This window comes from Malus sylvestris, chromosome 2, assembly GCF_916048215.2.
Source record: "Malus sylvestris chromosome 2, drMalSylv7.2, whole genome shotgun sequence".
In the NCBI taxonomy this organism is placed as follows: Eukaryota; Viridiplantae; Streptophyta; class Magnoliopsida; order Rosales; family Rosaceae; genus Malus; species Malus sylvestris.
Window position 1 is genome coordinate 28915547 of NC_062261.1, and position 55942 is coordinate 28971488.

General features: G+C 37.3%; 4 protein-coding genes and 1 pseudogene across 4 annotated transcripts; 2 read left to right on the forward strand and 3 right to left on the reverse strand.

Annotated features, from left to right (window-relative positions):
* Positions 1-15745: 15745 nt before the first annotated feature.
* Positions 15746-17353, forward strand: LOC126602821 (uncharacterized). The gene is made up of 2 exons (XM_050269675.1): positions 15746-16078; positions 16193-17353. Exons 1-2 carry the CDS (start codon positions 15746-15748, stop codon positions 17351-17353), a joined length of 1494 nt encoding a protein of 497 aa, XP_050125632.1.
* A 3453-nt stretch (positions 17354-20806) lies between these two features.
* Positions 20807-22947, reverse strand: LOC126598540 (transcription factor bHLH91-like). Its single transcript, XM_050264913.1, has 3 exons — positions 21859-22947; positions 21296-21712; positions 20807-21103 (listed from the first exon to the last, which is right to left on the reverse strand). The coding sequence occupies exons 1-3, from the start codon at positions 22708-22710 to the stop codon at positions 21002-21004; spliced, it is 1371 nt and encodes a 456-aa protein (XP_050120870.1). The 5' UTR covers positions 22711-22947; the 3' UTR covers positions 20807-21001.
* A 20265-nt stretch (positions 22948-43212) lies between these two features.
* Positions 43213-45544, forward strand: LOC126598531 (transcription factor bHLH91-like). The gene is made up of 3 exons (XM_050264901.1): positions 43213-44344; positions 44573-45004; positions 45196-45544. Exons 1-3 carry the CDS (start codon positions 43346-43348, stop codon positions 45298-45300), a joined length of 1536 nt encoding a protein of 511 aa, XP_050120858.1. The 5' UTR covers positions 43213-43345; the 3' UTR covers positions 45301-45544.
* A 1787-nt stretch (positions 45545-47331) lies between these two features.
* LOC126602830 (pentatricopeptide repeat-containing protein At4g14820-like) lies at positions 47332-48959 on the reverse strand (annotated as a pseudogene).
* Positions 48960-49204: 245 nt separating this feature from the next.
* On the reverse strand, positions 49205-55616 carry LOC126598522 (glucosamine inositolphosphorylceramide transferase 1-like). The gene is made up of 4 exons (XM_050264888.1): positions 54980-55616; positions 54501-54623; positions 51747-51914; positions 49205-51482 (listed from the first exon to the last, which is right to left on the reverse strand). The coding sequence occupies exons 1-4, from the start codon at positions 55313-55315 to the stop codon at positions 49800-49802; spliced, it is 2310 nt and encodes a 769-aa protein (XP_050120845.1). The 5' UTR covers positions 55316-55616; the 3' UTR covers positions 49205-49799.
* Positions 55617-55942: the final 326 nt, after the last annotated feature.

Below are 55942 nucleotides of genomic sequence, written 5' to 3' on the forward strand. Positions count from 1 at the left end.
CCCATCTTTCATATCCCCTACCGGTCCTCTTACCGTGGGGGATTCGGTGATGAAAAATGACATGACTGCTGCGGTGGTGGCCCGGAACCTTGTCACCCCCAGAGATAACAGACTGCTCGCTAGGCGGTCTGATGAATTGGCGGTTAAGGAGTCTCTGGCTCTTAGCGTGCAGTGTGCGGGTTCTGTATCCAACATGGCCCAACGCCTATTTGCTCGAACCCGTCACGTTGAATCGTTAGTGGCTGAAATACAGAGTCTCAAAGAGGAGATTAAAGGACTCAAGCATGAAAATAAACAATTGCACAAGCTTGCACACAATTATGCCACCAGCATGAAGAGAAAGATTGACCAGATGCAGGACACCGATGGTCAAATTTTACTTGATCATCGGAGGTTTGTGGGTTTGTTCCAACCGCATCTGCCTTCGTCTTCTGGAGCGGCACCGCGTAGTGAAGCTCCAACTGATCAACCTCTGCCGCCTCCTCCTTCTGTGGCCCCGCCGACTGCTGAAGCCCCACCTACTACTGAAGCACCACCCGACCAATGAAAACTATTAATTTACATCATTGTAAAATATTTGTACTTTTTTTTTATTTTTTTTTTTTTTTTTTTTTTTTATATGTAAATTAATGTAAAGAGACTTTGGTTAACCTTCCCCCACACTTAAACTAAATAACACAACTAACTAAACAAAACAAAATGAAAACAGTAAAGATAAGGGTGGAAGAATGCAAAGCTGATTGGGTTAGCAATTCCAAAGTCTCCCTTCGTTGAATGCTTGGGTTGCCTCCCAAGAAGCGCTTGATTTAACGTCTTTAGCCGGACGCATCTTTCCTTTAAATTTCCCTCGGCTCCATTTGAACCTAAAATCAAAGAAAGAAAAATAAATCAAATATCAAAAGTAAAATACACAAACACCAATATAAACATAAACAAAAACAAAAATAAAGGGATTAGCAAAGTTACTAATCCCCGGCAACGGCGCCAAAATTTGATGCGAGAATTTCTTGACACACAAATTAAACCCTCTTTTTGACAATTGTAGTATAGATGTAAGTAGGGTATCGTTCTAGGCCGGGGATTAGGAGGGATTGCTAATCTATTCTAAATTAATTTAAAAATATTAAATAAGACTCAAGGACACAAAATTAGGCTAAAAACTCTAATAACTCGAAACACACTTAAAATGACTCAAAACAATGAAAACAATTAAATTAAACACTAGGAACTGAAATGGACGGAAATTAAATTAAAAGACTAACAATAAAGCAAACTAACTAAATAATATAATTTAATAATGGATGGGTGTTTGGTTTTGATGAAAAGTAAATTAAACTTAATTAAATTACAGAATTGATAAAAACATAAAATTAAGGTAAAATGATAAATGACGGACTAGCTAGAGGGTTCTTCTCCACACATGTTATACTTGCATACAAAATGATTTCCAGTTGTTCATTTAATAAATTGTAAATCTCAACGCCCCAAATTAACCGTGAATTGCACTAATTAATCTTCAAGTTTTCCTTAAGTTATTGAATTGGACGGGAAAACGCATACAACAATTCAAAACATTCTTCAAAAGTCCCCTACGTGAAAAGCACAATAGAGATACAATCAAAGATCATTAAACTTTGTGAAAACTATAAGCATTGACGAGGCATTCGTAACTATGAAAAGCATGATACTCTTGCCAAGAATTTACTTAACGTGATTGTGACTAGCAACCTTTACTACTTGTGAAAATAAGTTCATAACGATTAGGTGAAATTCACTTATATTCTAGCATCAAATTCATGCATGTAAATTAAGCGTGCACTCTCAACCAACATACACAAATCAGTTTTTATACGAACGGATAAGTAAATTGAAATCACAACTTATGAAATCACAACCGAAGGTAATCAATTCATATTACAAATATATTCATGGTTTCGAATTAACCTCTAACCAACATAAATTTAATTACACATTATTAAAACAGAAATAAAATAAAAGTTTAGAGAGATAAAACCGAAAGAAAGGATCTGCTGCTTGGACTCTGAACTGCATTTTCATGCTGACCTCCTGTCCTTCTTCTGTTCTGCCTTTTTTTATTTTTCCGCACACTGCCCTGTGCCCTCCTTCTTTTCCACGCTGCCCGTCTCCTGCTCTCTGCTGCAAAGGCAGCCCTCTGCTTCTTTCTCTCACGCTGCCCCAAGCAGCTTCCTTCTTCTTTTCGGTCCTCTTCCCTGTCCCGTGATGACCTCTCTCCTCTCGCCCTCTTTCACGCTGCCCAAAGGCAGCTCTCCTTTCTTGCGTCTCTGCGAGCTGCCCAAAGGGCAGCTCCCCCCTCTACTTTTCTTCTTATTTCTGCGCCTTCAGTCTTCTCTGTCTCCACCTCCCAGCTGCCAAGGGCAGCTGTTTTTATTCTTCTTCTTTCCAGCTGCCAAGGCAACCTTTTTCTTTCTTCTTTCTAAAATTATTCCCCCAGCTGCAAAGCAGCTCTCTTTCCTTCGCTGGCCCTGTGCTGCACGTCCTCACTCCTTATTTTATGCGCCCCCGCTGCTGCCAAAGCAGCATCTGCCTTTTTGTTTTCTGTTTTTCTATTCCATCTTTTCCCGCATACTCCTGCCTTCCACTCCTCACGTTTCCACCTTGGATTCCTTTCTTTCCAGCTGCAAAGCAACTTCCTGTTGTTTTCAGAAGTGAAGAATATGGGAGTCAACGAGGTAAAAAAAATATAAATCATGATGCTCTCTTGCTCCCTCATTGACCGACTCTCTCCATTTCTTTTGTTTATGCCGTGACATAATTCTACCAATAATCCATGACAGAATGAGAACGACTAGAGCAATTTTTGACGAATTTATTATTTAAAACTCATTTGTGCTATTTTTATTTTCTTTGCATAACAAATCCTATAAACACAAAAATAACGTAAATAGCTCAAAAATGTAAGGAACTAACTAAGAAAAGACGAGTGAATTTAAAGTAAAAATATATATAAATATGATCCGATCAAAGTGCACAGTCTTGTCGTACAGTCCACTACAGGTCATTTCGACTCGTAGATGACCTACGATTATTCGCACAGTCTTCACGTGATCATAGCACCTGAACATACTTATTAACATCCATTTCTGTCATACCGACCACTAGAGGTGGTTATGTGATGAGCTGTGGGTTCAGCCGTACAGGCCACAAGAAATGGATCCGGCTGACATATTACTTGGATATTGATTGATGAGATATGGATAAGTCGTACAGGTCACTATAGGTGACTCCGACTTATGAGCTAGCATTGATTGATGAGATATGGATAAATCGTACAGGTCACTATAAGTGACTCCGACTTATGAGCTAGCATTGATTGATGAGATATGGATGAGTTGTACAGATCACTATAGGTGACTTCGACTGGCGTGCTAGTATGGGTTATTAAGTACATGATTATTTATGTTGCTAATGAGATACTGTGTCATGGCATACTTCTGGATTTACTGTTAGTATACTTTTGATTTCATACTTATACGTAGTATGATTTTCTGGAAGCTATACAGGTTTTACGGCAAGGGGTTACTACCTTTGATAATTGAAATGATTTTGAAAATCTTTGTGTAGTTCACTCACACTTTCTATTCTTGCACCCCTTCAGGTTATAGTAGCAAAGTTTCGTATTGACGAGGACCTGTGACACTCCCCAATTAAGGTGGCTTCTTATAATGGTATAATTATTATCTTACCTTACTGTATTTTTCTTATACTCTGTATCACATGTGAAATGGGTCCAAAACCGCTCGCCACACACTCGTGTATATAGGCACTTTTAAGTTTAAACTTATTCACATTTTACACATTATCACACTTTATGGCTTCGTCACCTTCCAGGTGACAGCCAACACAGCTCAATTCGGAGTCCTAGTGGACATTCCGGGTCGGGGTGTGTCAGGCTATATTTAATCTTTTGTTTTTGAAAATCCTAATGAAAAAGGGCAATTTTGGTATTATGAAAGCTTCACCCTTTTTAACTACCCCCTCCCTTTTTCTTTTTTTTTTAATAAGGGCGGATCCGTGACACCATATTTTTTACACAAGATTTGACACAAATTTTAAATCATTAGATTAACCCACTTTGAATGGTTGAGATATCATGACAATTAATTTTCTTTAAGTGTTTAAACAAATATACATTAGAAATCAAAATCTGAAAATTTTTAATTATGACTTTAGTTGTCTCTCTTCAGTAGTTAATTGTGTTTTGACTCTGACATACTCTCCTTACCTTCCTTTTTTTTCCTCTTCTCTGCCGATCCTCATATGAGCTATACTAAGGGGTGTGATATCCATAGACTCAATTTTACTTTTCACACACCTTTTTAATTTTCAACCGTCGGATCATATAACTTGAAGAGGATAAAATGATAGAATTTAACAAATGGTGTGTGATAAGTAAAAAGGGGTGTATGGATAGCACACCCCTATACTTAATCATCAAGTTGGACTAGTCTATTCTTATACAAACCCTCAAACATGGCCAGGAACTTGACACAGAGATTGGGATTATCCTTTTTTTATATTAGGAAGATGGTTCTGCGAGTCAATTTCCTTCACGTGTGTCTCCTCGGTCAAGTGGTGGGTTTGTGACACACCCCAACCGAGATCAAGGCATGCTAGCCGTCACGTGAGGGTGACGTAGCCATGTACACAGTGCGGAAGCAATAATGATAATAGAGAATACGAATAAATAAAAACCAACTCATAAAGGTACTGGCTAAGACAAGTGCTAGAATATGTGTGAATACACAATCAGAGCGTAAGAAGCCTAAGTTCAGTCCAGAAAACAAGTACTAATTAAACCACACCCAAAGATGTTCTACATAGTGATAGTTTGTCAAAACCTTCGTTCAATCCTCGTAAGCCACCAACGAACAAGCTTACCTAAAACATGGAGGAGCACAAAACAGAAAACGTGAGTGGGCAAAAACAAAGCTTTTCAAAATTATTTCATTTATCAAATGCTCTAACCCCTCGACGTAAAACATGTATAATTTTCCCAGAAATAGAATATAAATAAATAAATATATATATATATATATATATATATATATATATATATATATATATTTCAAATCATGCTTCACATATCCATAACATAAATATGCCATGCCAAATATAAATCAGAATAAGTAACTCACGTGAAAATAAGCTCATGGAGAATAACATATTAGCCGGAACCCCTGCAGAGGTCTGTACGGCTAAATTCATAGCTCATCAATCAATCTAGCCGAAGTCACCACAAGTGACCTATATGGCTCTACACTACACACGAGTCAAAACCACTGTAATGGTCTGTACAACAAGACTGGGTGTAATATAGTTATGCTCAATGCTACACTTTCATGATAGTTGTGCGATAAATCGCTAGTCACCTACAAGTCGGAACCACCTATAGTGGTCTGTACGACAAGACTGTGCACCTAAATTGGATCCAATGTGAGTGGGACTAAACCAACCGTTGAAGCTCAAAGACGTCTAAATCCGATCATGAAGGAAGTTGTAAGAGTTGAGGTGATGAAATTGCTTGATGCAGGTATTATTTATCCAATCTCGGATAGTAAATGGGTGAGCCCGACTCAGGTGGTTCCAAAGAAAGCTGGTATTACTGTGGTGAAAAATGATAACAACGAGCTTGTGCCTACAAGGATGACCACCGGATGGCGAATGTGTGTTGACTATAGAAAGCCCAACAACAGCACTAGAAATGATCATTTTCCGCTGCCATTCATTGATCAGATGCTCGAGAGACTAGCTGGTCATTCTTTCTATTGTTTCTTAGATGGTTATTCAGGGTACAACCAAATTCCAATTGCCCCTGAAGATCAAGAGAAGACAACGTTTACATGCCCTTTTGGTACATTTGCATACAGACGAATGTCATTTGGATTGTGCAATGCCCCTGCCACTTTCCAACGATGCATGATGAGTATTTTTTCTGGAATGGTTGAAAATATTGTTGAGGTTTTTATGGATGACTTTTCTGTTTTTGGTAATTCTTTTGATATATGTTTGGATAACTTGTCTTTGGTTTTGGAAAGATGCAGGGAGACTAATCTTGTGTTAAATTGGGAGAAATGTCATTTTATGGTTAAGCATGGCATTGTGCTAGGACATCTAATTTCAAGCAAGGGAATAGAGGTCGACAAGGCAAAGATTGAGGTGATCGCCAAATTACCACCACCAACTTCTGTGAAGAATGTGAGATCTTTCTTGGGACATGCTGGTTTTTATCAAAGATTCATTAAAGATTTTTCCAAAATTAGTCGTCCTCTTTGTAATTTACTTGCTAAAGATGCTTGTTTTGATTTTAATGCAGATTGTCATGATGCTTTCAACAAATTGAAGGATCTTCTCACATCAGCCCCAATTATAACAGCTCCAGATTGGACCTTTCCTTTTGAGCTCATGTGTGATGCTTCCGATTACGCTGTGGATGCTGTTCTTGGTCAGCGACGTGACAAGCTCCCCTATGTTATATATTATGCCAACCACACTTTGAATGATGCTCAGCTGAATTATGCCACCACGGAAAAAGAATTACTTGCAGTGGTATTTGCTCTTGAAAAGTTTCGATCGTACTTAGTTGGTGCTAAACTCATTGTGTATTTTGATCATTCTGCTCTCAAGTACTTATTGTCTAAAAAAGAGGCCAAACCACGATTAATTCGATGGGTCCTTCTCTTGCAAGAGTTTGATTTGGAGATCCTAGATAAAAAGAGACGTGAGAATGTTGTGGCGGATCATCTCTCAAGATTAGTAAATGCAAGCACTGATGCGGCAGATTCATTGCCCCTGCAAGAGAGCTTTCCAGACGAGCAACTTCTAGCGGTTACTCATCAAGTACCATGGTATGCTGACATCGCAAATTATTTGGCATCTGGAGAAATACCATCAGAGTTCAGCTACCAACAAAGGAAGAAGTTCCTCTCCACTGTAAAACACTACTTTTGGGATGAGCCATACCTTTTCAAGCATTGCCAAGATCAAATCATTCGTCGGCGTGTCCCCTTAGAAGAACAAGAAAGCATTTTGAAGTTTGCTCACCACTATGCATGTGGTGGTCATTTTGGACCAAGAATGATAGCGGCCAAGATTTTACAGAGTGGTTTCTTTTGGCCATCTTTATTCAAAGATGCATACCTATGCTGCCAGGCTTGTGATAAGTGTCAAAGAGTTGGAAATCTTTCTCAGAGAAATGAGATGCCCCAACAAAGTATTTTGGTGATTGAATTATTTGATGTTTGGGGCATAGACTTCATGGGACCTTTCCCTTCTTCACATGGAAATCTCTACATCTTGGTGGCGGTTGATTATGTCTCTAAGTGGGTGGAGGCAATAGCTTCTCCAACATGCAAAAGTTCTGTGGTGTTCGGTTTCTTGCAGAATACTATTTTTCCCCGATTTGGAGTACCTTGTGCTATCATCAGTGACAAAGATACGCATTTCTTAAACCACACCATGGCTTCCCTTTGTGCCAAGTATCATATTCACCATCGCATAGCCACCCCATACCATCCACAGACATCTGGACAAGTTGAAGTATCTAATCGGGAGCTCAAGAGGATTCTTGAGAAAACGGTCAGTTCATCTCGAAAGGATTGGAGTTTAAAGCTTACTGATGCTTTGTGGGCATATAGGACAGCTTATAAGACACCAATTGGGATGTCTCCTTTTCGTTTGGTGTATGGGAAAGCTTGCCATCTACCTATGGAACTTGAGCACAAGGCATATTGGGCTATTAAGCACCTCAATTTTGACTACCAAGCAGCGGGAGAGAAGTGAAAGCTGCAGTTGAATGAACTGGAAGAAATAAGGAATGATGCTTATGAGAACGCAAAGATTTACAAGGATAAGACCAAGAAATTTCATGATGCTCACATCCTTCGTAAAGAGTTTCAACCAGGTCAGAAGGTTTTGCTTTTTAATTCAAGATTGAAACTATTCCCAGGAAAGCTCAAATCACGTTGGAATGGTCCATATCGTGTTGTACAGGTCCATCTTCATGGGGTTGTGGATATCCAAAACATGCAAACTGGTTTTGTCTTCAAAGTTAATGGACATCGCTTGAAGTTATACAAGGAGTCTCCATATGATCTTGCTAAGGATTCCATCACTTTGAAGGAACCTGTTATTTGAATCAAACTGCCAACAGAATGTCTAGCTCTAGACAGTAACTAAAGCGCTTCTTGGGAGGCAACCCAAGCTTTCTATCTTTCATCTTTATTTTGAATAATTTTAAATGTTCTTGTTCTGTTTTTCTCTTGTTTTCTAGTTTGTGTGTTTAAGTCCTACTTTTGTTCCTTTATGCAGGTAATGATTTTGCAATCTCTATCACAACTTCTTGCAAGGTATTTTTGCATTCATAAAAGCGAAAGGAACATTAAGTAGATAAATACAAGAGAGAGCCTTCACAAAGGCTGTTTAGGAGAAGTCTCAGTAGTCGGCGGAGCTTCAGCAGTCGGCGGAGCCCCAGAAGGAGGAGGCATCAGAGGTTGATCATTTGGAGCTTCACTACGTGGTACAGCCCCAGAAGACGAAGGCAAATACTGTTGGAACAAACCCACAAACCGCTGATGATCAAGTAAAATCTGACCATCAGATTCCTGCATCTGGTCAATCTTCCTCTTCATGTTTGTATCATAATTATGTGCGAGCCTATGCAATTGTTTATTTTCATGCTTAAGCCCTCTAATCTCTTGCTTGAGACTCATCACTTCAGCCACCAATGATTCAACTTGACGGGTTCGGGCAAATAGGCGTTGGGCCATATTGGACACGAAACCTGCACACTGCACACTAAGAGCCAGAGACTCCTTAACAGCCAATTCATTGGACCGTTTTGCAAGCAGTCTGTTATCTTTAAGAGTGACAAGGTTCCGAGCCACCACCGCAGCTGTCATATCATTCTTCATCACCGAATCCCCAATGGTAAGGGGGCCAGTAGGGGATATGAAGGATGGGCGCCATATGTTGTATGGAGAAGGAGGAGCTGCCTCTTCACCAAGGTTCAAGTCAAAACGACGGTCGGAAGGGCCAACCATTTTTCAGAGGTGTTAAAGAAAGCAGAGGTCGGACAAGTCAAGATCGTAGAAATGCAAAGAGGGAGTTTTTACAGGCAGAAATTCAAGTGTGCTTTAAACGTCCTGCATACCTCTATAAAAATCAGCACGCGATGGAATTTCAGAGATCGAAGAGGCAATTCCAGATATCGAAGAGGCCAAATAAAAAAAAATCAAAGAGGCATTCGCTTTCTCAAAAGTTGGGCTTGCTCAGAAACCACGTGCCATCCTTTGTTCCAGATTTGTCCGCACTCGTCACATGCACCCTCTGCACTCGACGAAGCTCAGATTTCGAAGAGGCAAGCTCAGAAATTGGAGAAGCATCTGCTTTTCCAGACGTGTCAGCATCTCTCACATGCACGCTCAGCTTTGCGGAAATCACGGGTAATCTGTCGACGATTTGTGGTAAAGTAGAATGCACGTGAAGTGCAGAAGAAACAAGCAGAGAAGAATGACTCACACATTTGCTCTCCTCGCCTACACAAATTGGTGTGTTCTTTCCTTTTCTTTTTGTGTCTTTATTTCATTTTATATTTCTTTCCTTCCATTTTTATGTCTTATTGTTTAAAAATTCCTTTCATTATCATTGGGGACAATGCTATAATTAAGTTTGGGGGTGGAAATATATTTCGTTAGTTTATTTCTCTATTAAATTAATTAAAAAAAAAAGTTTTTGCATTTTTATTGTTGTTTGTAGCTACTTCTCAATTCAATGATGAGATTTGATTTTAATTTCCTACTTACTTTCAAGAAGTCTAAGTTCTTTTCGTTGTCTTTGTGTTAGCTGTGATTTCCAAAAATCAACTTGAAAAATAAATGTGTCTAGTCTTGTCAATGTGAAACTTGAGCATGATTTAGCGTTTCATATGTGAATCATGTGAGATTATGTAAACCTTGTGAGTTTTTGAGCCTATACATGATTGAACCATTATGCATCAATCTCATTTCTTCTTGTGCGTATGATCTCACTGTACATGTATCTCTAGAACTTGCTTTATACTACTCGATTCATTAATCAATTCATGTAATAACTTGGAAGTGATATAGGCCATCTTTGGATCGTTTGAGCCTTTCATGCCTACCTTATATGCTATGTTTATCCGTAGTAGCCCATTGAGCCTTTAACTAAGCCATTTCTTTGTTAGCCACATCTATTTACCTTACTCCAATATTGGAGTTGAGCCCATACACAGAAAATCGATTCCTTATTGTTTTGAGAAAGTATTACATGGGTTGTGCTCTTGGGGGTTTCATTTATGTAGAAAGATGGATGGAGCATGTGTATTACAATGAAATGTGAATTTGATGGGTGATGTAGCTTTTGCAGATTTGTTTCGTTCATAAAATAAAATTAAAAAAAAAAACGAAATATATGAAAAGTGGAGAGTGTTGATTTGTTGAAAATATGTCTGCAAAGTATAAATTTCCTTTTGAAGTTAAATTTGGGGAGTAACAGGTGCTCGAAGTTTTATTATTTTGCTTTCAATTAGAGGTGGTGTGATATTGAGGTGTTGGAAAACTACTAAAGAGTACTTTCTCAAAAATTTTGATTTCCATATCCTTTCTTTCATTAGCCTATCACCTTTAGCCCCATTACAACCATAATAAAGTCCTATTGATCCAAGGTATTACTTAAATATTGATAGCGAGTTAGGTGGACAAGCAAGCATATGGCGGCATGTACAATGAGATCACTTGAGTGAAACACATTAACCAAAACTTATGAGTGAATGAGTGTATGTCTTGTGAGAAGCTCACATGTTTGCATATGATGATTTAAAGGAGTTTGGAATTGCATTGACATGGCTAGCTCACACATGGCTTTTCAACGTTTTGTTTGAAGGAAATTTGGTTAATTGTTGGATGATGTTTTGAGCTCTTGATTAATTCTTGGTTGTTTGTTTCATGATTAGCACTTATCTCTGAAATCATAATTGAGAAGTTGCCTACTAAGTTGTTGAATCTAGTCTTAGTTGAGTTTGTTTTGTTTTGTGTTTTGTTTTGCTAGAGGACTAGCATTAAATTGTGGCATTTTACCTTACTTTGTGTTAATGTACAATTAATTTTGTTTTAGGATCAATTTCAAGCAAAATGAACTGAAAAGAAAATAAAAGGGAGGGGAGAGACACGGACTGACAGAGGAATAAACAAAGGCAGCAGGATGTGGAAAGCAGACAGAGCAGAAAAGCAGAGGGAATGAGAGCACGGACGGCAAAAAGAAAAGAAAAGAATAATAAGAGAGGAGTGGGAGACACTGACAGCGCAAGAAGAGTGGAGAGAGAGCACTGAGGCAGGGCGGAAAGAATAAAAGAGAGTGGAGAGACTGACGTGGAGTGCGCAGGAAGAAAAGAAAAGAAAATAATAGACTGACGTGGAGAGACTGACGTGGAGTGCGCAGGAAGAAAAGAAAAGAAAATAATAGACGTCGAAGGGTCGTAGCCCCTGAGTCACCCTTGACTGCGCTCGTCCTCAGGATAGGTATCACCTATATGCGAAATAACTGAATAAACGTTATTAGCACATAGACAAAACTAGTTAATAACTTCTCATACATTGCTCAAATGGTTGATTATACCAACGTGATCTACACAACCTCACGAACATCCCCATATTTTTAGAAAACATTTCTGACCATCCACGCGCCAGCGGAGGCACGGCCCTACGCGCCCCCACGAGCAACCAAACCTTAACTGAGGCCTAACGGCCGTTATGAATATTCCGTTAAAATCAACTAACGCCGTTAGTCGCCATTAGGAATATTCCATCAAAACTGACGGAATATTCCGTCGTCCCCTACCTTCTAACTCTGGCGACCGTCGCCGTCGCTGAAAACTGGAAAATCTTAAAATCCTTATAGCTTCTTCATTTTTGCACCAAACTCATGAAACTTATACCAAATTGAAGCTTACAATGAGTAGAACACATTCTTACCAATTTCAAGCTCCAAAAATCACGGAATCACGCCGGAAAATTCCTCGATAATCCTACCAATTTGTAACTCGTCGAAACTAGGTCTCCCGATGTCCAATTTTCTTGGTTTTTCTTCTCCAAGTTTCGTAAGAATGTCCTAAAGCTTCATACAAGCTTAAAATCCCCTGAAACATCCATAATTACGACCACGTGAACAGTATTCAAATCGGGGGTTATGGTTTCGAGGGGTTTCAAGGGTTTCACGATCTAAAAATAGCATATATGAACTCAAAGACTTGCAAGGAGTTCGAATTGTAGCTTTTTGACGTCGATCCGTGCGTGTATGGTTGGTTCCGAGTTCGTCCGTACAATTGTACGGATTTTCAGGAAAATCCGTTAGGGAGGAGAGAGAGAGAATGCACGGGTGTGGTGCGTGGGTATGTTATGTGGTCCTAGTTTGTCCCCAACAAACCAAAACAAAACACTTAAGTCCAAAGTGTTCCAAAACTTAGGAAGAATTAAGAATGAAACCGCAACCAACATATCACACACTGTAAGGTTCAAGGGTATAATTGTAATTTCATGCCGTCGAAAAATAATACTCCGGGACGGGCTGTGACAGTTTGTTTCTAGAAACTGAAAACTAAAAACAACCACATATGGTGATTAACTGAGGGGGCTTTTATTTGGGGGGGGGGACGAAAGGTGCAGTCGCACAAGATCCCAAATTTGAAGGGGTCCCCAAAATTTTGCCATCTAATATTATGTAATAATGTTCTATATTTAGAAAATGGATCTTGTTAGCATTTTAAAATCTCATTGCATTCCTTATAAGAGTAATTTTTTTTTCTTTTTTAATTATAAAAGGGTAATGTTAGGAAGACTAAACTAAATGATGTTTCACCAATAGAAAATGAGCACATATATCAACGTTTAAGTAATAATCTAATCATCAATTCATATGTCTAATTTACAAAATTGTGTCTATAAATTTAGTCTCTCTAGCATTACTCAATATAAAAATTTGGAGTGCAATGAAATATTCTAATTGTCAATAATAACACCCCAAAAAACGATGGTTTTTCAACTTTATTATGGAATGATGTCATATATTCAAGTGAAATTATAAAGTTAGAGTTTTGAAGTTTTTATCCATGTTTGGTTGTTTAATATTGAACTGCTTTTGATTATTTATTGAAGGTTATGTTTGTAGCTTTTTTATTTATGATTAATGACATTTGTAAACTTACAATCAGTGAGTGCTAAAGTTTATTTTGATTTAAGTGATTGCTTTCAAATATCAATACATTGTTCTACTTTTTTTTAAACTATCTTAAGGAGGGGCCCTTTTAGAAATTTCGCACATGGCCCTCGAAATCTCAGAGACGGCTGGTGATTAAAGACAACAAAATTAGGTGGACTTGTACAATCAAATAGTAACGAGTTCTTAAAGAATTCCAAAGGACATGAGACTGCAAGAAATTCGGAGATGACAAAGAGACAAAAAACAAAGAGAAAATTATAAACAGACAAGAAAGAGATCAAGCAGATCATATTAAAGGGAAAAAAGAGAGAATCAAACATATTTAATATATAATTAATGATATAGGCAAGAGAGAAATTATAATTGGAAAGTTCAAATTTTTATTTCCAACATGTATTGTTTGATAAAATTAATAATCAATTGACATGTCAGATTACATCCCAACCATTAAAAGTGAGCTATTGTAATGGTTTAAAATTTGTATCAAATCTTGTGTAAAAAATATAGTGTCACAGATCCGTTCTATATATATGTATATAGTCACTTCTTCCATTAAAAAAAGTCATTAGTACTTTCATAAGAAAACTTCATTAATCTGTTAAACTTTTACGTATAGTTATATAAAAAAAAAAATTAAACTTATGGTAGGTTTATATTGTAAATGTACCAAGAAACAAAATGTACCAAAAATTTAAATGTACCAATATTATAGGTAATTAAACATAGCTCTAATAAAATGGTAAAAAAATGTTTGATCAAATTCCATTCGAACTTACACACTCTATTATGGGTAGAAATATGTGCGGAGAACAAAGTACTCAAATATTTAAGTGTAATAATAATTTATATAAATTTTGGTACAAAATAAAATTAGAAAACATCGATACATACGAAAACAAAACTTTTGCAGCTACAAATCAATATTTAAAAAAAAAATTAAAAAATAAAAAAAGAGATGTGTTTATCAACTTTTGTCGTCAAATTGAAAAATCAAATAGAAACAACGACCGTCAAATTAAATATACATGTGTAAAAAAATTAAAAAGGGCGTATGTTTATCATTTTCTAATCTTTAGTTATACCACTTTTACTTTGCACAAAGTCGTACTTTACCTTAACAATCTATTATGACTCACTTACATCTTGTGGTCATTCTTCATTTCTCATTTTCTTCTATTTCATTAACTCAATCGTATAAACAATTAACTTGCTGATGCCACAAACTCGAATTTTACTTAAAGAATTAAGTTAGATTTAAAAAGTTTTATTTTTTTGAATAAACAATATCTACACTAAGGAGAAGAGGAGTCGGCTAAGTCTCACAATCAGCCCACCATAATAATACGGTTCAAATTCGCCTTTGGCAAGAATCTAACATAAAACCTATCACTCATAAGTGAAAAAGAATACCACTAAATCGTAGTATTAAGTGACAGTTTAAAAGTTGAAAATAAAGAATGTAGGATAAAGTTAGAATTCTTAAATAATCTCACAAACTTGAATACTTTATTTTTCTTCATAAGGATGTTTTTATAAGATTACAAAGTAGCAATACCCAAATCAATAACAGGAAATAAATCAAATCAAACCTTTGTCCACAAGACAAGGAAACCTATACCCAGATCAAATCAAATTCTTAATTGTAGATGGCGCTTTACCACTGTAGCGGAAAGCAATAACACTTATGAACCTTTTGTGCGGGTTCGATCCCCCTCTCTCAAACATTTAACCTTTTAACCCTCTAACGCTATCGTTTGTTAAAAAAATAAAATAAATCAAATACCTAATTAAATAAAATAAAAAATACATTCCTTTATATTTTGCAACAAAAATATCAAAATAGAATAAAAAGTTTTTTTTAGTCTTTTGTAAATTGAAATAATTCAACCCGTTTCCACCTCCAGCCGATCTTACTTTGGAAGTCTAAATTCATGTCTAAAAATTGTTGTATCTATAGCCTAGCCTGCTAGTCTAAACTACCTCCCAATTCCAACACTCCTCCAAACCCTCCAGCCACTACTTTGTCATGGGAGGACGAGCACGAAGTTCTTAATGAAACAAACAACGGGAAGCAGACTTTGCCTATAATTTTAACAGCATAAAAATTTCAAAAAATCTCAGGCTTGACTTTGAGATAGCCACCTGGAAGAAGCCTCACCATTCGTGCAAAATTTTCTCTATATATACAAGAAGGCCCAACACAAGCGTCGATCAATAAGGGACACCACTACGTACTATGCCATGCATGCATGAAGCAACAAGCTCTTGAAATTCACGGTGTGGGATGAGTGCAATATTCATGGTGATTAATTTTAGTGAAAAAACCTATAGATATATATGTGTATATATATATATATATATATATATATATATATATATATATATATATATATATATATATATATATATATACACATGTTGCGAACTAGCCATCTATTGAGATATACACAGAGGGGGAGATAAATCAGATCGAATGACATTGCCAAGGTTTGTGGTCGTGAAATCAAACCACAACAGAAAATTCTTGCGCTACCTAAAAGATGATGGAGAGGAGAATGCACCAGCCGGGTTTCTCAAATTCTCCGAAGAGGAGGCCGGCAGCCATTACGCAAAGTACGAAGTGGAGACGGCAAAGAATGGAGGGAATAAGGGACTAGTCCACATTAGATGTTGTTACAACAATAAATATTGGGTTAGCGTGACGGGAACGCATAGGTTCGATAACGAGGTTTTGATTGTTGCAGGGGCTGACGAACCCGAGGAAGACAAATCAAAACCCTCATGTACCTTGTTCGAGCCGGTCTACGTAGATCCAGTGGACAAGGACCATGATAATAATAATGATAATAATAATAACAATAATAATAACAATAATAATAATAATAAAAATAATAATAATTGTGATGATATTGATAGTCAGGTGGTCCAATTTCGGCATGTCCATCTCGGATGTTACGCTACGTTACACAGCAGCTCCGACGCCTTAGTACTTTATGGAGGCTCAACCGCAGCAGACGATCCTAACAATGCAGAGTCGCACGTTGTGTGCACAGTCGTCAATTGGGAATCGCTGGTGATATTGCCGAAACATGTGGTGTTCAAGGGAGACGATGGTAACTACCTCACAGCCAATATGGTCGACGACAACGATATGCACAACAGAGGCGACGAAGAAGATGGGCCGTATCTCCAATTTGATGGTCATGACGCATGTGATCCGATTGCGGCGAATGAGATCTTCAGAAACCCCGACGGAACCTTGCAAATAAAAAACAGTTTCTTCGGAAGATACTGGAGACTCGCCAAAGACGAGTGGATCTGGCCGGACGCGTTTAACCCGACCACCCGAGTCAAAAACTACAAAGACACATTGTATCGGGCGTTCAAGCTTTATGACAAAGCCATAGCTCTCATGAACGTAGGGAACAAGAAGTACTGCAAGAGATACACATCCGGGATTACTGATATTACTGGTATGTGCGCCAACGTCTCTAATCTCTCCATGTATTCACACCTCCACGTTGAAGAGCCTGTTAAGTCGAGGACCATCTACAATGTCAGTTACCGCCTCGCCCATGCCCGGATCTACAATTACCAAAATGACACGGTAATTGCCACAGGAGAAGCCGTCAACTTCACCCAACAAACCACAAACGTAGTACTCAAGTTGCTCTACAATAAGTCGAATATTTGCAGTTGGAATGATATCAGTAGAGTTTATTCGATAAAGCCGAAAACCAACATTGAAGCCAATGGCATTCCACAGATCACAGGAGGTGACAACGGAGCGATGAAGTTTGAGATTTCAGCGGGTGAGTTTAAAGGGGCGGTCCAGTGGGGAGAAACCGAGACATCCGAAACTCAAGTGGAGACTGTTTGCATGGTTGGTGTGCCGGCAATGAGTGTGGTGAAGGTGAGGCTGCTGGCCGCCAAGGCTTCATGTGATGTTCCCTTCTCCTACTCCCGTCGTGACACTGGTAACAACGATCAAGTGCATGTTACTGATGACTTGGACGATGGTTTTTATAGTAGCATCAACGCTTTCAACTTCAAGTATGACATCAAGCAAGAAAGGATGTGATGGTTTATGTCATTTTCTAATGATTTAATACTGTCAAAATTACAGCTATACCACATTTGTTAATCAATTATAAAACTTGTTAATTTGCAACTTAAACTATATGTAACAAACACACATAGGTCGATCCTCCCACTATTTATAGCTAGTGGTGTTCGAAATCACCATAAAGGTGCTGCTTTCCAAGTATGATCAGTACATCAAATTAAATGATTAATGTAGAGTTTGATAGCTAGAGATCACCAAAGAGTTCAAACAATGGTGTGGACTGTCGAGCTGTTCACAATCTGTGACAATATAAGCATTTGATAGAACAACAACAACAAAGCCTTATCCCACTAAGTGGGGTCAGCTATATGAATCTTAGAACGCCATTGTGCTCGATTTTGTGTCATCTCTTTCCAAGTCTTCCCAGTCCAAGGTATTCAGAAAAAACCACACAAGAAAAACACAAAACCAGAACTAGACATACAAAACCAAACATTTGAAAATAGAACTTGGAAGATTCCAACTTCCATAAATCATATGCAGGGAAGAATTTGATGCTTTTTGGATATGTTAGTACAACCCTAACTCTGTATACTGATACCGGCATCAGATGCCAAATACACATGCTGCAGTCTGCAGCACGGGCAAAGATTTTTATCCCTGTTTGAGAAGTAATCAATTAATTTTATCTACTAATCTCTAAAACCTCTCTTTTCTCCTGCCTTAGCCCCCCACAAAACATAATACATTTCACTAATTGATCGACTTCAAAACTAAAACCCGAAATACCGACCTTCCAAATAACCAAATATCATTTAACGTGGACAATTGCATTATTAAAACTAACTGAGATCACATAAGTAAATCAATCACTGAAAGCACATAAAAACTTCTAACAAAATGCAGAAAGCAATCAATTTCTTCTATTAATTAAATGCATCGAATGATAACCATTCCCCAAAAACCCAATTGAATTCAACAATTGGACACCAAATCCCAAGTGGGTCAAGCTCCAATTCGGGTGAAAATCCACAAGAAACAGAAACTTACTCATTGAATGTACTTGGGTAATTCCCCCTTCCTCAAGAGGGAGAGAGAGTAGTCAGCAGCATCAACGAGGTCGTCAATGTTGTGCAGGGACCTCTCCTCCGCCGCCAACATGAAGATTGCGTGCGCCTCCGCTTTCTGGGCCAGCCTTGCGGCCAGATTCAGCGGCAAGCTCGTCGAGTTGAGGCTTCTGAGTATCTGGCGATACAGAGAGAGGACGCGTCCTCTGTTTCTTGTCAAGTCCTCCGCCGTCGCCCAAATTACCCCCTGCACCATTTCTCTCTCTCACTTCACTTCTAGCTCGGTACTCAGGGTTGTTGCAACGCCGGCAATCTAATCAGTTTGTTTCACAAATGTAAGAGAACTCGGCATCTTACTTGATAATATTAGACTCATGTCTATGATCATGACGAACTCTTTAGGATAAAAAACAAAAAAAATCACTCCTTTTTCTTTATACACAACTCAATCCAAGGAACACTAAAACACAATCCCTAAATCCAACTGAATCAGATGTAAAATAAATTCGAACATAATTTTATAAATTCAGATTTAAAGATAATCTATTTGTTTGGAGGAGATGAAATTGCAGTCCCCAAGGCCAAATTTCTAATCGTTAAATTGAATTAGACAAAATCATGAAAAAACTTTCTAAAGCCCAACTATATTAAATCACAAATTTGAAGCAGATTTTGACATGCAATATGTTAATAAGGTAGGAATCGTGTCAGACTAACCTTGATGGCGGGCGTTAGAGGAATCGTCCAATTACCGTCGGAAAGCTTGAGTCCGATCGAGATGCTGTTGATGTGAAATTCAACATGCAAAGGTTGAAGGAGAGGAATTTCAATTTGAAAGATCTGGAGCACAGTGGTTGCTTGGTGAGGAGAAGTTGCACAAGATTTTCAGTTGGAAAACAAGACGACAACCAGGCAGGAAGAAATCAGGAGGAAAGAGATGAGTGCGGGGCAATATTGTAGCAATGGTTTCTAAATTTTAATCAACTTGGCTACTCAACTAAATTTGCATTATTATTGACCTTTCAACTCATCAAAACGTGTAGTTATGGTCTTTTTCGTTCATTCCATCAGAATTATATTAAAATGAGTTATGTTATAATGATCATTGCTCACTTGGGTTAAAGTTGAGAGACCATTGCTCTAATTGGGTTAAATTTGAGGGACCATTTCTCCAGTTGGATTAAAGTTAGGGGATCATTGATACAATTTTTCTTATTTGATTTTTCATATTTGCCCCTTGATTTAGATTCATGTGTATGACAAGTGACTCATTTTGACAGACGTTCTAACGGAGTTGACGAAAATGGTCATTGGTGTACGTGTTGATGAGTTGAGAGATCAATGGTAATAAAATTTTAGTTAAAAGACCATTGCCCTAATTAGATTAAAATTAAAAAACCATCGCTACAATTTACTTTTTTTTAATTGATGCAATGATACTTCCATTTTCATCTTTTGTGCCCTGATGGGGAGATGCAAATGTGTGCCGGTCTAAATTGTGCAATGTCATTTTAGTTGAATGCACATCAGACACTTTGTTAAAATGTTTGATTAGAAGGCTTTTCTAGTTTGATTCCATTGATAACACAAAATATATTTTTCATGCAATATTTGTTTAGCATAAAACTGGTGATTTTTTCAGGAAACACTCTAAGTACTTTTGGAATTCAAAAACACTTTAACTAAAACGCTTCAACCAATTTAAAAGCATATTTCCAAACGAACCATATTAATTAGACCAAAAAAGTAACTACTGAAAACTATGTACAAGTAAATACATTAGTATGTAAACAGTTGATACTTGTAACATTTGCTATAGCATCAAACTAGTTGCTTGTAGTGTATTGTTTGTGTTTGTGTTGAGAGTATCAATCTCATGTTGAGAAAAGAAGGAACCTTGCATATGTTTATAGGTAATTGAACTACTCTTCTTATTGCCAATTGGAATTATGATGGAACCTCAACTTTCTTTATCATATCATAGCAGGTTGTAGACTCGCGTGTGAAGCCTAACGGCCACACGTGCCCCACGTCAACCGATTTGTGTTGTTCACATGTTAGGCTTGAAAATTTGTCACACTTGAGGTGGCATCTTGAGAGTGTCAATCCCACATCGAAGAAAATAAGGACATTGCGTGATTTTATAAGTAATTCGACTACTCCTCACATTGCTAATTAGTTTTATGATAGAGCTTCAACTTTATGAGTTAGCATGTAAGAAATTCGTCCTTGTAATGTATTATTCATTCGCATCTGTTCAAAGACTAATAATGATTTGTTCTTTCCAATTCAATCCTCTACACCTAACAAGGCATGAATATCAAGTTTACATTCAACTTTAAACCAAAATAATATGTTTGAAACATTGAGAATTTGGTAATCAAATTAGTTTCAATCGTAATTCAACTGAACTAGCTAGTAAATAGCTTATATGAAATTAATATAATTTAGAAATCATCTCCAACAGGAATTGGAATGATACTATTTATATATTGGATTGCATTTAAAGTATTCAGAATCATATAGTAAAACCAACACAAGAAAATGATACTATTTAGAAGACTTAATGTTAATCCAATGACCATCAAATGCGTTGCTAATAACTGCTGGTAGGTGGAACTGCTGAATATTGTCTGTCCAGAACCTCAATGAACTTGCCAGCAATAGCACTTGCATACAAGCAAGACCCTTCATACATCTGCAAAATTAAAACCAAACCCCCCATTAATTAAAACGAAACTAAGTGAATTAGGACATAGTTGGTCAAGTGTGTTCGCCTCATTACACACAAATTTGATTTCTCCTTCTCGTATATTAGACAAGTTTAGAATATCGTTTTATCAAAAGAGAAAAAATTGAGACTAATGACGGACTAGTGAAAAAAGCTAACCTTGGTATTGAACAAGAAGCTGTAGGAATTGCCAATGTGGCCACCAGCAACATGATGAAGATCAAGCTGCAGCTCATCAAGAAGCCTGGACACAGACAGCAACAGGTTGATCTTCTTCCTCTGCACCAGTTTGATGGTAACCTCATCATGGATAATGCGGATATCAACCTCGGTGTCTTTGGATTTCCTTTGCAGCCACGAGCTCCTCAGAGAGCCGTTGTTGTAGGACTGGTCATGAGGCTCAGACTTCGCATTACAGTTCTCATCTCCGGCACCGCCATCTTGTTCAGTCTTGTGCCTCTTGCTCCTCTCTGTCCCACACCTTTTCTTCTCCACCAACAATTTGAGCTCGTCCACTGTCCTCAGAAGCTCGTTTATGTAACCAATCGCATCTCCCACAATTGACGCTCTATCATTCTTGTATCCCAAGCAACAAATGTTAGGCAAGATTAAATTAACCAAGCCAAAAAAGCAGAGGCAAAAATTGGAAAATTAAATACAAAACTGGCACATTAAAATCAAAATTGGAAGGGGATTTGGAATTGTGAATTTTATGATTATACCTTAGTGGGGTTGGGAATCAAACTCCTCAAGGTAAAGAACTTGTCATTCAACTGCTGTCTCCGACCGCGATCAATGGCAAGGTGTTTGGACCCTTTGAGATTTCTTCCCCTTCCAATAGAACCCATTTCTCTGGAGAACTCCATCACTCCATTCTCAAATATAGACCCATTAATAGTGCCATGATCTGGGTAAATCCCTCCTCCGCTCCCTTCCCTCTCATCGCCACCGCTACTGAACAAAGACCCATTTCCGGAGCCAGGCAAGGTGTACCCATGTGGCAAAGACTGAAGCAGTTCCCTGAACATTGGCGGCTGTGGAGGCAGGTTCAAATGCAAAAGTGGGTCATAGAGAACGGAAGAAGCCGTCCCCAGTGGGGTGTCAACCGCGCTGGGCAGGTCTCCGAGGAACCCAAAAGAGGTCGAGGTTTTTGGGAGCGTGTTTGTGAAGGTGATGGATGAGTTTTGAAGAAGAGAGGAGGGAGAGCATCTGGGTAAGCTGAAAAGGTTGAGAAGGTCAGGCGGTTGTGGGTATGGAGTAGAAGTAGTACCATCTGGGAATTGTTGCTGTATCTGATCATGGACTCCGTGAATGTTGTTGTCCCAATTTGTTGGGTGCTCAAAGGACACCAAATGGGAATTGTTGATGTTGGTGTCATGGTCAGTGGTGGTGTTGTATGGGTTATCGACATTGAACCCAAGTTCGTTCTGGAGCTCCATCTCCACGGAGGAATGATGATTTTGGTGATGGTGATGAAAAGAAAGCTCTTCCATCAGAACTTGCGGTTGTTGTGGCGGCGGCGGTGGGGGAAGAGGGTTTGGGTCAAAGTTGCAGCTTACTGTGTCTTGATACATTTTTGGACCAAAACTCTGCGTCTCTTTGCCTTCAGCCTATTATGGACTGAAACTGCAAATATTTGTGGAGGTGAGAGAGAATTGTATCTTTAATTTGCTCTCTCTCTCTCTTTCTCCGAGATTTTCCAATCTGCCAGAGCAGCAGCAGAGCTGGGAGTTTGTTACTGAGATTCCCATCGGTGGGGCCCATTCACAATCTCCTTACTCTGAAATTCTTGATTCTGCCTGCCCATTTTGCACTTTCTCTCTAACTTTTTTTTCTTTCTTTTTTTACCCCACCAAATTGTTTTAATAAAGCTATATATTTATATTAAATAGTGTGAATATAAATTGATATCAAACTTGTGATCTACAAACTTCGAATATAAACTTTTTATATATAAATAAAGAGAAATACTAATTTGTAGTACTAGTTATTATAAGAACAAGAATTTGAAATGCGAGTGCAACAGAAAGAGCAAACTACCAATGCCTCATTCTTCCTAATTGCTTATTTTTCCGTTCATTGTTATGTATTTATATTTAAATCCTGTAATTGACGAGAGAAATAAAATTGGGTTTGCAAGGATTTTCCCGATTAACTTTTATTAAAAAATAAATTTCATACAAAACGAAAATTTCGGAATTTTCTAGCGAAGAAGAAAAACACTTGATGGTCATTTTTTCCGGCAAGAGATCAGAATTTTTATAGACTTCATGGCTTCTTCGTTATTTGCTTGTTAAAAAAAAATCTTGAATAATTATAAATGATCGCATTCACTTTTTTACACGTTTAAGACAAAAGTTGGAGCCGTGAGACCCAAGCAAACCATTGTCTTCCTGTGTTTTGGCCTCAATAAACTTTATGCCACTTGAAAAAGGTTTCTTTCTTCGTTTTTAATTTCCGTTTGTTTCTTTGCATTCATTTCTCTTTCTTCATTTTATGATACCTAAAAAAAGGATTATGACAACGTTAAGATTTGATTTGATTAGTATTTGCATTTATACAAGTGACGACGGAGAGGGAGGAAGAGATCGAACATAAATTTTTGGGTACTGCAAAGGTGAATAATTCTTAACTACTTAAGGCTTAAGCTGTACATTCTTTGAAAATTTTATCAGTGTTTTGACGGGAAAATTGACATAATAAGGTGTAACCCAATTATTGTTAGAGGAATGAACATACACCATTTTTAGCCTTTTATAAGCATTTGTTCAATCATGTTTGTTGCTTTCGTTTAATTTAATCAGCTCGATGACTAGAATTAAAGGCGGGTGTGTAAGAAATTAAAAAAAAAAATTGTGCGTGAGATTCACTTCCTTTTTATTATTGAAGAATTGAGATAATGTACCAAAGTTTATGCAAGGTTCACGCAAATTGTGGTTAGTCTTGAAGGAGAGAGTTTAGGTAGGAGCTGTGTTTTTTATACATATTGTAAATACCGATTGTGTGAAGAACCCCACTTCTATCCTCTTCCATGCGAACCGCCAGCCCAAACTAACTATTCCAACCGTTTAGCATTTAACCAAGAAGATTGAGATGAATTTTTATTTCGTTTTCATGGATCCCTTATTTAACATTAGCTTTCGTAGTAAAAGAAAACACCACCATCTTCTATTTTGAGCTGCAATTTTGAGAATTAAAAACTATATTTACATCTCATTTTATATCTTTAGGAGATATAAATTTAACCTCTCTGTCAATCACCGTTCAATTAGATATTAAGTGTTGGTGTGGCATAGACTTGGCTCACATTTTAAGCACTAGTTGACTACCAATTTCAATGTTTAGTACTTTACTCTTTTAACCTTTTATGAAATTGGCAGTCAACTTCTTCATAAAATGTGAGCTCAATGTATGCCACAATTGTCAACGCTCAAAATTAAGAGGTCAACCTTAAATGGTCGCGGGTTAGCGATCATCAATCGTAAGGTTAACTTAGAAGATATGATCAAGATTAATAGTTGGATGAACACAAGGATATATAGGGGCCACCCATAAACAGGACTACATCCATTGTAGTTTGTATATATTTGTGTGAGATTACAAATGTTACATCAAATGGCTCAAAGCTTTTAATTGGCATGTGGAAAACCCAAGAATAGTAAGTTTTCCCCATTCCATTAGACCTCCTTCTCCTTCATCCTCTTTTCCTTTATAAAGTTTTCCCCATCCCATTAGACCTCCTTCTCCTTCATCCTCTTTTCCTTTATATAGACCAATGCTACCTTCGTAACGAAGATCAAGTATATTGTCTTAAAGAAGAGGTGATGTGGTATCTCCATGTTGACCCAATAAATATCTAGACTAACAAATATCTCTAGTCTTGGTCAATGGGTCTTCATTCAATGGTGTCTATTCGTAGAGCGCTCTAAAATGTGGTCGTCTATAGAGCACATGGGGAGGTTGTCGTTTGTAGAGCACTTGGGGGGGGGGTCATTTGTAAAGCACTTGGAGAGGTGATCGTCTGTAAAGCACCTACAAGGTGGTCGTCTGTAGAGCACCTACGAGGTGGTTGTCTATAGAGCACCTGGAGAGGTGGTCGTCTGTAGAGCACATAGGGAGGTGGACAAGGTGTAATATGCCAAAACTAAAACTTGGTGACTTATTTTTGCAAATTTTGGGCCATGATTTTCTGGGGATATGACACGTGGCACCTTGGGTGGCAAGTATGGCCGGAACACCTATTGCCCCTGGAGCGTAGTCTGATATCCTTAGTCCGACAGGCTAGACTTAAGGCCTATTAAAGATATTACTTGTCTCCCAAGTAAGGAAACCCTAATTCAAGTCAAATAAGAATATAATGAGGATTAGGCAACTAAATCATAATCAAAGGAGAATTGGATATCTCCTAGATAATCTCCCGATTTAATGGAGATTACTTCCCTACAAAGACTCTCAAGATCTAGAAAAACTCTAGCTGGGTATTTATCAGGGAACTCGACTCTGGATTCTCTAATCAATCATAGTAGAAGATACATCTCTTTTACATTCTCCTTAAGCCTGATATAGGATCATCCTGCATACATGCCACCATCTACACGTACACACGTCCATGGAGAACTCATCTCCTAAAACGCCCTGTCATAGGCTATTCGTCAAGAATGGTTCACGATGTTTTGCACATCACACCATTGTTTCTTAGAACTAAACATGTGTTTTAATTCTCCTTCTTAGAGATAAGTAGGCAATCCAATCTGGATTCAACCACACACCCCCACCCATCAACCCCATTCTTTCCTTATTGGAAAGGATGGACAATTCTAATGAATTTGGCCTCTGTTTATAGATATAGACAAATTTGATTCCAACACAAATGATGTTAAAATGTTACAATGTAAAAGGTATTTAACATTTTTTAAAAGAAAACTTTTTGAATCACTTGCGTTTCTAGAATAATCTTATTTGGGAAGAAAAAAAAAAAGCAATTGATTATTGCTTTTAATCTTCTGCTCCGTACAAACAAGGGGGCTTTAGTCTTTTTAGACTAGCATAACATGTCCCCTCTTCTTTCAATCTTTCTCTTCCCTCCCCTCTTATTCTTTATTTTATATTTATCTTTCTATATAAAATTAATATGATTTGAGGAGAAGAGAAAAAAAAAAGAAAGGATAATCCTACTCCTAACATTTGAACCTAAAACAAGGAGAGAGAAAAAAAAAAAAAAAAAAAAAAAAAAAAAAGAGGAAGTAAAAAGACGACCACGACGACAAGTAGATCAGAATTACCAGAATAGCACATGCAAAACCTGTTAAAGTTGGAGGGTATGTTTGGCTAAGAATGGTACAGGGTAAACTGCCAAGGTAAACGTTAAAGGGCAGGGAATGACTCAGTCTCGCCTTTCAGAGCCAGTACGTTACGTATGACCTTATCCGTACTGGTTAAACTGTTCACGCCTTTTAATAATTTGAAAAAATGACAACAGTTTTCAAATCTCTTTTGATTTTTAAAAGTTTTAAAAAAATCAATTTTTCTTTTCAACTTTAATTTCAATAATGTAATGTGAAGGCTGTACTCTACTTGTTTAATCACTTATTTGAACTAATGCAATTGGTAATAAAAGTTTAACGTCACTGTGGATGTTCTTTAAAAACAAAGATATTGCCTTTTTATAATAAATAAAATTCAATTCTACCCATCAAAATAATTCTTCTACCCATGTGTTTGAAAGAGCTAGCAAGATGTATTTGCTAGAATTAGTTAAATGGAGTGCATTTTAAATGAATTTGTTTGAAATTACTATATGCAAAGAATCATTTCAAATCCGTTTGTTTCATTCGTTTCTTTCTTCTCCAAATCTTAGCAAAGATTGATAGTCTAAACAAACAATTCATCTCATTATGTTACCTGAATTCCTAAGTTTGAATCACTCAATCCAAATGTGCTTTTCAGTTTGCGTGTTTACTCTTGAGAGAGTGAATCTCAAGTCGACAAGCAAAATGTTATATCTAATTGTTTAAATGATCTTCAGACTTATTAGAGAAGGTTATATGTGTCAAACCAATAGTCTGCGTACTCACATATCACACTTGGGCTAGAGTATGTTGTAGCTTAGTGTAGAATTTGGAATTAAAACTTTTAACCCATCACTCTTCACTCATCAGTCTTTGGCTAATGTAGTCTTACTAGTAATAAAACTGCCATATGTTATAATAATTATAGTTTACAAAGCTTGTGGTACTCTTTGTAGGAGGCAAATTGAGATAAGTTAATAATTTAATGTCCAAAGCCAATTTTACAGGCACCAAACTGTACTCTTTGTAGGAGGCAAGCTAGTTGTGTAGTTTTATAACTTCCTTTCCTCAATTAGGAAATGCGTGTACGCCCTAAACAAAAGGTTAATGATAGAGAGACTGAATTTTTAAACTAAAGTTGCAAACTAAATGACGTTACACCAATATAAAGTAAATACGTTAATCAATACTAAAGTAATAATCTAATCATTAATAGTTACAAAATTCGATTTAAAAATTTAGTTTTCCTAACATTATCCTAAACAAAACTCAAGGACCTTAATTAGCTCTCATAAGGTAGCCGGCTAGCCATGCTCAACCTTCATATTTTGTTATTTGCACAATCTTGTCCATCTTTCAGTTTCATTATTATGGAATTAGTTAGATTATATATATATAAGTGATATTATTGAAGAGAGAGAGAGTAAACTTACATGCAATAATAGTATTATGTTGATCCGTATTAAAAATAAAATATCATGCAAAGAGAAATTTATAAGGTGTATTATTGGCACGGAACGTCACAGTAAAAATGTAACCATAACATGTAAAATTTTTATGAGGGATTTTTCAGTGTACCAAAAACACAGTCTAGTACACAAAGTATAATAATATAATTGGTTGAAAACTTGAAAAAAAAAATTGTAACCAATTGTATTATGATAAATATTGTACTAGACCGTGTTTTCAGCACACTCAAATATTTCTCCTCCTTTATAAAAGAGAGAGGATTTAAATCTTGAAAATGGATACTCTCCGAATCCCTTCCACCAAATCCTCTCAATCAATCAATCCGGACTCTTGAAATTTGATCCAACGACTACAAACAAGAGGCTCATTTAAAAGTTATAATAAATGTAATTATTAGATCAAATTTTAAGAGCTCAGATTGATTGATTGATCGAAAGGATTTGGTGAAAGTGATCCGGAGATGATCCCTTTCCTTAAATCTTAACTATTAAGGCTAATTATTAGTTAGTTAAACTATTAAATGAAATAAATTCTTTCTTGTTAAAAGGTAGGAATGGTTGTCACTTTATACTACGGTGTAGTGGTATTCATCTTCACTTACAAGTGAAAGAACTTAAATTTGATTTTCATCAAAAACAAATTTAAATCTTATAATGTTAACCGATTGTGAGGCTACAATCCCTTAGCGTAGATAATCCGGTTAAAAAAAAGTAGGAACGGTTAGTTTGGGACGGCGGTTTGCATGGGAGAAGTGAGAAGTGGGGTCCACAAAAAGTGTAACTACTTGTTGTCTGAAAAAATGGAGCTCCTACCTAATCTCACTCTTGGGGAATGACCACAATTTGCGTGAATTTGTATATTTCGATCCTACAGCCACCAGTTAATGCTAACGTTATCACCTGCTCTGCATAAACTTCTGTACACCTATTCATAATTGCATTTCTACCAGGGAGTGTGCTATTCACAAATCTCATTTTACTTCTCACACACCCCTTATTAATTCATTTCCGTTGATTTTTTTCAATTCATTCGATCCGACTGTCAAAAATTAGAAGGATATGTGAGAAGTAAAAAGAGGTGTATGTATATCACATCCCTTTTTACTATCATAAAAACATTGGGTGTACACCTTTATTCATGCATCTATTTCTCCATCTAAAGACGGAAAATGCAATGTATAACTTATAGTTATTTTGCAAGAAAACTTATGGTACATTTTCTGCAAATCAAATTTGACGTAATTGTAGGTATTATTTGTGCACGTATCAAACTATAATTTTAAAAAAAAAATGATGAATGATCTTTTGATAATAATTAAAACTATAATTTTAGTTGAAAGAGACAGAAAGATACAGTGAAACTAAAGATAGGAAAACAAATAAAGAAAGCCTTTTTTGAGTTTATTCGAACCAAAACAAGTATGAATCTTAGTGTTGAATTTTGTCCTAACCGACTTGTAACAATGGAAAATGGTCCTACCTGACTATTGAGGATGCGTTAGAACAATCAATATTGTAGAGGGGAGTCAAATTCAAGATCTAAAATACAAAAATAAATGTTTTTAACTATTCGAGCTACAAACTCGTTGCATAAACTAAGTTATATGTTTTGGTGTACAGCAAGGAACCAAACTAAGTTATATGTTTTGGTGTACAGCAAGGAACCAAGTCATCGTCCGTCTCTTTTTGATCGGTAATTTCAAAACAATATCCATGGCGTTTCTTCTTTTAAACAAGCCTAAAGAACCGACCCTTTCACTCGGTATATAAGATATTAGAAAAATTCTTGTAAAGGGCAGATTTAGATATTTTCACATATAAATATTCAAGGTTTTAGTTCATTATAGTCATTTTCATATTCTCGTTTTATTTCCTTTATGTATTCCTTAACTTGTTTATCTCTATTAACTTTCTTTTGATTTATTTAATCAACGAATGAAAGAAATAGAAGGCACATAAAGAAAAAAATGAAAGCGAAAGTCACTACTCTTGTAAGTCATCTCCTGCATTATTTTACATCAAACTCGTTATGAACGATTAAACAAATTTTATGACTTTTTCCCGAGTAACGGGAAAAATCCTTTACAGTCCCAAAGAAAATTATTAAGGCAAATCCCAAAATACATGTCATGAGAAGACTACAAGCAGTTACCCACCCTACCACAATATATTCCAAGTTCTCAATGCAAAGTTTTCAAACAAGTTCATAACCAATGAGAAAGAAAAAGGCAAATGAAATAGAATGAGACGGTGAAAGTAGATTTGGCAATTTCTTACATAACCCGTTAACACGATATGAAAATAATGAGTTTCGGGTCAACATGATAACTAATCGAGTCGTTATCAGGTTACATGTTAAGAACCTGTTAATAACGGATCCTTAACAGGTTTACACAAGGGGTGTGATATCCACACACCCCATTTTACTTCTCACACACCTTTTTAATTTTCGGTCGTTGGATCGGATGAATTGAAGAAGATCAACGGACATAAATTATCAAGGGGTGTGTGAGAAGTAAAATAGGGTGTGTGGATAGCACACCCCTTACACAAAGGTGACACATGGCTAACCCATTTTGACACGTTAAGAAAAAAAGTTATTCTGATGAATTTTATTTTTTAAACTACTAAAAAAAACTTACTATAAAATACAATAGCTATAGTATATATGTTGTCGATGCAAATTTCCGTCATCTCTTTCTTTGAGGAAAATGCACCTGCAAAATAATAACACATTCGATTAAGGCCAAAAACCTCACACGCCCATGATGAATGGGAGGGGGCTTTGCCTGAAGAATATCTGATGCCAAAGTTAGAATTCTGAAAAGAATATATTTAGGAGTTTGTGGGTAGCAAATGACTTAGCATTTTAGTGCGATAAGAAAGGTATTCATAGGAGGGTGGCCGACCATATATGGTGTAATTGTGTGAATAATTGCAAGATATTATGTGAAATAATATCTTGCAACTAACATGGCAATTATTCCTAAAATAAATAGGAAGTTTCGAGAGTTACCTTTCGAATAAAATCAATAAGGAAGTGATGAGAGTGATTTGAATAAATACCATATTGATCACCTTGGACTAGTCGAGATCACTAGGTGGACATCGGAAGCCGTTGGGCCATGGAAGTGGGCCGAGCCATGTGTGGGGCGCGTGGGCGTAGTGCGGTCTGACTTGCTTGGCCTTGGGTCAATGGTGCATTGGGCTTAGAGCGCACTGGGCTGGTGCTGAGTCGCGGCTCCGGCTACTTCTCATGCGGCTCGGGTCGGCTCACCATGGACGTAGGCCCATATAGGCTGGATTGGCGTTGGGCACTTCTACCTTGGCCCTGCAGCTCCTGGCTTGCTGGGGCGCATCGATTAGGGCTGCTTCGTGCTGGGTTGGCTGCCTTGTGGCACAAGCCTAGGTCAGTTGCTGCAAGGTGGCGTGGGATTGGGCTTGCTACTACATGTGTGTCTGCTCACCGTGGGCAGAGGGCTCGCCATGGATTGCCATGATGGTGCCCCATAGGGGTAGTGCCGATCTTTTATCCATCGTGTTGAGTCTCGTGGATTGTCGTGGTGGGGCTATGTCGCAATCTTCATCACTTGATCTGGATCTTAGAACGTAGGAAGGTTTGTTCGTCATGGTTTCCAAATTTTCTGTCATTGTATTTTTCTTTTACGTTTACTCAAAGAATTTAATAATTCTAGGAATAAGAACGTACGAAAAATCTACAAATGAACGAGAAATGAGAAACTTTGAGTGTGTGAATCAAACTCTCAATGAAAGCACAAATTTGTGGATGCAAATTTCCTCCATCTCTTCATTTGATGAAAATGCATATGCAAAATAATAACAACTTCGATCAAAGCCAAAAGCCTCATGCGCCCATGATGAATAAGAGAGACTTTGGCCGAAGAATCTCCGATGTCAAAGTTAGAATTCTGAAAAGAATGTATTTAGGAGTTTCTGGGTAGCAAATGGCTTAGCATTTTTGTGGGATAAAATAGGTATTTATAGGAGGGTGGTCAACCCTATTGGTGGAGAATGGCCGGCCATATATGGTGTAATTTGGTAAATAATTGCAAGATATTGTGTGAAATAATATCTTGCAATTAACATGGCAATTATTCCTAAATTAAATAGGAAGTTTTGGGAATTACCTTTTAAATTAAAATCAATAAGGGATTGATGGGGAGTGATGGGAGAGATTTGAATAAATACCATATTGATCACCTTTGACTCTTCGTTGATTGAGCGGTTATTGTCCATTGCATGCGTGTGGAAATTCCAGTGTGCCTCGAGGGTAATCACGTCTTTCTTGTCCAAAAATCTATGTGTCACCTCCACGATTTTTGGGATTATTTTTTGCTCTACATATGTATATATGGTATATTAAATATATATTATTGTATTATTATTCTTTATATAAATTTGAAAATTTTAAGTTTTATTTATTTATTTATTTTTATGGTATACTATGGGTAAAGAGTTAGATTAAAAAATTATAGGATAAATTACATTTTACCCCCTCATATTTCAGTGCAATTGCAACCTCATACAACATCTTTAAAACATTTTAATCTCATACATTTATTATTATTTTCATTTCAATTTCATACATCCATTAGAAAATCTGTTAAGTTAACCATTAAGTGATGACATGACAAATATGAAGTCCTCATTTATGCTGACGTGACTGCCAAACATGTGCCACGTGGCATAAAAAATTAATAAAAAATTAAAATCTAATTTAAATATTAACATATTAAAAATAAAAATAAAATACAAATTCTTCATCTTCCCCACCCCTTCTCCTACCACCACCCCCTTGCCCACCCAAGCCACCCCTTCTCCCATCACCAACCCGGTCCCCTATCACCACCCCCTTCCCTCATCACTTTCACCCCAAGCTTCTCCCTCCAGCAGCACCACCATCCCACATCACCACCCTATTCCCCATCACTTCTGCACCAAGCTTCTCCCTCTAGCACCACCACCATTCCCCATCACCACCCCTTTCCCCCATCACTTCCAAACCAAGCTTCTCCCTACAACAGCACCACTACCATCAATTTCCTCATCCGCAAAGCCCCAAGCAACCTAGAGACCCCCAATTTTTTCCCTAACTTCAACACCACCTCAAACCCTTGCCTCGATTTCTTCTTCCAAGTGGTCCCCTTCACCCCAGCCTCTTATGTCAGCCAACAGTTTTTGCTCACTCTCTGCCCGTCCTTTTGTCGTTGTTCTCACATAAGACGACCACTTAAACGCCCCCACCTCACCAGAAGACTCCCCGCAGCCACTGATTAAGCTCCAAATAACTCACTTGACTGGGATGAATTTAGCAACTCCACTTCCATGCAATCTGAGGAGGACCTCGACTTGGGCTTCTGGCACCTAATCTTCAAACCCGACCCCTTCAAGCCTAACCCAGCCATCAACCCTAACACTGTGCCCATGGACGATGATGTTTTGGAGATCAAAGAGGTGCTCAACTTGAGCTCCGAGCATCTCTAAAGACGACTAGGGCTTGGAGGTTTCTCTGAGACCCATCATCCAATTGAATTACTTAGATTTGGGATCTAGGGTTTAATCGCAAATGGGGAATTCGAATCAAATTAGATGCGGAAATTAGGAATTTGGGATTTTTGGTTAGAGAATGAGGTGCGGAAATGATGGGGATGGGGGTGGTGATGGGAGAAGGGGAGGCTCGGGTGGGCAAATGGGTGGTGGTGGGAGAAAGGGTGGGGAAGATGAAGATTTTTTATTTTTTTTAAATTAATTTTTTTAATTTTTAAATTTTAATTTTTTTTATTAATTGTTTGGCCATGTGACACACGTTTGGCAACCACGTCAGCATAAATGAGGACCTCATATTTGCCACATCATCACTTAATGGTTAACTTAACATATTTTCTAACGGATGTATGAAATGAAAATAACAATAAATGTATGAGATTGAAATGTTTTAAAGATGTTGTATGAGGGTGCAATTGCACTGAACAATAAAGTAATTTAAAAATACCAAACAAATTAAAAAAATATATACTAATTATTTACAAGTGCGAAAAATGTGAAGAAATATGCGAGCACTCGTGATCGCATCCTTTCTGCTTTGCGGATAGGTACATCGTCGTTTGAATTTTTAAAACCATACAAAACCCTCATGAATAGTATTTTTAAGGGAGTTCAAAATAAATAAAATTCATAATCATTAATGTACAATTCTCTTGTTTTGCATATCCTTGAATATTTGGTATTTTGTAGTAATGCACTAATGTCTTTACATTAGACTCTTATTTTGAGTATGTAATACTTGAAAGATAAATGTTTTTTATTTTTTTAATGTTTTAAAGTAATATTTATGTGACAATATGGTACAATATACTAATCTAGTATTATGCTTTCCATTATTTTTGGGTCAAATTATGTTTTTCATTTTCATTATTTATTGATTTAAAATATATTTTTAATGGGTAATAGGTCGGGTTGTATTACCTGATAATATTAACGGGTTGATTTCGGATCGGGTCATATTATCCATTTACTTTAATGGGTGTTACACGACATAACCCATTAAGATATCGGGTAGATCACGAAAACAACACGAACACGGAAGACACGACACGAATGCCAGATCTAGGTGAAAGTGCAAAATCACGTGAGCATAATCAAGAATTTCATAAATATAGAGATTGTGGTTGGACCCTACTGATGCGAATCTCAGTAACAAACTCCCAGCTAGTGCTGCTATGTGGCAAATTGGAAAGGGATCAAATGTTAGTTTTGTTTAAATTGGTACTCTTTTTGGGAGACGTGATCTCAGTAGACATTATTCCTTTCTTTTTCCCAAAAGGTTGTAGCGAAAGAAAGATGAAATTTTCACAAAGTGTTGTGAATTCGAGATATCTTTGGTCTTGTTAGTTATAGTGTTTTTCCTCACTTACCGACCGAGGGAAGTTAGTTTAGTTTGGGATGTTGGATATGAATAAAATTTCTGACAACTTCAGTGTTGTCCTTTCTCGAGTATTATTCTTACACTTTTCGATAACATCGATAATTTCGAAATCCATGGTAATGTTTCTCTGGATGTATTGGTTGTGTAAATGCAGCATGACAGTATATCGCATTTGTTCACCCAGTGTTTGGAACCATACGAAATGAACCATCTTACTCAAGACTTAAACTCAGCAATTATCATCCCTACTTGAAAATCGAATGGCACTTCTTTATGGAGAAACGTGTCCAGAATCTTTACCAACCTTAGACTTCTTAAATACATCTTCATTTGAAATGAGTTTAATTGCTGATACCGACAATGGAAAAACCAAATCAATGTCTAGGATTGCACATCGTGTATCACCCCAGTTGTGCAAATGTAATCACTATTACAGCAGCAAAAGACATATATACCATTGCACACCTTCAGCTTATCTTATCTCATTTCAGTTAGAATTCACGAGTGTTGATATGGCATTACCTACAAACTATCAAGAAATCGTTCGAATGGTTATAATCATTTCCTGTATCCAAATAGAGATGGGGAAATATCACCATAAGCTCCCGGTACGAGTTATCTTGCACATGTAGAGATTATGGTAATGTTTCAGTGATTACTAACCGACTTGACAAGTCAACTCACCTTTCGTTGGTCTAGAGGGACTACGTTTATACCACTTGGTAAAATTCCTCATTCTTGAAATTATCAAATTTTCTGACGTTTCGATCAGCATCTTCTCTGATTGTGATTCCATATTCACTTCTTGTGCCGGAAGGTATTCCAATCAACCTTGGGCACGCATCTACCATATTGCACTTCATATTGTTTCTGGGGCAAACAAATCGACTAAAAGAATCGCTCAGACGTCAAAATTTTAGTTGCGACCATTAATTCTTCCATCACCCAACAAATACTCTGCCGAACTAATCTTTACCATTTGTGATTGAATATTCCAGAAGCTACCGTTGTAGCGGGATGTCATGCATTAATTCTAATCGCCTTGTATTCTAGATTTGATGGACTTGTTTTGACCTTCAAATTCTTGAGTGTTCTTTCAGCCTTTTGACATATTGTTCGCAAAATTCAAGAGAATTTCCTTATGAATCTACTCGATAAGGCGTTATGAACTACATTGTTCCACTACATGGTGTGCTTGACACTACTCTATCTCACTGTGATGCATGTATCGCTTCCAAGTCTTGGGAAATCTTCTTGAAAACCGTGGGTACAAAGTTGTTGTTCAATACCCTATTTTACCCTAAGACTGAAAGCCAATCTGAATGAACTATCCGAACTTTGGAGAACATATTGGTTTTAACATGACTATGATAGATATCTATCTTTGTTTAAATTGTGTATAACGATAGTTATTTTTTAGGTATGGCTATAATACTGTTTAAGCCGTTGTATAGAGATGTTATGCATAGCACATGATTGACAGAAAAGTATTCCGAACAGGTATTTGAATAATCGAGATTACAATTTAGGAAATTGTGTGCTATTTGCATTGTCACCCGAGAGGGTAGTACATGAGCGTGATCGATGCGCTAATCAGACAATTTATATGTATTTTCTTAAGAGGGGCAAGATGGTAACATTGCGCCCTCAGGAATTTGTTACTTACTTATCGATAACTTATTTGTTGTGTTCGTTAAGTAGGTAGACAAGGAGGTCATTTCACATTAACATTTGTATTTACTTATTTTATTAGTTATTTATTGTTTGGGGCTTAACCCAAAGATATTACACACTAACCTTCGGAGTACGTAACGTAACGAGTATGTAGGTTAAAAATATTCTATGTCAAGTTTTCATTTCAGTACAATTACTTTAACTTTACATTATTATATATATGTATTTTGACGGGATGTTATTTTACATATATAAATATTTTCGACGTTATGTTTTTATAAAAGTAGTATATTATATTATTGTGCTGAATGAGAAGGAAAGTATGAGTTTGGGGGCATGAAAGAGGAATCATTGCACTTCGATCGCGGCAGAATGACATTCTTATAAATAAATAAATAAATAAATAAATATATACACACACTTTCTTCCTATCTTTTGGAGTATATCATGTATAGCAAGTGATTTCAAATTTCAGGGACGAATTTTTTTTAAGATGGGTAGATTGTGACAACCCGTTCCTAATTTTACGATTTTATAAATTTTAAATGAGTGTATTGACAAAAATGCCCTTAGAGGCGAGGATTTTTACTTTCATTGACCGTCTTTCGTGACGTGTATAAGCTACTATTTTAGTGTATTCTAGAAGTACCCGACGATACAAATGCATAGACGCAAGCGGGATCGAATTTGGAGCTACGACTAAGATTTTACGGAACCACGAAACTTAAGAGTGTTTTTATGAAATTTGAATTTTGGGTATTTTATTAATTTAATACTTTCCGAGTAGATATTTTGAATATTGTATAATTTTTTTGGTCCATGGGACCCACACCCACACAAGCTCTCCACCCATTTCGCTCCACATGTCCGTTCTCCCTGTCCTCCTCACTCTCTGGATCACATCACTGAAACTCACTCTCTCTTCACTTATCTCTCTCATTCTCAAAATTGTCCTTCTCATTCCCCCCTCACACACCCAACACCAAACCACCATCCCTCCCAACTCTAACGAGTTGTGCGACCACATAACCATTGTTATTCCACCCAGCTTCGTGGCAAACCACTGTGATAATCACCTTGTTTTACTCACAATACCAAGCCTAAAACATTTCTCTGCAAATGGCAGCCATAAGTCCATGACCATTATCCACCATATCCTTCGACGAAGGTGGGTCTCGAAAATACCTTCGATAAATCTTTCTCGTCATTTAGTTTCAATTTTAGACATGGTAGGTGATTCTTGGGCTACTTTTATGGTAGATATAACTCGGGGAAGTTTCCATGTTTTCTAGCGAGGAATTCGGCGACTTCAAGCTGTTTTCTGGCCAGGCCCAGCCACGGTCAAGGAATACAATGGTATATTTCAATTCCTTGCTCTCCTTGCTTCAATTTGATATATGGGAAGACTATTTTTAGTTAAGTATTTGGGTTGGTCGGAGTTCGGTCACCATTTTCCTAGAATCTAGCGGTTTCAATGGCAACCCACCGGAGAAGAAGAAGAAGAAGAAGAAGAAGAAGAAGGAAAAAAAATAAAAACAAGGGTCTTAGGCCCAAATCCTAAGCCCAACCAGCCCCAAACTTTTGGGCCGATGTGCCAGCCCAGCCCGGTTCCAATTGGGCCAGAATATTGTGTTATCTTTTTCAAAATTTCTCGGAAACCTCCTAGGCTAATTTCGACGCCCCGAATCCATTTTTGACATCCATTTAGTGAAATTCCAAAGTTTTAACATAGTTGACCACCGGGGTGTCTCGGTTGACTTTTAGGGTTGACTATTGACTTTTCGTTGAGTTTTTACGAAAATTACCCGAGACCCTTCTTAGCATATTTCAACGTCCTGATTTCAAATTCACCATCTGTTTTTTGAAATTCAACCGCTTTAAGATAGTTCCTTTATTAGCCATACTTTGTACAAAAACGCGTAATTACATTAGTACGTTATATTTACCTAAATGGTTTTGTTTCTAGGCGAAACGCTTTGCAAGAACTCTCGATACTATGAGGTGGGTTTGACTCGACAACATGATCTGTGAGTGGGTCTTTCTTTTGATATATATATATATATATATATATATATATATATATATATTGGTTAGTTTCCATATATACATTCATTAATTAATTTCCTACGTGATTGCCTTAATTAAATTAACGTTCGTAAGAAATGACTTATTGTTGGGAAATGATGAAATAATCCTACGGGATGCACAAGTAAGCTTACTATATGGGGGTGCCTTAATCTTATTTTTGGTCATGAGTAATATGTTATTGACTAGAATTGTTGAATGATTGTGGCATGATTATATTTATGTTATTTGCTCATCGCTTACTGCACCAGTGTTAGTACTCGTTAGGGCCAGGGCCAGTCTTTCACGTGTATGTACACATCGCACCATACACTCACTTTGGATCCATTGTAGGTGTGAGTCATGTCGTACAGGTTGCAATAAGCAACTCCGACTCATATGTGCTGCTCATAGCTCCAGTCTTCACGTGATTGTAGTACTAGAGCGTATATAATTATTTCACCCAATCATGTTCATGTCATAATATCTCTGCATGAACTCGTGTATTAGCATCTGTCGATGAGCATTCAATGTGATATTTTTATTTATGTGAAAATATGTGATTACGGACGTCATGTACTCATTTACAAAAGTTGTGACGTATGGCATCCTTGAAATATTGCTGGTTTTGATAAGCATTTTTATACTATACGTAGTATGTATATTTTGGGAAATTATACTTATTTTACGGCGAGAAGTTATAATGTTTCAAAAAGGTTTTTATAAAAGTTAATTTCTTAGGCCCACCCAACCTTGTTTTTTGCCCCTCCAAGTTTTAGTAGCTGAGCTTTTGTATCGACGAAGATTCTTGACAAATCTTGGTATTGGAGATTACCTTCAATGATATAATTCTCATCCTACTTTACCGTACTTTGCTTATGCACTGACATCATTTGTGAAATGGGTTCATTCCCGCTCACCAGCACACTCTTGTATTTAGACACTTTTAGGTTTAAATTTATTCACATTTTCCACATCACTACATTTTATGACTTTGGCATCTTCCAAGTGTCGGCCAGCACAGCTCAATTCGGAATCTTAATGGACATTCCGGGTCGAGGTGTGTCATCAAACAACAATTGAAATCACAGAAAAATTACGCCCAATTTGAATGTGGAAAATATATTTTCACAAACTCGTTACATTCACATAGTTTTATTTCTCATAAAGTTCGCCCAAAACACATCAAAATCATGACTAGATATTAGATATAAGAAATACAAAATATATGTAAAATATCAAACTATTCCAAACAAAGTTTTAAAATCACAATAATTTAAAGGAAAAACTCACTGCCGCCACCCCTCGGCCCCAACAGAATGCCAACCCCAGATTATTGTCTCTCGTTCTGTATATCCTCCTTGTCTCCCCCTCCACAAATCTCACCCCACCTCCAACAGAGTTCTCCCTCCACCAACCTCTAAATCTCTGAAATCCCCTTACCAATCCCCTCCAACCATTTATCATTCAACCAAGACTTGCTCCCATAACATTACAAAACCCCAATGTCAGATTCTCTGCTCCAAGTTTTATCAGGGGAGAGAGAAGGAGAGAGAAGGGGGTTGATCGGTATGGCGGTGGTCCTAAGTAGGGATGGGCAATGGTTATGGCGGACGGGTAACCGCGATTATTTACTTATAACCGTTTAAGCTTTTACCCGCATAACCGTTTACCCTTTGGGTATTTATATAAACGGGTATACCCATACCCATAACCGTTTATAAACGGTTAACCATACCCATTTACCCATAACCGCATATCCATTTAACCATAACCGCATACCCGTTTACTCATTTTTAACCCCGTTTACCCCTTTTTTTCACCCGTCTACCTATTTTTTAACAACTTAAGAAATTTGTCATAATTTTCTTTTTCTAACAATTAAATACTGTTATAAATACATTTAACATGAATTTTTGTATTAACGGCAATATGATTTATGAATATATGCGATGTCTCCCAATTATTTGACAGTCAATCTATTACAAGAATCATGCATGGTTGCAGGTTAATTAATATTCATGTTTACATACACACACACACACACACACACACACACACACATATATATATATATATATATATATATATATATATATATATTAATTAATATTCGTGTTTACATACATACATATATATATATATATATATATATATATGTAAGTACGCATCAGTCTGCTAATAAGTTAATTTGATAAATATTTTCATCGATCCAAGCCATTTAATTGATTTCTAATTTTTGGGTCAAATATTTATTGAAAACTCAAGGCCAATTAAATATATATACATATATATATATGTATATGTACTTATCGGCCGACAATAACATGTTTCTAAAAGCTCAAGGTAATCATTATCTTGAGTTGGCCAAAGCTCCAAAAGACTCCAAAACAAAACTGTCGAACCCTCTAATGTTTTAGCACATTCAATCACATATATTAAACATTGGACCGTTCTATCAACTATATTTTTCTCTCAAGTGAGATATATATATATTATGGCCCTTTATAACTAAATATGTCTCGGGATACTAAACTTAGCTAAAAGCTTTTTTTTTTTTTTTTCAGTTTTACATATATTTAAATAAATGGTTAAATGGGTACCCGTTTATAACCGTGGGTAATACCCATAACCGTCCATTTAAATTTCACGGGTAAACAATTATACCCGTAACCGTTTATTTATCTAAACGGTTACCCATAACCGTAACCATCAAATTTAAATGGGTGGATAACCACGGTTTTCATAACTAATGGGTATTTGCCCATCCCTAGTCCTAAGTTAATAGCCCACTTACCCAGATTCTATCCTCTGATCTCACTTTGTTTTCTTTTCTATTTTTATTTTCTATCTTATGTTTTTTTTTAAATGAGTAAACGGTTGATATCTCTCTTGAATTTTCACTTAGCTTTCGATTTCTCTTAAACTTTTTAATTGGAAAATTAAGGACTTAAACAAATTATTTTGGCCAATTTCTCCATATCGTATAGTTTTCATACATTCCATTCAATTAACGTTAACTCTTATCATGCACACCAGTTTAATAGGAATTTGGATGAAATGAATGGAAAAACTACAACAATGGAAATTGGCCAAAACAATTAGTTTAAGTCCTTAATTTTTCAATTGAAAAGTTTAGGAGAGAAATTGAAAGTTCAAGGCAGAATTCAAGAGGAAAAATATCAGTTTACTCTTTTAAAATATATTCTAAATTTGATTAATGAATATTTTAAACATAATTTAACGTGACTCAAATTGCAAACTTAGAGAAATACAGTGATTAAGGGCTAATTTAGTATTGTTGTGTTTTTTTTTTAAAAACTGCTTCTACTGTACTGTGAGAATAAATAGCTATAAAATAAAGTTGTTGAGTGTTTGACAAACTTTTTTTTTTTTGTAAAAGTACTTTTAATAAAAAGTAGTGTCTGAGTGTTTGGTAAACTTTTCTATAAATTGCTTTGAATATGTTAAATGACTAAAAATGATATTATATTTAATATGATATAATAAGAGTGTTGTTAAGACCACCCCGGTGTCTTATTTCCCCACCTACTTTGAAATGATAATTTTATTGACAAATTTATCCTAATATAAAATGACCTTCAAAGACTTAAGATCAACCAATCATGTTTTGCCACATAATTATTAGATATCTTAAAAAATAAAAACTAAAATATCATCAATATGAAAAAGGAAATAAATATCATAAACCCCACCTCCACAAGCTTTCCTGGGGAAGGAAGTTCGAAAATTTATCAGGAGGAGGGTGAATTCGAACATGACATAGCAAAGCCTTGAGACTCACAATAAAGTGCACGTTGTGGAAGATGTGATGAAGCTTCACACAAGGAGGGGCGCAGGGTGTTGGGGTGTGGTGGTGCCTTGGCTAAGGATTTGGGGGTGTCGGGGTAGTTATAGTTGTAGGATTACTTTGGGGAAGGGGTTGCTGTTGGCGGTGATATTTGGAGTTCTTGGGTAATGATGTTTTTTTTTTTAATTATAATAATTTTTTCAAAGCAAGGAAAATTTGAAGAAGAAATATGTAGGGTTATTTTGGAAATAATAGTGGGTGGAAAAAGAGTTTATGTATTTTTTTAATTTTTTATGATAGGTGTAAATATAAGGTGGGTGAGGAAATAAGACATTGGGATGAATATAACACTACTTTATAATAATTATCAACGACAATAATGTAGGGTCAAAGAGTGTAATTTTGTAAAACATGTGGGGGTATACTTATTATTTAAAAATTTCATTAAATGAGTATTGATTGCTATATTTTGAAAAAAAAAAAGACACTTTTTCTAGAGGCATGGTCTACTTTATTGACAGCAGTTTTCTTTAAAAAACTTTTTTTTTTTGTTTTATCAAACACATTTAATGTTTCAGATTTTTTAATAAGCTATTTTTTATTGAAAGCACCATGATCTCAAACCAAACCTAAATTAATGAATTGAAAACACAATGATCAAAATAAAATTTTAATTATAAACACAATGACCAAAAGATTTTTAACACAACTGAAAAATCTCAAAGAAAAAGGAAGAGAGTCACAGAAAGAGAGCACATAATAACAAAGAACCAATTCTCCCTCTCTCACTCCAGAGAGGAGGAGAGAGGTTTGCGGTTTTAGTCAGTCCCTTCTTTCTCCTACCACAACTAAAAATTTCTCCTCTCTCTCTCTCTCTTAAATTCCTTCTCTCTATCTTCCCCAGTTCTAGATTTTGTGAACAAATAAAGGACTCATAAAAGGCAACCAAAACTAAAAATGTATCAAGACACAGTAGCATGCAACTTTGACCCAAACTCCATCCCTGAATCTGCAGCAGAGAGCGTGCTCGACCTCAACCCTCTTCCCCCACAACCACTGCCACAACAACCACCACAAGTTCTCATGCCTTCTTCAGACACCACCCACCACCACAACACCACCACCACCGGCTTTGGTGTCGAAGCAAACACCAGACTCTCCATGGAAGAGCTTTCTTATCATCCTCACCATCACCAATATCATCATTCCTCCATGGAAATCGATCTCCAAAACGAACTTGGGTTCAATGTCGATGACTCATACACCACCAATACTGACCATAACAACAACATCAACAATTCCCATTTGGTGTCTTTTGAGCACCCAACAAATTGGGACACCACCAATATTCATGGCGTTCATGATCAGATGCAGCAACAATTCCCAGATGGTACTACTTCTGCTACTTGTACTCTATACCCACAACCACCTGACCTTCTCAACCTTTTCAGCTTACCCAGATGCTCCCCCTCCTCTCTTCTCCAAAGTTCATCCATCACCTTCACAAATCCCCTCCCAAAAACCTCGAATTTTCCGAGCTCTTTCGGGCTCCTTGGAGACCTCCCCACCGCGGTTGACACCCCACAGGGGACGGCTTCTTCAGTCCTCTATGACCCGCTTCTCCACTTGAACCTCCCTCCACAGCCGCCATTATTCAGGGAGTTGCTTCAGTCCCTGCCGCATGGGTACACCTTGCCTGGCTCAGGAAACGGGTCGTTGTTCAGTAGCGGCGGCGATGACAGAGAGGGAAGCGGAGGAGGAGTTCTGTATGACCCAGATAGGAGTCTTGGGAGGCAGTTTGATAGCGGAGTTTTGGAGTTCTCAAGAGATATGGCTTCTAATGGGATAGGAAGAGATCTCAAAAGGACCAAACACTTCGCTACCGAGCGCCAAAGGAGACAGCAATTGAATGGCAAGTTCGATATCTTGAAGGATTTGGTTCCAAACCCAACAAAGGTATACACATAAAATTCACAAATTTCACATCCACTGTATCATTGATCAACGATGTAACAATAAAAAATCCCAGTGCATAGGATACTCCAAACCATACTAGAAAATGCATATCAGTTGTTTTGCAGTTTTAATTGGATCCCAATATTTTCTTTGTTTTTTTTTTTGTTTTCCGTAATGATCATACTTTTGCTCAACTTCTTTTTCTGGGGTCAATTAATTGGAGGAAAGAATGATAGAGCATCAATTGTGGGAGATGCAATTGAATACATAAACGAGCTTCTGAGGACAGTGGAAGAGCTTAAATTGCTGGTCGAGAAGAACAGGTGTGGGAGAGAAAGGATCAAGAGGTACAAGACTGAACATGATGGCGCTGCCGCCGCTGGAGATGACGAGAGCTGCAACATTCAGCCTCTTGGTGAGCCTCATGACCAGTCCTACAACAATGGCTCTCTGCGGAGCTCGTGGCTGCAAAGGAAATCCAAAGACACCGAGGTTGATATCCGCATTATCGACGATGAAGTTACCATTAAACTGGTGCAGAGGAAGAAGATCAACCTGTTGCTGTTTGTGTCCAGGCTTCTGGATGAGCTGCAGCTTGATCTTCATCATGTTGCCGGTGGCCAAATTGGCAATTCCTACAGCTTCTTCTTCAATACCAAGGTTTGTTTTTCTTTCTTTTATGAGATCAATTGAAACTTCATTAACAAGGATCAAGAACGTACGTAGTACAAACATGTCAAACGTAATCTAATAAGTTACACACATTGAAAGAAACAACACAATTTCACGATTAGTTTCACTTGGTTTAATTTGGTTTTTAATTAATTAGGGTTTCAGTCTGAATTATGCAGATGTATGAAGGGTCTTGTTTGTATGCAAGTGCAATAGCTGGGAAGCTCATTGAGGTTCTGGACAGACAATATGCAGCGGCAGTTCTTCCACCTACCAACAGTTAGTAGGAAGGAGGCATGAAATGAACCTGCATGCTTGGTTTGGATTAATACCAATCAACTCTTTTAAAAGAGTAACTTTTTATTGTGCTGGTTTTACTTTTACTATTTGCTGAACGGTAAACTTGGTGTGACAAAATTCTTGGATTTAAGAGTAAATTTTCATGGTTAGTCACTTTACTCATGTTAAAAGGTAACTAAGTGTTACTGAAAAACTATCTATAGATGTAATAATAATGTCAATTTTTAATCTCTCTCCCTCTTTGGTCATGTCAGCATATTAAATGAGAATAAAGATAAACACAAAAAGTATATACTTTTTAAATTACATGACATTTCAAGTGATGAGATTGTGTACTTATTTTAAGAACACTCCCTATACTTATATGTCTCATCATATGTGGCTTGAATTGTTTTATGTTTCGAAGTTTTATGTGTGCAAATATTGAAGGATGCAATCCAACGCATTACCTGACTACACAATGACTAGTTGTGCTGGCGATTCCTTAAACGTCTACACAACAGCATAAATACATTGTCAAAAGGGTAATGTTAAGAAGACTAAATTTTTTTAAACTAAATTGTAAACCAAATGATATGTCACCAATAAGAAACAAGCACGTTAATCGACACTTAATTAATAATCCAATTACCTACAACCACATTATTTAGTTTGCAAATTTGGTTTAAAAAATTTGGTCTCCCTAACATTACTCATGTCAAAATTTCCTACTGTGAGGGTACTAAATTGTTGATGTCACATAGGTCATTGCTCATATCAATTTAAGTATCTATCTAGAAGCTAGGTTAAGGTTTTCAACATCAAATAAAAATAACCTAGAATCCTCGGCTGTGGGATTACTTGCCTAGAGGTGGGGAGCACTACTACTGTTTGCAGGAAAAGCTTCTCGGCAGCGTTCTTATTTAGTATTACCTAAAAAACTAAAAACGAAATAGTTACCTAATGAATTTTAAGATTTCGGTGTTTCGTGTTTGTACACCACCGTAGATGGTAGACACCCCTCCAAGAACCCAATCACGGTATAACAGACGCTTATGGCATGATTCACTAGATTATTTTAGTACGTGGATGTTTGTTAATTGATAACGGAAGGGAATGAAGTAGGCAGGTGTATTATTATAGCTTCCAAAGCTTATGGTAATTGGCAAAACTGTCGGATAAATTAAATTAATAATAATAATGGCCGAATTAAACCAATTCTACAGGCACCAAACTGTACTCTTTGTAGGAGGCAAACTAATTGTGTGGTTCTATCTATAATTGCCCTCGGCCTTCTTCCACTGCCTTCTTCCACTGTCTTCTGTTTGGCAACTCGGATATGCATGCACGTCATCCAACTCTATAAACTCAATGAAATTGGGCCCTTTCTTGCCTGTGGAAAACTTGGGCTGGGGAACGTTCGTTAGGAGCGAATTTGGGAGGGCCGGAATCACTTATGGGGATAAGCACCTCTCGTGTGCTTTACCCACTCTCAAACGGGTCCTTATTCAACTATGTTTGTGTCTATGATTGTTTTGTGCATTACTTTGCCAGATTTTGTTACAGGGAAGCGGCAATTTTTCATTGAGATATATAAGATTGGAGGTGATTTTCATTCTCTCGTTTTAGCTTTTCACACACATCTCTGTATTTTTTGTCATCGTATTGAATAAATCAAACAGAATTTTTGACAAAAAAAATAAAAAATTCAAACGAAATCAACAGACTAAATCGAGGCATATACGAAGCTGAAAATGGTGGGCGTTTGTCATTTCCTTCTATATTGAAATCAATTCCCGTTACCATAAATTCATTAAACTTTGATATTCCAGATATAGCTTTCAACTGAGTTCCAGTGTTCCTTAGCTATGGATACCACAAGGACTTGGAAGCAATATCTTAAGCACTAGATGGATGGTATTGTTATGTGTTTGATGCTTTAACCCCCTATTGCAAAATTTGGAAAACTTGGATGTTGAGAAGAGTGCTTTCTTTTTTTTCACAAACGATATTATCACACTAATAATGCCGAGAAAAGTGTTAGAATAGGATAAAATCGGAACACAAATTTGTTATGTGATTACGTGCGTAGAAAACAAAAATGCAGCTTGTGCCTGAACAAAACATAGATCCTAGAACAGCACAATGGACTGATTTACGAAAAATGCAGCACACACTGTGAAATCAAGTGATACCAGTACTGAAACAATTTTGTGAGGATTATGAAGTATAGTTGATAGTTTACAAGATGAATCTTTACATGAATTACCCAGTAGGTTTACATGAATTACCTCGCAGAAGATGCAATAGCTCCTGAAAAGCCCATGATTTTGAACCACGGGACCAAATTGATCATGCCATCCGCAATGTGCCAAACTGCGAACACTTGTTCTTCTCAGTTATGGCCCGATCATCAAAAGAATGCGGTTCAGTGTGCCAAAAGCTCGTGGTTCTTTACGTGGCTCATAATCTCTTCCCGCAATTTGTAGATGCCTTTGCTTCTTTTATGTGATTTGTCACCCTCTTTGAATTCATGAACAATACCATCAAGCTCGATTGAACTACACCCGGGAGTTTTCTTCACGTTCTTTCCCTTCATCGCCCATCTCAACTTCACTGCATCCCTCCATCTATTTGCGGAGGAATGAATATTTGACATGAGCACATATGCGCCATCTCTCTCGGGCTTTACCTTCAGTAGTTCCTTCATCACACTTTCAGCAAGCTCTACTTTTCCATGGATCCTACAGGCCCCAAAAGGGCGCCCCAAACAAAGGCATCAGGCTCAGTTGGCATGTTTTCAACAAACTCCTCTGCCTCGTTCATTAACCCGGCACGGCCTAATAGGTCAACTGTGCAGCCATAATGCTCCGTCTGAGGTCTGAGCTTGTACACACTTGACATCTCCCTAAAATACCTCTGCTCCTCTGCGACAAGTCCTCCATGACTACATGCTGCAAGGACTCCAATATATGTCACCTCATCTGGTTCAAGACACCTTTTTTGCATCTCTCGGAACACGTCCAACGCCTCCTTAAATTTCCCTTGATGTGCCAAACCCGATATCATCGAATTCCACAAAACCACATTTCTCACAGGCATCGCATTGAAAACTTTACTTGCAAAGTCGGCATCCCCACACTTCAAGTACCTATCGACCAACGCATTGCCTATAAAAACATCTCGGCATACCCCATTTTCATAAATGCATCCACTGATCTTCCTACTTAAGCTCAAGTCTCCCAGTTTAGAGCAAGCAGAGAGAACGATGACTGACATCGTCTCATCTGCCCTTGTTTCAGCATCACACATATCGAAAAACACTTCAACGTCTTCTCTTGGAAACCCCATTTTAACATAACCTTGAGCAAGCGTAGTCCACGAAACCAAGTCCCTCTGAGGACTTTCATCAAACACCATGCGGACACATTTCATATCCCCACAAACAGCATAACCCCTCATAAGAGTGTTATCACGTACGCATTGCACAAAACTAGCCCGGTCTTGATAGCGCAGGTGTGAATCTGCTACCCCTCTCTCAGTGCACGCGACTGAGCGCATGCATTGAATACGGAGGGGTATATAATTTTACGGATTTGGTATATTGGCGTCCAAAGAGCAAATATACCCGTCAATTGGTGATAGTACTAAGTACTATATACATCGTTCCACTAAGATAAATATTTTACTTTCCATTAAATTGTCCATGGAAGAGTTTTGGACCAACAAAACATTCAGTTTCATTCATGATTTGGTCGGACGGTTTCATTTATATTTCGCAACTATAGATTCACAACCATGGTAGATCAATGCCATTTATAAAAAGACAATAATGCCCTTTTTGGCAAAAACCATAAAAGTTAGCATAGTTGAGAATTTTCATGCGACGGGAATGACAATGTGATGGTATTTCAAGTCAATTACGAACGTTGTATCCAAAAATTAACTTGAAATACATTTACAACGGTTGAGTTTCTCTCCTATCTTACACAACGTACACAATTATAGTAACCATATAATACAATCAAGCACCATTATACAATTTCCTTTGATGCTACATATCCTCCACCCAAATTTGTACACACTACTTATCCGATTAAACACAAAGCAGTTCACCCTTTTCATGATTCATTCCGGCAATGTGCAATCAAAGTACTTGGCAAAACATCATCTCTCAAACTAGTTTTACCCACATGTAACGGAGTAACGTCACAATGCAAACTTTTCCCCGCGGAGAGGCCATGGGACGTCCAAAATCAAGACGATAAACACACATACTATATCAATTTCTAGCAAGACATCAGAAAAACACAAAAACAATGCACATCTTACTAATCAAAATTCAAATCTATTGATAACTAAATTCCCCGACAAGACATTCACAGGGGAGGGGGAGGGGGAGGGGAAGGAGCATAAAAAGGGAATTACTAAAAGTTTACTAAACGATGAGACAAGGATTAACAAATTCAGGAGTTGTAAGCGACTAGCTACCATACCTCCCTCGCTATACGTCCCAACCATCCTTCCGCCCATTGAATTTCCACTTGCGCCTGGCCAAACTTCCGTACATCTCAGAAAATTTCAGGAGGCAGTTGCTCCTTATATGGTAGTGAACTTTGGTATTTCGGCTTATTGCAGCACCAGATAATTTTGATGTATCTATTGCCCATGCTGGCCTCACATACTCCACATTCTTGGATTCACTAGCATTTGCATACAAGTAATTCAGCAGCACGTCCTCGCAGTTGAAATATTTGTCCACCAATTCCCTTGCTTGGCTAGCTTCTTTTCCCCAATACCTCTTGAAAGCTACTTGACCATCAATGAAAGCTGCCCCCGTGAGAATCATGTTATATCCTTTATGGGTCCGGGCATATTTCTCACCTCGATACTTCAACGGGCTCCCATCAATTAATCGGGGGTAGAAACCCACAATACGGTCTGGGTGTTGACGCCATATCCTGAATCCCCGCTCAACATCATTGCAAGTCATCAGAATGTCGTCATCAAGCTCCAGAACTGCTCGGGTCTTTATCAAAGAATCCAACTTGAAGCGATTATTCAGTGAGTTTTGTTTCTCTAATCTGATCCTAACTGGCACTGTGGAGTCAAAATCGCTAACTTTAGGTGGTATTCCTTTGTTCCACACCACAACAATTTCTCGCACCGAGGAACATCTGGAATAATGTTTAACATACATTTTCAAATTCCAGAGACGAGCATCATAGGTCATTGTTAATAAGGTGAACTGCGAGTAGTGACCTTTCCATTGGTAAGCTTCTTCTGCACCGCTACCACCATAGATATATTTAACCCCTGTGCACATAGCCGCAACTCCAAATGCCAAAATTATAGCAAGAACCAGTCTTCCAGCACAGGTACTAGGTTTAATCCTACCTCTGAGGAATGAAACTCCTCTGTTCAAGCGGCTGCAAAACCGTCTCACTTTGGCTGAAAACAAATGTGACCCTTCCCAGGCCAAGAACGCATCACTCCGCTTCCCAGAGTTGTGAGTGCACCAATTGAGAGGAATCATGCACTTCACAGCTCCAAGTAGTACACCCAGCAATATAATGAGTACAGCAACAACGGCAACTGAAGCACTACCAAAAATAAACCTCCGAACTGAATCCCCAGATGGTACCCGGTCTCCATCCATCACTCCAACCCACTCACCAGTATTTATTTGCTGCACATCTAGATGATGATGGCGAGCACCATTCCATGCATTGCGACCCTTACTTGGCTCCATCAAGCCCAAGGGAACTTCAACTTCTTTGTAATCATCTTTGGTAAGAACTTCCACCTTAAAGGTGCGCACTCTTCTCCCATATGTTTCACCACAGTCTTGACCAACACGATAAAGATTTCCGTTGTAGAAAAATGGTCTGCCTCCATTTCGAGCCCCAAAGCTCTTGTCGCCATTATATATAGGATTCTTCTTGTGTGGTTTCCAAGGACCAAGAGGGGAGCTGCTATACCAGATTTCCAATTGTCCATTCTTTGTGGTGCCAAATCCAGTGTTATCTGAACCAAACAACCAATACGCTCCATTATAATTGATTATGAAAGAATCAACAAGAGGCTTTTTCATGATCACTTTCTCCAGAGTCCATTGCAATGGAAAATTGAGTGCTCGGTACAGACGAAGTTCCCCTTTCATACTACTCTCAGGCATCATATATATCTGTAAGAAACAATAAGAAAGAAGTTATACAACAGATATCAAATTTACCCCAGAAAATTAGGTGATAGGTGCTTTTTTTTTTTCTGCAGGCGATAGGTTTTTTTTGTTTTTTTCCTGCAATCAATGTGTCCCGTTAAGCTGCAACTTGGCCAAGATGCGTCTAACAATTGTTTAGAAATAATTTGTTACAGTTATTTACTTTCATTCACGCCGGTGATGGGATCTATTGGGCCAGTGTGCACGTAAAAAGAAATGCATTCTTACTTGGCCAAGGTAGTTGAAGACATATGGGTAAGAGAGATGCCACTCTTCATCCAAGGCAGCGCCCAATTGCTGCCATGTTGCTCCCTTATCAATACTTTTTGAGACTCCAATATCCCCTTGCAAAGTGATTGAATTTTTGGTTTCGTAGAACAAGTAAAAAGTATCTCCCTGAAACGAGAAGCAGAGATGTTGAGTAGAATGAACCAAGTAATTCTAAAAACACTGCTAACAGTCCCAAAAGGTCCATGAGCTGGGAGAATCATAGTACAGCTGAATTTAAAAAATAAATAAATTAAAAAAACAGACACAACACTCTGGATTTTTGTAAACATCTTGGTCAGCATAATACCAGTTCTTGCCCAAAGGGAAAAAAATTGAAAATTGTTAAAACTCGTCAAATAACTTCTGATTTTTGTTCTGGAAGTAATTTTTCCCAGCTGGATGACGAGGGGAGGAGGGCCTGTCTTAAAAAATATATTTCTGTCCTTCATGGTGACAAACAATGAACCGAGTGCAATGGTGTTCTAGGATTCATATAGCCGACCCCACTTAGTGGGAAAAGGCTTTGTTGTTGTTGTGTATGGTGACAGACAATCACATCCTGGTCAAATTGAAAAGATGTAAAACAGCAGTAAATAAAATGGTAATTTTCCTTTTTATCAAAGCCAAACAATAAAAAAATTACCCTTTTTCGTCAAGGAAATCATTTTTATTGGAAGAATTTTCTACGAAAGCAAATGGATCCTTGACTTAAGTTTGAAAATATAAAATATAAGGGATCAAACACAAACTAATTACAATGACAAAATATTCTTGACAACTTATATTGGCTGTCCCTTTCAGGGCAACTACATTCTAAGTAGACAACAATATCATGACAATTTTAGTAAGTGGTGGTCCCGGGCAAAGCACTGTGGGAATACAAACAGGGTCTTATATTTGTCAAGTTACTGGAATACCTATATCCAATATGATCAGCACCCAGTAAAGTCAGGTGATACCAATATCAAAACAATCTATTAATAAAATGACAAAAGGCAAGTCTTTTTCGCCACAAGAACAATACAGCGAAGAAAAGGAACCCCATGTTAGCAAGAAAGAGGGACTCTCTCGCTACCATTTGGATCCTTTTCAAAATCATGTTTTGCTAGAGAAAGAGGAATCAACCAAACACACCCATGAACAACCACATCCATCATGCACTTAATGTCCACCACATACCTCTCCTTACTACAAATTGGCTACATGACACCCACAGATTGAGCACAGAGATGACAAAGAATATCAGTGCTTTCAGAAGAATCTGACAACAATTATCATTCTGCATCAAGTGTGTATGAGTTAGGAAGACAAATGTTAACCTAACACTAGCTAGCATCCAACAATGGGGCGTTTTGACCAAAAGCAGTAGTATTCGCAATGTTCAATAAAATTGCAACCAGCTAGCAATTAGAAAAGGGGAGATACTTAATATATTCACAGAGACTTAGCACATGAAGATGATTCCAGCGGACAAGTAATAGAAGATCTTAAGTATTCAAGACAAGGATACATTCTCAAAATCTCTATTTCTCAATTTTTTTCATGTTATAGCATTGTACACAAAATGCGTAATCAGAGAAGTATCAGTTTCCCAAAAAATCATTACCATATAGCCACATAGTCATAGCATCTTGTGTTGTAATGTAAACTATTACCAATTTTCTGATGGTATATTTAAATCCAACACAAAGGAAACCTCCAAGGCTCCTATCATAAGGGCCACAAAAACTTAAGGTCATCATTAGGCTTTTGAAGCAAATCGGATAAACTTCAAACACAAAACACAGAAACTTCTAGTATAGAGAATAACTACAGAAAATTTATGGCATCCATTATGGTTAATGTCTGAAGTGAAAATACTTGTAAGAAATAGATTATTGTAAGGTAAACAAAATCAATTGAAAATGATAAGGCACTAGATCGAAACATTCACTAGTTCACTGTCATCATCATGTCCATGCTTTCCAAATTCATATAAGTTAGCTACTGAAGCATTAATACAGGTTCATTTTCTCAACCGAGAACCAATAAAAATATTTTTCAATTACTATCAGCCACACAGAGTGTAATGCTCCAGAACTCCCTAATTCCATATTGACAAACAAAATTAGAAGGCCTACAATCAACTTACGTCAGAACAGTGAGGTAAGGCATAACTCAAAATAATCTGGATTGCCTCTGTCACAATAATGGGTTCAGAGATGTTAATGCAAAATACTCAAATGAATGCACAACCTAACAATTCAAACTCTATCACCATCGCTAATGTCTTTACAAAACGATATCATATGCTCGCTTAAACTTGTTATCACTGTTGCTACAAACAAGAGAAGAAAAAGTATTGTTGAAACCTTACAACTTAAGTGTACCAAATCCCGATTCCAGCCCTCTAAATCTGACCCAAGGAAAATTGATTATAATTTGTACCCTACCATATCCATTTAAGCTCTAAGCCTGAAATCATTTAATCTTCAAAGTTATATGAGAAACACTGCATAAATACACTGCAGTAACAATTCACTCAATGTGTAAAATATACAAGCTCATGAAATTTCGAGTTCTGGACAATATTGTACAGTAATTTGATCTTCGAATTCTGCATATCAGTACCAAACTGAATTGACATGCAATCAATCATACATTAGAACTGTAAAAAAAATAAAAAAAAATAAAAAAAATAAAACTAAAATATTTGAAGGGCAGAGCTAATACCTGGACATAAAGGAAAGGATCAGCAACAAAATTACTTGGGAAACCAGCATCAGAAATAGAAGAACAAGTCACAACAGGGTTCGCCACGGGCCAAGCTGCAGTTTTGTCCCTCCATACATCCATCTGCACCAAAATCCAACCCAGTTTCAAAATTCAAATCTCCAAAAATCCATAATTTAACAAATATTTAAAAAAAAACAAAAACAATATCCAAACCAACAAAATAAAATTAAGATAAAAGAGTTTGCTTGAAGAACTTTTCCTCCCAGAACTAAACAAAAATTAATAATTTAATACTCAGGAAAAACCCACACTTCCAGGAAGGCCAATTCATCCCAAACATGTCAAAATCAAAAGAAGACCAAATTGAAAATTCCAAGCCAAACCCACAGAACCCCAAAACCAAACTAAAATTTAAAAATAAAAATACAGAAAAATACACACCCCATACAGTTACAAAGAAAAAGAAGAAATCTTACAGCTTCAATGGGCTTGAGGGAAAAAGGAGAGTCTCCGAAGAAAATACCAAGAGACCATGAACCTTCATTGTCCTCCTGACACCCAAGCATGGAGGGAGAGGCCAACGCCGCCCGAGCATAATACGGCGGGAAGGCGAACCAGACGTAAACCGTGGCGACTAATCCGAACAACACGAAGCACCCCAAGAAGAACACCAACCCCGACGACATCAGACACCTCCACCTGCACCTGCACTTGACGCTCATGTTGCAGCAGGTGCCGCCGCTACTACCCCCACCATTCGCACAACCACCACCCACAGCACCGCCGCCGCCCGAGGCCGGACTCAAACCCATTTTTTCCCAGAACCACACCGGACACGAAAGCAGGATGCGGTGTCACCGCCGCAGGAAGAACGCCGTAACAACCGCCACCGGCATTTGGGTTTGATTAATTGTCTGATTAGTAAGCGCGTTTTTACGTGATGATTGGAATTTAGACGTCCTGGATTTTGGAAAAATGAAAAAGGTGACGGGGCGGGACAGAGATTTACTTTCGAGAATTAAATTTTTTTTTCCAGAAATTTTTTGAGTTGGTGGTTTTATACAGAAAGCGTTTTAGAGGACGACAATGCGACAATGTTTTCCATGTTATGAGAGAACAACAGTCTGTTTATATAGAGCGGTCCGCCGATCAAATCCTTATTAAATAAAATATATAGAGTGATCATCGTATAAAATCCCACTTTACTCTTTTAAATAAAATATATTACATGTTCGGGAATTTTTATTGATATTTTAAAAGCACTTTAGATTTTTATAATTAGAAGAAAAAAACATATATTTATAAAAAAATTAAAGTGATAATAACAATTGCTATTTGTTTTTGTTTTTTTAATTCTTGCAGCAAAACAAAAACGTCTCTTTTTTTATTTTATTATGTTGGTGTTTCCAAAACATACAGCTCTTTTGGAAGTTGGTTAA

Bases quoted from the DNA above. Each gene is read 5' to 3' on its own strand.
- LOC126602821 (XM_050269675.1), top strand. From the start codon at position 15,746: ATGACATTGCCAAGGTTTGTGGTCGTGAAATCAAACCACAACAGAAAA. The intron at 16,079-16,192 runs GTAGATCCAGTG...ATTGATAGTCAG, and splicing joins CCTTGTTCGAGCCGGTCTAC to GTGGTCCAATTTCGGCATGT.
- LOC126598540 (XM_050264913.1), bottom strand. From the start codon at position 22,710: ATGTATCAAGACACAGTAAGCTGCAACTTTGACCCAAACCCTCTTCCC. The intron at 21,713-21,858 runs GTATAATCATAA...TTGGGATACAAG, and splicing joins TGATTCCCAACCCCACTAAG to AATGATAGAGCGTCAATTGT. The intron at 21,104-21,295 runs GTTAGCTTTTTT...TTAATTTTGCAG, and splicing joins GCTTCTTGTTCAATACCAAG to ATGTATGAAGGGTCTTGCTT.
- LOC126598531 (XM_050264901.1), top strand. From the start codon at position 43,346: ATGTATCAAGACACAGTAGCATGCAACTTTGACCCAAACTCCATCCCT. The intron at 44,345-44,572 runs GTATACACATAA...ATTGGAGGAAAG, and splicing joins TGGTTCCAAACCCAACAAAG to AATGATAGAGCATCAATTGT. The intron at 45,005-45,195 runs GTTTGTTTTTCT...TGAATTATGCAG, and splicing joins GCTTCTTCTTCAATACCAAG to ATGTATGAAGGGTCTTGTTT.
- LOC126598522 (XM_050264888.1), bottom strand. From the start codon at position 55,315: ATGGGTTTGAGTCCGGCCTCGGGCGGCGGCGGTGCTGTGGGTGGTGGT. The intron at 51,915-54,500 runs GTATTAGCTCTG...TTCTCGTTTCAG, and splicing joins ATCCTTTCCTTTATGTCCAG to GGAGATACTTTTTACTTGTT. The intron at 51,483-51,746 runs GTAAGAATGCAT...TGTTTCTTACAG, and splicing joins TCTTCAACTACCTTGGCCAA to ATATATATGATGCCTGAGAG.